Raw genomic sequence first — 72,089 nt, forward strand, 5'->3', positions numbered from 1 at the left:
GTGGGACAGAGAAGGAAAATCAAGTATTAGGTTTGGTTAGTTTTTTTTTTCTTCAAGAGGGTTGTCTGAAATGCAAGTGATACATTCCGGCCAGCTGTGCCCTCTTTCTCCCTCCCTTCCAGTTAAATAAACTGTGAAGTGGAAATGGCCATGCTCGCAAAGCTGTCATCATTTACGAAATGGTGTGAAAACCCAAGAAGAGAAATTGCCCATTTAGCCAATGCCTTCCAATATTGCAGTTTAATATAGCAATACTGTACAGTACAGTAAGCTTAATTCAACTAGACTCGAAAGAATATGACTGATCCTCCCCCCAACCCCAAATAATCACATGCTGTCTAAAATTGATTTCAGAGCTCTCTGCTCTATGAGGAACACATGCCACTAGCTTTTAAAATAGTGTGTGTTGGCGCTGGGCAGTTGAAAGCAAGCCTCTAATTTTTAAAGCAAGAAATTCTAGGACGCGAAAAGGAATGGCTCATTTTGTACTCAAGTTGTGAATGTCACTCTTAAAAATTTGGCCAAGACCTTTTCATGCTTTTGCAGTCCGTTCTGCTCCTGAAGTCTTTATCTTTATAGGATACCACATTTTTCAAGGATTCAGATGTTGTCTGTGATCAGGTGATGCCTTTTCGGTTTCCCCGGCAATGCATTTGAGTAGTTGCAATCAACGTCTCCAGAGTTCTGTCAGATATTATGAATAGAGTTAGGAGTGGATCATCAATTTCTTACCAAGAAGCTCTCCAGCCATAAATGCTGTCTCTCTCTCTCTCTCTCTCTCTGTGTGTGCGTGTGCGTGAGAGAGAGAGAGAGAGACAGGGAGAGAGAGAAGACTTTACTTGGTTGTTGTCAGTCCTACAAGGCAGACCAACGAAGAAATAGGTTCCATGAAAGCCTAAAAACTACTAAAGATCAGCTATAGTAACATAATCTTGTAAGCTTGATTGTGCTTCCCCTCCTCCCTCTTTTTATATTCATGTGAATTAAGGGGTAATAGTAAGGAGGTGTTTGTCCACAATATTTTAGTAATCCACCTGCTGTCATCTTGACTTGACCAATGTTTGCCTCTTCGTTGCTTTAGTAATGCATCTTCTCTCTCTGTGTCAAGGTCATCCTCTTTACTCTCTACAGTTGTCCTGTTTCTCAGAGAAACAGGACCCCAAAGTAAAGACTTTTCTCATCACCACTACCACCTTCCCTCTGCTGTTAATGGCTGGAGAATCATGCAGGCCATGGTTTTCCCTGAGACACTCTATGGAAGCAAAACTTAGATTTTGAAGGAGCAAGACAGAAAAAGCATTAATGCTTTTGAACTGTAGTGTTGAAGAAGACTCCTAAGAATACCATGGACAGCCAAAATAACCAAATAAATGGATCATAGGACAAATCAACCCAGAGTTCCCACTCGAGGCATGAATTATATTTTAGACACATCATGAGAAGACCCAGATCCCTTGAGAAGTCTACAATGCTGGGGAAGGTGGAAAGAAAGAGAAGAGGACAACCAGCAGCAAGGTGGATGGATTCAATTATAGTAGCAGTGGGTTGGAAGACCTGAAGGACCAGGTTAGGGACAGATGCTCCTGGAGAAAATCTATTTATTATTTATTAAGAGCTGACAGCAACTTGATAGTGTGCAATTATCATAATCATTCTGTTTCTCTACCTTTCTCCTTCCTACTCTTCATCCAGAACCAAGTTACTCAAGATACACAAGAGTAATTAGCAATGTGTGAGCTTGCCCTGTCTAGTCTTCCTTCAAGCTGTGGTCTCCCACCCAGCATCCTTTACATGTGGTTGAGCTACAGATCCTATGGAAGGAACCTTATGGAACTTTCATCCTTGTTAGTGTGAACAGGTTACTCCAGATGGATCCTTCTTCAGTGCTCATCACTGCATTGCCTTGCTACCCTCCACACTACAACATTAAACTTTAACAGTTGGAACTGAATGTTCTACACCTTCTAACTTCAAGTTTGGTTCTTCCTTCTTTCAGTCATTACATCCAAGTCTAACCATAAGCTTAAGTGATTGCAAAATTCTCCCCCTCCAGATAACTCCACCACACGCAAATACTTTCTGTCAAGCATTACTGTTTCTACAGCTAGAATACCAAAGAATATACAGTTTTTCAACCACACCATTATTGGGGAAAGGTAGAAGATCTGGAGCTTGATGGCAGATAATTATTTCAACTCTGTGATCCTTCCTACCATATTGACATTTTAGGAGACTGAATTCAAGGTTGTCTGGTGTGGCTTTGTCCACTTAGGTGGCAACATCTAGTGACTGTGACTTGACTCTTAAAAGGCTTAGCAGGTTGGATCTCACTAATACAAGGTAGGGAGGAAGGAAGGAAGGAAGGAAGGAAGGAAGGAAGGAAGGAAGGAAGGAAGGAAGGAAGGAAGGAAGGAAGGAAGGAAGGAAGGGAATCCCAGAACGTAACAATGAGAAATGTTGCTAAGATCACTACATGTGTCCAGGTTATCATCAGGGGTCAAGCTAGAGTCGAAGGAGATTTTTGGGCCATATTCTCCACTCCTCAAACTGGGGGTGGGATTGGGGAATCTGGTAATATTACATTAAAAAATCTAGCCTTAAACGTTTTCCTTTCGGTCATGTTATTTGGCTGCTTTAATTTAAAGTTGCCGAGCATTTGTGTAAGAGGCGGATGTTGAAATGGAAAGCTGCTGCTGCTGCTGCTGCTGCTTTGGGGTCTGCTAAAAAGATGTTCAAAGGTGGTAGATCTAAAGCAACCACGGGCTTATTAGAACAAAGCTTCGTGTTGATCTGAGAGCCTGATATTCTTCAGAACTCAGCTCCATTTCAGGGCAATAGAGTGGTTCTCGCCGAGAGTGATAGCTGGTTCTAATTTATTCACTTCTTGGAGGAGACAATAATCAGGGAAGGAGATAAATAATGTTCAGATGGAACAATTAAATTTAATTGTCTGAAGACTATTTGTCTCCTTCCCTGACTATTGTCTCTGCTGCATGCCTATAAATTGGATCCAGCTATCAGGAATCTGCAGCTCTCTTTCTCTTTGAGGTTTGCGCAGCTACCCAGATCAGAATCTCAACATGCTGATCATTGTTGATCTTAATACACTTTGAGGTCCCTTTTCAACCTCTCACCTTTGTGGATTTGGCACTGCAGAATCCTCACTGACCGTTCAATATTGACGACTTAGTTGAAGCTGTGGAATATTTTCTCAGTGTAAGCCGATGAAAACGTCTGAAGGTCTACATCAGTGGAAGCAGAACTTGATAGGGTGGATCTGAAAAAGGCAGATTGTTTTATGTTTGGTCCTATCCAAATTCAGATTTCTTGGCTGTGCTTTGAACCCCTGCCCAGCATATGACACCAATTCACCAGCTATAAAATACACTAAAAGTGAATTGTGATCAGTGGTTTTAAGGATGTTTGTGAAAAACCATAAATGATATTGGCTATTAAATGTGGCAGTGGCGAATTAACTTGCGAACACAGAGCATTTGTGGGAATATTCTCCCACATAACCACGTGATGATTACTTGCCCAGCGTTGTTGTTAGTGACGTCAGCTAAAAGGGCACAATTCTTATTAAAAGGTTGAGTACTTCTGACAACCAGATGGTGGGACAAATTAAGGGTGTGGGTCTATGTAGATTTCTCATTGCTGGCTTTCCTGGACCAGTTACGTGGTCAGTTTTAAAGACCAGAAAAGCAATTTATTTAGATGGCCAATGTGGAACACAACCGCCCCCCTCCCCAACTTTATTTAAATTGTTGATGGGAAGGAAAAGAATCAGACTTGCCCTGTCAGCCTTGAGCAGTCGACCAGATAGGAAGCAGGGCCAGATGAGCTAATTCTACTTTATTGTAAGGTTCCATTAACAGAATCTTGCATGTCTGAAAGTACGTTTCTCCCCGTCCCCTTTACAGCCCAAGAAACTAGGGAGGGTCCCTTCTGAGCTGCTTGCTCTGCCCACATTCCTGCTGTGGGCTAAGTTGCCTTTTATCTGACCATTCCTTTGGCTGTGTCTCTTCTCCCTGTCTCCCAAGGTCTTTCCCACATGCCATTGCATGCCCCAACCTTGCAGGCCTTTTGCAAAGCACTAAAACTTTAGCTCTGCCATCAAGCCTGGGCCCTGATAGTGTGGGTGAGCCTGTTTCTTGGTTAGATGGATTGTGGGATGTTGTGATTGTTCTCAGCTTCTATTTTATTTTATTTTGTGAAGACAGGGCAGCATGCATCTGTTCTTTGTTTTGATAATTGCCAAACCTTTTACTGACATAAGAATTAATTAAGTTGATGGTTAAAGAACTATCAATGGAAGGTTCAGTGAGAACAATAAAGAAAAACAGAGGAAGGTCTGTTGGGTAAGAAAGATAAAAACATGTTTGTCCCTTCTGTATTCTAGAAACTCCTCCCAAAACTCAGCCAGAGGTATTACCTCCCATTCTGGACTAGATTAAATCCTCAATCAGAGTAATCAATTTATTAATCCATTTGGGATGCACGGCATCTTTCCCTTGTGTATTTCTTGTAGGCACCAAAGATCCTGTTGAGGAATTCTTGCAGAAGAACTGTCAACAGGCTAGAGGTTGTCCTGCTCGCTGTCCTGCAGTTTCCTACTCCTAAACTTATGAAGAAAGCTCAGGCCTTACCCCAAAATAATCTGACTTCTAATACTGAAATAGGGACCACTTGAAGCCTAAGCAGATCAAATGTCTGTTTCAGGGAAAAGGAAGGGTGGGTTTGCCTTTGAAAAAGAAGGACCCCATGAGAGAGACACGAGAAGCACACAACTAACACACCTCGTTTGGATTTTGTATCATAAGCTAATTTTTAACGGTGACTTAGAACGGCCTTCACACCCACATCAGGAAGAAGATCTGCAAAATAAGCGCTGTTATACCTTTAGCCCTTCAAATGCCTTCTGATGAAACCTTCTAAAATTCCTGCACATGATAGGATAACCTTGCATATTTCATAGGATCCATTTTCAAGGGGGAAAAAAAGCAGCATTACAGCAGACTGAAGGGTACAGCTCATTTGCCACGTTCTGTTCTTAATAAAGGGGTTGGAATACTCAGGAAAGGTCTGAGATAATTCTTTTAAAAATGCTTTGATCTTTCTCCCCTATTTTCTTTGTGTAATATCTCACCCCAGATCTGTACAAGACAGCATTGTTGCCTTGAGATTAGCCACAAGCCTATGAAAGATAGAAAGGATATACCTCTGTGACTTGGATGCAGTTCTCATTGGTTCTTTAGCCTCAATTAATGCTTGGCTCCAGTGGAGCACCAAGGATATGTAAGATTCCAGGATATTTTTAAACAGTAGCTAGGTTCCCCAGCTAGGCCATGGTTTGTTTTCATGCTACAAGCAGTCCTCATTTAGTGACCACAATTGGGACCGACAACTTGGTCATTAAGTGAACAGTTGCTAAGTGAAACCATGACCATGCTTATGATCATACTTCAGCTCTCCTTTGCTTTACAGACCTGCGAAGGTTGTCAATGCAAGGATTGGTCGTAAAGTGACTTTTCCATCACTGTTGTAAATGCAAACGGTCACTATACAGGGCAGTTGCTAAACGAGAACTCTGTATTTTGTTGAAGAAGCATGGTGCTTCATTCACACTTACTTAAAAATGTGAAAGTTCCCGCCAACCTGTCAGAAGGCAGTCTGACTTTGAGTGGAAGGAGGGGGAGCTCAGCAAAAGCGGTGGGAAAAGAGCCGCAGAGCTCAACCCAGCGGGAAACCTAAAAAGAAAAAAACAGGATCAGCTGATAGGCGGTGATCAAGGGCGAGCCGACTGGCTCCTGCCTTGAAACGGCAGGAAGAAAAGAACATAAAAACACAGCCAGAGGAGGAACGGCTTGTCAGGGACAACCGTTCACCAGACTCTCCAGCCCAGCCTTGCCTCTCGCAAACGAAGGAATCTGAAGATCCCCAGCCTGAGAAAACCGGAGAAGTTCCTGCCTGGTGACCTAGCCCGACGCCCAACCCTGCCCCGTTTGCCACCCCAATGTCCCATTTTTAACCCCGTCCTGTTTTGCCATCCCAATGTCCCATTTTTGTCTCAAGAAAATATGGTCAGCCTATTTAGGAGTCAACATCCTTTGGGTACAAGGGCACACCCTAATGCTTTTTCTAAAAGTTTTGACTGTCCTACAGAACATCTCCACTTGACTTGAGCCTGCAATCTCCTTGAGATCATGTGTGTGTGTGTGTGTCTGAACACTTAGGAATAATGGTGCAAGAAAGGCAACTTACCTGTAACTCACTTTTCTGGATTCTCTGTTCACTTGCAAGTTACCCTTCTCCATTGCAGGTACTCTTTTTTTTAAAAAGTAGGTATTGCTATGAAAGCTTTGGGCCTTCTCAAAGGAAATGAAAGGGAGACTTCTATTGTTGAGTCAGGGATTTGAGTTTCTGTCTAATCCCTGCTAATCTACTCTTTTTTCCATTATCTTTTCCCCCTTCAACACCATGATGTAATGATACTCTATTGTTCACAGAAAACTTGGTGAGGGGAAAGAAACAGAGGGGCTCCCAGCCAGCAGGAGGAGCAACAGTTCTGTAATAAAGCAGTGCAAATATACAAGTACCTGTGGATACCTGTCTGAAGACTGTGGTATCTATACCAGATTGACCCACAAGATTAATAATTTTTAAAAGGTCTCCCGGTGTCACAAGACACCAGATTTCTCTGTTCCAAGCAAAGCATGCAACTTCCTATCACATTCAAGAGCAAAATTGCATGCTCCTATGTAAAACTGCCACCCTTCCTCAAAAAGGGATAAGATCAGAAGGTTGGCAAGTTGCAAGCATGAATGCAGCTCCCACAGCTTCACAAGCAGGTTGGATGCGCTTCTGCTGTGACAGCAGGCCAACAGAGAGTGCTTCTAAAGGAAAAAAACTTTTCCAGTACACCTGATTGATGTGGCTTGTGTCCTGCTCCCTCCCATCAACCCACCCAGAGCAACTTATGTGTTGAGATTCAGTATCTCTAATGCTGGCTGGGGAATTCTGGGACTTGAAGTCCACATGTCTTAAGTTGCCAGTTTGAGAAGCACTGCTTTAATTGGTTGTTCTCTGGGAGCAGCCTTTCAGATACCCTTAATAGATCTTAGCAGTTGGTTTCAAATTATGGGTTCTCTCCCCAAACCCTTTTAAAAAGAAAAGTGAGATACAATATTTTAAATAAGACATTTTACAAGAATTGCTCCAACTCAGCCACAGTGGGGTTCGGTAGAGAACTCATTCTCTTCCCATTTAGGCTTTGTATTTTGTAAAATTTCCCTTTTTATTACATGCATATGCAACAAGTTAATACTGATGAGTTGCAGAGTAGAGCTACCCTGTGTGTGCATTTCCATGTATCTGCATCCCATTTAATAAACTCAACTCAACTCAACTCTTACCATTCACAAGGTCCTACGCATGTTCATTCCCATACAGCTCACTAAGGTTTCCCAACTACAACTTTGCCTGAGGATTTAAAAAAAAATGCTAGAACTTTGCTACAAGACAGGCTTATTGAAATACAAAACTAACTTTCACCTGATCTCATATTTGGTGCCGTTGCATTCAGGGAGCAGCACCATAAAGCTCATCAGCTAAGGGTTGCAGTGTTCCTGCAGATTCTGCATTGCTGAAGAACCCATCTTAGGCTTTTAATAATGCTGGTGGGCATCCGAGGTCTTGGGAAATGCATTTTCCCCACAGGTCCTTTTGGAAAGACCACAGTGCCATTCTTATTAGAATAACTTGGACGTTGTTCTCACATTGTAACATGTATTCGTTCCTCTTTGTAACTGTCACTTTGATAGAGATGCAGCGTCTTAGGGAAATGCTTACCAACTAACTCAGCCTTTCTCAACCTTCTGACCCTGGAGGAACCCTTGAAATATTTTTCAGGCCTCGGGGAAGGAACCCCTGCACATTCAGGCTCAAAGATAGGCCAGAAGTTCCAAAATTATGGTATTTGTTTCATGGGTAGGCCTGTCCATATGCATTAACAGTATTCTTGAACTAAAAATAAAGAATGAAACTTGCCTCTTTAATGTGAAGTTGCCCAAATTTGAAATGTTTTAAATAAATCCTGATCTCCCAGGGAACCCCTGGTGACCTCCCGCGGAACCCGAGGGTGCCACGGAACCCCGGTGGAGATACCCTGAACTAACTACTTAGCCAACCGCTAACTGTTAACTTAAGTGTACGGAAACAAGCAAACAAAAGTTTTAGATTTCTCCTAGAAAATGAGGAAATGTCTTTGTGATGTTGACAGATCACGAAGGAAAGATAATTTACAAGTTAATGAGTCTGGGAATCAACTGTAATGAGGAAAGAAGGAAGAGGGAAGTCTGTGTGTCTCTGTGTTAAGCAGACAATTATGGATATGGTCCTTCTATATTGAAAATCTTGGCCACGGCCAGGTTTACATGCGATTTCACTCATATTTGTTTAGAGCGGGCTTAAACTCACTACCTGTATTTTAATGAAATAGCAAGACCGTTATCTGGATATGGGATGTATGCCCAGTGATATCGGATGCCAGTTTCTCTCAAATTTCTCCTTCGCTCTTTCTCAGTGAACTGCTCAGCAAGACACACCGCAAGGGATATGTTCCAATGGATTCCCGTGTTTGCTCATTTGCCAGTATTCAAAAGGCCAGTTGAAGAACCGTCTATTTTGAAATGCATGATTAAGAGCATAGATGCTCGTTTGGGCTGTCTTTCCCCCCCACTTTTTTTTTAAAAAAATAGTTTGTGTCTTTGATATGACTTTGGGTTTACAGGTAGTCCTTGCTTAACAACAATTCGTTTAGTGATGGTTCGGACTTATGACGGTGCTGAAAAAAAACGACTTACAACCAGTCCTCCCTCTTATGACTGTTGCAGTGTCCCCGCGGTCATGTGATCTTGATTTGGGCACTTGACAACTGGTTTGCATTTATGACCACTGCAGCATCCTATGGTCACGGGATCGCCATTTTTGATCTTCCCTGCCGGCTTCTGGCAAGCAAAATCAATGGGGAACAAATTTGCCTAATGACCACATGGTTCGCTTAACACCCACAGTGATTCGCTTAATGACCACCACAGAAAAGGTCGTAAAATCTGGTCTGATTCGCTTAATGACCACTTCACTTAGCAACTGAAATGCTGGTCCCAGTTGTGGTAGTTAAGCGAGGACTACCTCTATTTATTTAGAAAACGTTTTATGCTCACTGAATGCAGGGGTTTAGCAGAGAATTTGATGAGGTAGGCTAGTTATGGAGGACATGTTTTAACTGTTATTTGTAAATGTTTTCAAGTCATATATTTGGGTGGTATAAAAATGTCATAAATAATAAATACAAACCTGCTCTTGAAGGTCTAAAGCATCTGCTGTGTGCTGGGCTGAGCGGTGTGGGAAAGGTTTTTTTTTTTTCATAAACTCAGATGTAGTTTTGGTTCCAAGTTTGTCATAAAACCCAGCTTCTAAACGATTCTGCTAATATCTTGGCACCATTAAGTTGGCAGGGAAGGGAAGTTTGTCACAAGCAGAGGGGAGCCCTGTTTTTGTATCAAATTGGTGAGGTGAAATCCAAAAGTGGACCATGATGAATGAGAATGTGAATATATGTTCTCTAGCTGTAGTTTGCTGGCCATAGAAAAGGGTTAGTTTACTCCTGAAAACTGTTTGGAAATAACTTAGGTGGAACTTAGGCAGAAGCAAGATAAAACTTGCTTCTTAATACTGCAAGCTAGGTAGCGAATATAGCTGTTCAGAAATGAGAGGAAAACATCCTTCATATACTCTCAGACATGCCATAGCGGCCCCCATGTATTTATGAATTTAAGTTAAGAACTTTTAACATCGTCATCCTGGATTTTGTATGTATATTGAAGAGGTACTGTTTTTATTATATTTTAATCTGTATTTAGTTTTAGTTTTATTGTAAACTGCCCAGAGTCCCTCCGTTGTGGGAGATGGGCAGTGATGAAATTCGAAATATAAATAAATAAATAAATGAACAAACAAACAAACAAAATTTGTAGCCAGCAACTTTTTTTCTGCTTTAAGTCTGGTCATTAATTTGTTAAGCAATCCTGGGCCGACCATTTGTCACTCATTGATACTCATTGATTTGCAGTGTGATTCTCCGCTATGACCCAGAGATCAATTTTCTCTGAATGACAAGCAGGCAGTAGTGTGTGTGTGTGTCTGTCTGTCTGTGTATGTGCATTACTCACTCTGATGCACTTGTGGAAGGCATGTGAAAAATGGCATGGAAAAGTATAATAAGGCAACAACAGCAGTGATGGGCAGCTTGTTGTATTTAGAAAGCTTGCTTCTTGTCCGTTGGGGAGATCCAGCTGAAGTCTAAGAAACTAACTTTCAAGCCTTGGAGGTTCAGGAACTTCCCCAAATTTCACTTTTCTTGGCCAAAAGGAAGCCATGTAAAAGAGGCAGTATTCGCTTTATCTCTTTATATACACAGGATGTCCCATTCTAAAGACAATAACAACGCGTGAATTTCTGCACAGCAGGTTTCCATTCTTCTCATTTCTGGATGGAATCTTTGGTGTGTCCACAGGTATTAAACCTAAGATTTTTTATTTAAAAGAAGAGGAGCTACGGCATGTTTGTTGCCTCAAGCTCTCTATGCTATCCCTACATATTTTGGCCACATCCATTCAGTGGAGTCCTTGGTGCTCTCTGAAGTTGGCTGTTTGCTTGCAGATGCTTCATTAACCAACTAGGTAACATCATCAGTGTTGGTGAGTGGGGCTTCCTCCCTGCTTATATACAGTAGCTTACCTTGCCAGCTTTGGTGGGGGTATGTATTTCTCCTTGGTAGTTCCTTGATCTTTGTCTCCCTTGACAATTTTGCTTTTGCCCATGTGTCTGACAGGTGTCATTTGGGAGAGAGTGATCTAACAGATCTCTAGCCCTTGTCTCCTGCAACCTTAATTGACTAGGTGAGTTGGCTACCTAGATGCATGTTGACTGATGGGGCTTTGCATACTTGGTGACAACCTCACTGAAATGGAAAAAGAAGGCTCAAGTTTGCTGGTTCCTCCTGAAAAATGTATCAGTCCCACGAGCCAGACCTCAAGAAAGCTTATGGCAGGAGAAAGATCAGAAGCTCTTCAACACTTCTTACATGGTCGAGGAGAAAAAGGGTACAGTCATCAAGGTGGTTCGTGCTCCTAGTAGAGAACTTTGAAAGTTCAAATGAGCATCACAAATGGTTTTAGACAAAGTCACAGATCAGGTAAACGAATCAAGGAAATCTAGGGCAAACTCTGCATGCTCAAAATGGTAATACTGCGAGTGGACAGAATATTTAGAATGCTCCCGGTGACTGATTTTCAATTATTTATTAAATAATTGGGGTGGGGTGACACCATCGAGGACTGTCCTTTACCATTTGCATAGCTCTGCATAGACGATGACATGGAAACTGCTCACACACAACGCTTAAATCTATTCTGGCAGCTGATTTTGTGTGTTCGGGAAAAGTAAGCAAGGCCTGAATCTTAACCTTAGCCAGCTTGCCTTGCTATGTATATATTTATAAGGATAAAGCCTTACAGATTTATTTTGTCCTCTCAGCACACTAGCTTGGCTTTCAAATGATAGCAACTGGGAAGTCTGGAAATCCTGATTCAGTCACTGATTTGCTTTGCTGTCTTATGGGACTTGTGGTTTAGCCTGGGTTACCAGATCTGGGTTACAATACCCTGGGTAACCACTAGATGGCAGCAAAAGAATAAAGAAAATGTGAGCACTTTGACGCCACCTAGTGGACATCTGATTTTTTTCAGCCCAGATCGGGTAGCTATCTTGCTGCAGTAGCTAAACCACTGTGTGTGGCTGTAGGACACTTTGATTCAAAGCAGCCCCTTACCCATGGCTTTACACATCAGCATCATCTACCTCACAAGGCTGTCACAAAGCATACTCTGAGTCACTTGGATGAAAAGCAGAATGCCGGTGTAACATATAAACACCCTTTGAAATGACAACTCCTGTGCTTGGAATTCTTCCACAAACTTTAAATCACTTTCTAATTGCATTTCCCATCAGGTTTGGTCCAATGAGACTTCTTCCCATAGTTCAGTGAAAAGGGGGGGGGAAGAAAAAGTGGTTTCCAACTGAAAAACCTTAGGAAAGTATATTCTTTTCTCTTCCTTAAAATTCTCATTGGGATTTCTTGCAACACAATTAGATCCACTTTCCCAATATTAAGTCTGGAGACATAGTGGGCTTGTAAAACCATTTATCTTTCTCCTGGAGAACTGGACCAGTACATCCCTAGGCTTATTGTGCTTGGTCGCATATCCTCAGTTAATACGAAAGACTTCCTCTATTTCCTCCATCATTTTCTCCTTCTCTGGGGTGAGACATATCTGGAGAGCAACAAAAGGAACTGATAACACAAGATCAAGAAATAGGTGCTGCATCTAAAGACTGTGGTGAGTTGTTTTCATAAAAGTGGCTTTGAATTGTCTTACATGGAACATAAACGGGGCAAATACCCCCCCAGAAAGAAGGAAGATCTTTCATTACTTGAATAAATTGAAATATGATGTGATATGTTTACAAGAAACACATATAAAGAAAAAAGATTAAAAAAATATTTAGCAAACAAGAAGTTGGGTCAAGAATTCATTTCAGCAGACTTGAAGAAAATTAATGGGCTTGTCAAATCTAAAAATGCCCACCGTGGTGCAAGCATTTCTCCACAAGATTCATCAATTTACCCCTAGCGGATTATCTGACTGCTGTCAGGATGTAGCAATGGATTCTGTTGCCGAGTTCTGCTTTTTGGTGCATTGAAGCATTATTGGCTTTACTCAGCAATGCTATTTAAAAGAACATTTAAATGCAGATGGCTTCAGGCACCTCTCAAGATGGCATCATGTGCAGACACCATGACTCCAATCCTGCAGGGAGATCTGCAGAGAAAAATTTCCAACAAAGCATTTCAGAATTGGAGCCTTAACTACAAATAAAGAGAGCCTGAGAATTAAAGGGGATATGATTGATGTTATTTACACACACACACACACACACACACACACACACACACAAAGATCCAGTTGCAGGGCTGAGTTCATTTTTATATAAACTTTCATCATGCTTGGGAAAAAGATCTGCCTGTATGCTTACAGTTGGCTTAATTTTCTGGTCCTTCTCCCATGTTTTCCCCCCCGTTTTGAATTGCTATCCTTCAAAAGATAATCCAACTCACTAGCCTTGATCTGGTTCCTGTGTCTTTGAATTAGAGATGGATTATCCTCTATTATGTATGTTAATGGACACTTCTCCCCGCTCCCCCAAGACCACATTCCCCACAACCCAAGTTCAAAAATATTATCTCCAGATCAAGAGTCTGAAGATGTTTCCCCAAAGGGCATTAGAAGGAAAGATGGGATCACTTTCAGCAGCATAGCTGTGTTTACTATGGACCACAGTTCTGTTAATAGTAGCAGCTAACAAAGAGACCTAGCGGCCAACGAAACATGCTATCGGATGTACAGGAGTAACTAATCACAATCACAGAAACAAAACAGCAACTGAGAAGGGGGAAGGAAAAAGTTAACAACTCAAGCGTCACAACAGATGTCTCCTAGCACACCTTTGACAGCACAAATCATCTTTTGCACATCTCTGTGATGTTTTTTGTGGCTGTGAAAACAAAACTAAAGGGGAGCATTTCAGTTACCATAGATTTTAATTCTTTTACAGAGTGAGAATCTAGAGACTATAAACGGGATAGAACCACCTCCTGATAGGAAGATGCCTTCAACTTTCAACCTCACTTGGGTGAGGAGCACCTGGCCATTTCCAGACCAGAATGGGCAGAAGAAGAAACTATGTCCACATCCCCATCACCAAATTCAAGAGCAAAGCTGGTAAGTGGTATAGAAGAGGAGTCCAACCCAAGCACAGACTTTATCTTAGAATTTGAAAAGTGACAGATAAGGCAGCAATGTGCAATAGAGGTTCGTAGGGCTTCCAATCTCTTGGAACGGATAGAGCAATGCCTCTGATCATTTACGGTAAGCACATTTTTCTCCTCTTTCCCAGAAACAATGAATCCAATCTAGATACCTGGGTCTGTATAAAAGATACACCAATTGTAGAAGAAGAACTTGGCACACACTGTTCATAGGTGATGGCCACTGAGAATGTTCTGAAGGGGAAGTACATTTAGAAGAATCCAAGCTGAAAGTTTAATGAGAGGGCCTATCAAGAGTGACCAGTTCTTTATTGAAGCACAGCCCTTTTTAGACAGATTGCATGGGGAGATGGGAAGCTAATACTTTAATTGAGATGTAATCTCTCTCTCGTAAAATATGGCATTGTATCTTTTCTGTAGTCAATCCTGCAGCACCCACACCACCTCGTTTTTTTTTCCACACAAAAGCTCTTCTTGACTCACCAGTTGAGAAAGTCTTCCCAAGTAATACATTCCAATAGATACTACACTTGATCTTAGCCGACAGGCTGAAATAGTATTGCTGTTAATGAAATTGCTCATAAAAGGAAGGAAGGTGGAGAATTAATTGGCTCTTATACGTGCTGTTCTACTTCTATGCTGCTCTCTGAAACCAGCTGAGCTGCAGATGAAGTCTCAACCCCAGCAATGCAAGATGCCCTGCTTGGCAACCTCCAGGTCCTGATTACCGATGTAAGTCCCAGTTCTGGAAACTAAAGCCTCGCATGTTCGAAAAGGCACTATATTGGTCTGTGTGACAAACACAAATCAGCCACAGAGACAGAGAAAGAAAAGGTACAAGAGGAAACGCATGCCGGACGTTTGTGGATCAAGTGGAACGAGACTGGGCCATGATTGGGGGATAATGATGATAAAGCGCAGACCTGCATAGATGGTTTTTGCATTGGGGAAGTGATCCTTCACGGCTCCTCAAGTCTGTTATCTGCTGAAGTACTCCAGCAATATGTCTGTTCAGGCCAGCATTTCTCAACTTTGGCAACTTTAAGATGTGTGGACCTCGACTCCCAGAATTCTGGCTGGGGAATTCTGGGAGTTGAAGTCCACACATCCTAAAGTTGCCAAGGCTGAGAAACACTGGTTCAGACTATAAAACCATCCTGCCTGCTGATCCAAGTCTTGTCTCTGACTCAGTTCTGATCATATAGTATGCTTTGATGGAGAGAAGCCCATTCTCGATTCCCTATCTGAAGCTTAGAAGGATGCTAGCACCAGTCTGGATGTCCTTAATGACAGCCTATTGCAGTTTACTTGATCAGATTTTCTGGCCCAGCTTCCTTGAAAATCAACTCTGCCGCTAAAGTGGATGACACCTACAATGATAAGAATTTGGTGTGGATCCCTGAGTGGTAATTAAGATGTGACCATGTCCTCCCCATAACATGTAATCTGAAACTGAACGCTGCAGTTTGGATTACAATATGTAGCTGAAGCTGCAACAGGTCCAGTATCTTCCAGAGGACTGAGACTTCTGTTTTGTTCTTATGGAGAGCTTTCTTCCTCTTCTTCTTTTCAACTTCAAGAGAAGCATGAGGGAAGCACTGAAAGTGGCTGTTTACGCTCCAACTTACACAGCGCTTCTAGAAAGAAACAATCCCTAGGAGGAAGTTGAAGTCCACACATCTTAAAGGCTATGACGGAAGAACTTGCTAAGTCCATCCTCCGTGATCTTGAATTGCTCCAAATCTGTGGCAAGGAGACCTCAACTGCTGCAGGAAACAAAGAATGGGCCTTGGGGCATAGGTGAAAGGGACAGGATGAAATCATTTTACTGAAGCATAAGGTCTGATCTCTTCAGTGCCTGGTCTGAAGAATGCATTCAGACTGTATGTATGATGTCCTTCATTTCCTTGAGGAAAGATGGGATATAATTCAAAGAAATATTGGATGGTTTTACCTCCATGGTTGAAGCCCTATCATTTCACAGCTGGTTCTGTGACTGAAGTCTTTGAGGAAAACTTCCGTGTCCCATAGCAGCATCCCTAACAATGAACTCTGGTCAACACTAAGAATGGAACCAAAATAAGACTACAGAGAAGAGGTAGATGTTCATATGCTAGGAAGAATGTCAATTTGTTCTGGCCAATTCTCAGACAGGAGCTCACAAATTCACTCTGATGTGAATTTTAAGGTCTCTCAGACCACAAAACCGATTACATCTTTAAGGGCTCTGAGATACCAACCTTCTATGATGCACAGCTCCTACAAATGAATTCAAAATGTTTTGTGCTCTCTTACAGCAAGCAGCAACCCTATAGGGTCTTTGGGGTTAGTCTGGAGTTTGTTTCTACTTCTGGAGCAAGTAAACAAAAATAATAATTTGGGGACCTGGAACTTGTGCTCCTAAAAGGGAAGCATTAATGTCCTGTGTGTGTTAAATTTTACTCAGTTGAGAACTTAGACTTAGCCCATAGTCCAAGAGATTAGGAATGGTCTGCTGGGTGTTCTTCCAGAAGCATTGACACAATTCTGTGAGCACATTAGGATGCATCCCCCTCTTCCCTAAAGAGTCTGTGCCACGTATCATGGGAATGGAGAAGAGATACCAAATCAAAAGCCATTGCAGCTGCCATTGGTGACCGTACCCTCTTCACTGTAGTCATCCAGAGATCTTCTTCTTGGCTTTGATAGCTTTGCATCTTTTCAAGCTGAGGGTGCGGAATGAATGTTACTTGCTTGGGCTTTGTGCTGGGTCTTTGCTAAAGTTCCTTTCTCCTTCCACTAAGGGTAGGGGAATGACCACCATGAGAATCAGGGTGGTGTCTACATGAGTTATTGCAAAGGCCCCTGTTCAATGCTTGCTCTTGTTTATATGAAAGATGAAAACCTGGCTGGTCTGGCAGATGCTTCCATTACAACCTTCAGTTCCGCACTTGGAGATCGAAAAGGGTGGTCATCGCTTCCCAACACTGAACTAAATCTGTAACAGAAGGTGGAATGGAATGAAGTAATTCCTAATCCAAGCCACCTTACAGTTGATTCCCAATAATTGTTTCTGTGTGTACCTTCCAAAATCCATGAAGCAGAGAGAAGGGGAAGATAGATCAGGGAAAGGAATCACAAGGTCTTACATTGAAGTGCAACTCTTAAACAACTTCAACAAGAAGTCAACCAACCCTGCCACTGTCCCAACTTGGATCATTCTAAGAATGGAAGTGCTAATGAGATGAAAGGTTGATTCAGTCTTCCTACCAAGAAGAGGTTTTTATCCCAGAGATAAAGCCTGATTTCTTAACTTTGGAGAGAGAAAGGACTTTGACTTCCCACAGAATTTGAACATCCACAATATTCTGCATTATGAAGTAGCCAGGATGGAATTAAGAAAAAGAAAACAGTTTGTTCAAGGAATTATGGGCAATTTCCTACTTCTCTAGGGACAATGAAACAGAAACAGATAACAGGACACAATTTGTGAGATTGCTAGTCCTTTCCCTCTCTCCGGGGGAACCTCTGAGCCCATTCCCAGCAAAATCATGGTAGCTTTTCTTTCAAGAATGCACCCCTTCCCTCTCTTCCACAATGTTTGGATTGAAAAAAATATATAATTACATATTGCTTCTTTATCCCTAACCAGCTCTTCTCTTTGCTGATCAAAATTTTAATTTCATCACCCCCGCCCCCACAAGGCTCCTGGATTTCACCCTCACTTATTGAGGTCATAACAACCAGGTCTTGTTGTCTCTTTGGTAAATAACACACACACACACACATACACACACACATACAAAAGCAACACACTGCCCAATATGCTTCTGGCCCATAATGTCTGGCACAAAAGTGTCTGTTCAGAAGGAAGCATTGGTGATGAGCTTTCTGCTCACTGGAAGTTGGATGGTCCTTATTTTTCTCCTTCTATTTCTCCTGCCTCTCATACAGTTGTTGCTGGGCCATATCGAAACAAGAGAGGGGACGTGTCTTTGATTCGGACATAGAATCTCCCACCGGGCCAGGTCTTTTGAAGTGAGAGGGGCAGGAAGTGGTTTGGAAGCCATTGTTCCACATCGTCTGATACAAACACTAATCCAAAGTGGCCCAGTTGTTCTTCGCTGTAGCAGAAAGTGTTTGCGTTTCCCAGGACTTTGCGCGAGACCTCGTTCGTCTCCTGGACCACCAGCTTCACCACATCTTCTGCCGACATCTTGCTCGTGAGGTGCAGCTGTGCAAAAAGAGAGGTAGGTGAGACAAAGAGGAAGGACAGACAAGAATGAGGCTATTTCCCAAGAAGCTGCCTTTCCCTGGATAATAAATTTATCAAATTAGAACCTCATTTTTTTCCCCAAATAGTCTCCTTTTGCAAAGGAATGACCAACAATGTCTAAGGCAGTGTTTCTCAACCATGGCACCTTTACGCTGTGTGGAATTCAACTACCAGAATTCTGGAAGTCCACACAGTGTAAAGTTGCCAAGGCTGAGAAACACTGGTCTAAGGTATTGCCAAGTATTGTCCCAGACTTGATCTGGAATTGTCCCACTCAAGGGGCTCAAGACTGAACACCCTTTGGACAAAGGTGAAGGGCAATTGAGAATGAGTGAGTGGATACAATCACCATTCATTTGGGCCCTGAAAGCCATTCTGGTTTTCCATTCATCTATTTCATCTATTTGCCCCCCCAAATAGCTTCCATGAAACTGGATAAAAACTGGCACGTCTTACAATATAAGAGAAATTTAGGGATTAGGAAGAGCTCATAGGATAACATACCCTTTCCCTTCTGGACTTCCGCTGTTAGAAATCAAGGTCTCTTTTTTTAAAATTTAGATAATACTTTCTTAATTTCTTTGAAGGCTCTCAGCCTAGAGAGATAGTATATAAAATAATTGGCGTAAAGAAATTATTTAAAATCTTCCTTCCAAAGATCTCGCTCCCCATTCCTGTCTCTAAACCTCTCAGTTCAATCGAGATGGTCTGGGAAAGCCAACCTGTTTTAATCAATCTCATTCCCCCATAGAATCAAAAGATAATCTCCCAGTTGTTATGGTTTCCTATTCCTTATTTGAAGTAATCACTAAGTCATGAATCTACAAAAGAATATAATAGAGACAATGCACAGGTATCTGGTAGAAGCCAGAATTATGTCAAAGGCATCATTTTTGTGATGACATCACAACACACATGCCATTTGGTCTCCTTGGGGATACCTAAATATCTAAAGTAAAGGTAAAGGTTTCCCTTGACATTAAGTCCAATCGTGTCGGACTCTAGGGGGCGGTGCTCATCTCCATTTCCAAGCCGAAGAGCCGGCGTTTGTCCGTAGACACTTCCTCCATGGTCATGTGGCCGGCATGACTAAATGGAATGCCGTTACCTGCCCGCCTAAGCGGTACCTATTGATCTACTCACATTTGCATGTTTTCAAACTGCTAGGTTGGCAGGAGCTGGGACTAGCAATGGGAGTTCACCCCGTCAAGAGGATTTGAACCTCCGACCTTCTGATCGGCAAGCCCAGCAGCTCAGCGGTTTAACCCACAGTGCCACCACGTCCCTTACCTATATCTACCTACCTACCTACCTACCTACACACACACACACACACACATATATATATGTACATACATACATACATACATCTACATCTACCTACATGAAATAGATGTATTTGTGGAGATAATGCAAAATAATGTATGCCTCCCCAGTAGACTGAAATTTTCACAATCACAAAAGTCCTTGCACTGATTATCTTGCACTGATTATCATATATTCATAATCAAAACAGCTATCATACTATGGCTATTGGTCCATAATTTGAACCAATACATTACTCCCATGCATGGGAGATTAACCATTTTATTTTATCTTCATCTTAACAAATTTCAGCTGCAAAAATATTCTTTTACCTTGTTGGCTACCATAGGAGATTCTGATGCATGGTGTCAGTTTCTGTCACCAGCCTAGCCTGGTTGAAAATCTGACTCCAGTTTATACATTGTGAAACTCATGGCTGAAGCATCAAAACAGAGATTAAGGAAGTCATAACCAAATTCACAATATTACAAATTATATTAAAATGTTACTGGGAATCTCAAGAACCGAACTTGACTGATAAGGAAGTAGTAATCATTTTCTTAAAGAGAAAATACAAAGAATTTTCAGCATGAGAATAGGTCACTAGATGATACTCTTAGCAAAACCAGGCAATGTTTCTTCTCAGAGAGCATCTATAGAGAGATTTTATACTGGGGTGGATGCACATCTAGTAATTATGCAACACAGCCCTCATTTCTCCAGAATGCTTTCCTGGGCTGTATGGTCTTCAGAGCAGGTGTCAGATCAAAAATCGGTCAAAAGATGTCCATTCTTACAATGTAGATTCTTGAATTCTCTCTCCAACACATTTTGCAAAGCAGAAACTGAAGTACATGGAGCTAAATCTAGATGTATTCTCAGACCGTGTATTGAAACTAAGAGAATTCTGTTCCCTCTGGCTTACTGATACTACATTACCTGTCCTGGGGAGGAGACCCAATGTTAAAAGGAACAGAAAGAGTGATAGGGGTGCTCAGACTTGGGAAAATCCGGTATTTTCCTGCAAGCATTTCCTTCATTCCCAATACTGCACCATTATGCTGATAAGGCAGAACCAGGAATTTAAGGGTACCTTAACACTTGTCTCTTTGGAGAGCCCCGTTTCATACTGAGCACACACATGTAAGATGAAAGAACCTGGCAGTCTGCCCCGGTTTGCTACATGTCCCAGTTCAGGTGCCTCCTGGAAGGTATGAGTCCACTCTACTGAACGTGTCCGAAATACAGCCCCAGAACTCTCTGCGTGCCAACCATGGCTGGAGCTGAAAACAGAACCTGTCCCAGATTGCACAGGGCCACAGTGGCCTGCAGTCCTGCTCTCTGTTGGTGAGCTGTCAACAGAGCCAGGGCAAGACTTCCTGGCCCCATGGCAGAAGGGCTTGGGGAAATCCAAACTGCTGGTACGGACACAGTAGGCCTGCCTTTTCTCCGTGACACGCAACAGCTCTATTTGCCGGCTAGGAAGCACAAAGTCGCTGTCATATTGCTCTGGGGAAGGCTGAGACTCCTTGGGAGGAATTGGGGGTGTCTTAAGCTCATGACTCTGCAGGACATCAGGGGCACTGTCCCTCAAAGGACGGGGATGTCTTCTCCTACAGCATTCTGGCCCTGAAGAAGAGTAAACGAGGTCAAGTTCTCGGGGACTCTGGGCACTGCTGGAGTCATAATCACTGTCAGTAGCTAAGAATACTTCTGAGGAGCCCTCCTCATCAGAGATTCCATGTGAATCTGCAAGAAGAAGATACAAAGGTTACTTCAGCCTCCCTGCCATTTTAAGGTACCTCCCAAGTACTTACTTGGAGAAGATATGAAAAGGAAAATCTAGGCCAGCCTTTCTCAACCTTCTGACCCTGGAGGAACCCTTGAAGTATTTTTCAGGACTTGGGGAAGGAACTCCTGCCCGTTCAGGCTCAAGATAGGCCAGAAGTTGCAACATTATGATATTCCTTTCATGGGTAGGCCTGTGTATATGCATTAACAGCGTTATTCAACTAAAAATAAAGAATGAAACTTACCTCTTTAAAGTGAAGCTGCCCAAATTTGAAATAATTTTTTAAATAAATCGTGATCTCCCAGGGAACCCCTAGTGACTTCTCGCAGAACCCTAGGGTTCCACAGAATTCTGGTTGAGAAACCCTGATCTAGGCATAGATGAGACATCTGCAATATGTACTAGCAAACACCCTTGGATGGAAGTAACTTGTGTTCGGAATACGAGAGTCATAAAGCTACCAGGAGAACTGGACCTCTTACTCTGTAGCTCAGTGTTTCTCAACCTTGGCAGCTTTAAGATATGTGGACTTCGACTCTCACAATTCTGCACATCTTAAAGTCGCCAAGGTTGAGAAACAGTACTCTAACTGGTTCTTAAAACTCTCAAATCATCCCAGAAAAATCTTCTCTCTCCTCCCTTTATTTGATTCCAAAAAAAGATCCTTTCCCAAACATAGGTTTTCAAAATACTTCATAATAAGCATCTCCAAGGAGTGTGAGAGTCCTTCAGCCCAACAATAGAGCCCTTTTCTAAGTTAGCCAGTTAGCCTTGCTCACTCTCCTAATCCTTTCCTGCATGTTGCTTCTTCCTGACTTCCAATTTTCATTATTTTGAATTCTTGTTTAGCCAGAATGTCCAAGGAAACTCACAGTCCTATAGACTCTTCTCTCCACATCTGTAGCCAAGAAAAACTTACAGATGAAGTTCTAAAGAACCTAAAAGAACTCCATTAGCTATTAGTGCCCACTGCAGATTTGCTCAAGGACAACCTTGAGGGATCAGTGATTCAGTCATCTGGAAGGAAAAGACAAATCCCTGATCTGTTGTAGGGACCAAAGAAGACCCTTTTTTTCTTTTACTCCAAAAGAGACAATATTTGCCTTCTACTTCTTCTAGCCACTCTCTATATCATTGATTCTCACTTTCACGCAAGTCAGCCATGCCATCTAGAGCAATGTGCTGGTCCAAACATACAATTCTTGCTACTCATAATTTGCAGTGGCCTCTTTCTTTCTTTTGGGTCCCTCCTGATTTTGTTGTCTTCTAATTGCTTTCTTTTGAAACACTAATTCCATCTGAAGGCTATCACCTTGCCAAAAATTTTATTGAAAAAATATACTTGGCAGTTTTTGCTGATTCTCCACTGCTTGTCCTTCATTTCTATGCTTCAGTTTTTGTCACAGTGCACCATGACTTAAAGATCCTTGACAAGTATTGCTCAAAGAGTTTTGCACAATTTGGGGGGGGGGTACTTCAAGTCATTCTTGACTCTTGACAATCTGTATGATTAGATCCATGGATGTGTAGTCTTTGTGTCTTCTACATTTGTCATAATATCACCTGGGAATTACCTGGTCAAGCGATAGGATGTAACACTGTAAATATCCTGTGATACCTTCTCCAACAAAGTTCTTAAGTGACCCTGAAGATCAAATTTACAACATTCTGGATTCAATCCAAGTCCTAGAGTTCTGATGGCCCTAATTTTTGTCTGAAGTTCCTCATTGGCACATTTCATTTATTTTTATGAAACATTTGAAGAGGCTACAGTATATCAACAAACAAGACGAACAAACAAAAGGATAAAAGAATAACATGCAAATGAATAAACTAGAGATTTACAAATGTCATGGAAGTTTTAGTTTTCCAATACATTATCAGTAAACTAGGAGTGACTGAATATATTGTATCAGTTGTGTTAAGCTCTAAACAAAGCAGGACTATGAATAACTATGATCAAAAATGGTATAGTTCACCAAGTGAGATTATAAACTACAATACATTCTATCCATATTAATGAAAGTTGGTTCTGATTTGAGAATCCTGTAAAGTTGTAATATAGACTCCAAGTATAGAAGAACCCAGATTTTGGATGTGGTACAAACCCATGTGTTACTAGCACAGTTTAAAGGAATTAGGAATCAACCATGCAGCATTATTACCAGTCTCTGGTTTCCAACTTTGATATGTATTGAATCCTCCTTATTTTTTTATTAGTTAAATTTATACAGCCACTCATCTCAAATTAATGACTCTAGGCTCCTTGTCCTGCTCAATTCTAACACTGTTTAGTGTTGCTTTCCAACTGTGTTTGCCTCAAGCCTGTTTTTATCTCATGTAATCTAGCAACAGACTCCCATTTTTCTGAACAAGGTAGGTGTGCAGTAAAGATTATAATCTACCTGCTATTACTAAAAGTATTTGGCAACAGGCTCAAGATCATTTCTAAGATGGGAAAGCTGATTCCAACAGTCTTTAAAGTCGTAGAGCCAAGATATCTGCAAAGGTTCATTATGGTGAAGGAGTTGTCTTATGAAAACACTGAGAGATAGTTCAGTCTCGATAACAAAATTAGTGGTGGGACTTCCATCTTTCCATTCTGTGTGAGAAGAAACAATGGAAACTAATTTTACAGGAAAGGGTCAGAAAAGAAACATCTAAGGAAAGCATCAGCAAATGCACTTCTTGCATTTCAAAATGGTGAACATCTTTTAAATGATTGCAATCCAAAAGCCCATTAGTTTGCTATCATTTAAGAGCACAGAGACATCAACCATAGGTAATGATCTATACTCAGGATCTACTGTATATTTATGGCTTGGGGTGCCTCAGATTATGAACTTGGTCGAGTAGTCCACTATTTTATTTTCTCTTTCATGCTTCCTAGTGTTCCCCTCCTATCACTTTTTGACTCTGTAGTATTTGTGGCCCAATTCAGTCTCTTTGTATCTGTAACCACCATAGACCTATTAATAATGGGGTGGGAGATTATCTGCATTATATTGTGTGTCGCTTCTCCTCTCTCTAGACCCAGGACATGAAAAGTTAGTGCTAGTTTTCCATCCTAAGAATTAAGAATAGCTCTGCTGGATCAAGCCAAGACCCATCTAGTCATAGAATCATAAGATTGGAAGTGACCTTGGAGGTCTTCTCGTGTAACCGCCTGCCGAGGTCAGGAATCCTCAGACCATCCCAGACAAATGGCTGTCCAACCTTTGTTTGAAAATCATCTGTGATGGAGCACTGATGACTCCAGGAGGGAGGCTGTTCCACTACTTAGTAGCTCTCTCAGTCAGGAAATTCCTCCTTATTTCAAGTTTGGATCTCTAGGGCTTCCACCCACTGGAAGTGCCTACCATTTGTCTCTCAAAGTAGCCAACCAGATGTCATTGGGATGCTTGCAAGCAGAAGATACAGAGTTCTACTCCTTTCCCACTGTACTTTCCTTGCAATTATTATTTGGAGGTATGCTGCCCCCAACCCAGAGGTAGCACTGAGTCTCCAAGACCATCCAGCCCTGGACAGACCTGCCCTTTTTGAATGCCTTCTACTTCTTTTTAAGGCCACTCCTCATGCCATCCAGTAATGAGCTGCACAGATTAATTATGGGTTATATATTGAAGTACTGTCTTTTGTTTCCTTCCAGGCTACATCAATGGATGATCCCAAGTCCTCTTGTGGTGAGAAACAGAGAAAACCATCTCCCATCCACTTTCTCCATGCCATACCTGATTTTATATAGTTCTGTCCTACTGTAACCAGGCATATTTCACTGCCATTACACATCTCCCTATAGGACCCTCCCTAGATTCTGGAAAGTAAAAGTAAAGGAAGGGAAGAATACTTTCAGTCTTGCAAGACTGTTGTTAGCCCTTCAAGGTACTCCAGACAAGAAGCATAAACCATGAGTACTAACACTACCTTTATTGTAAGGTTACAGTAAAAGAATCTTGCAAGTCTGAAAGCACCTCTCCCCTCTCTTACTTTTACTTCCCAGAAAAATAGGAAGGTCCTTTCTGAGACGCCTTCTCCACTCCATCCCTCCTTTGGTCTCAGGTTTTGTCTACCAGTCCATTGTCTAGGCTGCAGATCTTCCTCCTGTCTCCCAAGGTTCTTCTCACAGACCATCACATACACTCCAAGAGAGAGAATGACTGATGTCTTCCACTGGATAGAAGGAATTTTATTCCTATGCTCTGTTGCTTTGTTGGTTCCAAATGTGAAAAACTGAACACCAAATATGTTTGTTTACCAAGCCTGTGTAAGCATTGGAATAAGCCATGAAAGCCTCTGAGATGTTCAAACAGTGGGTAGGAAGGTAAGAAAGCAACATGGCAAAGAGCTAATAGAGATCCTGCAAGCTGAATACCCAATTTTAGGGCAGAAGACACCCACTAGGAGGGATCTGATTGGTAGCCACAGAAGGTTTCCTGAAAAAACATAATAAACACTCACCAGAGTTGAGCTTACGGCTCATTTCAGGAGATGGGGTTGGCGATGGAAGGAAGTCTAAATGAGAAGAGGTTGACTGGGTTTTCTCCTTTTGTGCCATGCTAGATTCTTTGATGAACCATACAAGTGGCAGGCCACAAGACGGTTGCTTGTACCGGGCATGTTGCAACGCGTCCATCATCCAACGCATTTCTCGCCAAATCTCCTCCATTTGCTGCCCACGGGAAAGCAACCAAAAGATTCAGACATATATTTCAGAGACCTTGCAGACCACCCATCTATCATACCTTGTCTAACATAGGTTTCTGGTAGAACCCACAAAGACGTCAAAATGCACCATCACCCCAAAGCCAAAGGAGAAGTCGCAATGCATCATACGCTCCATAAAGGAGGAATTTGCGGCATGTGGTAAAGCCCAACCATTATGTTGGGATGCAAACTGGTAACAAGAGCAAAATTGTATTAATGCTGCCTAGGTTCTATAAACACAACTATGACTTACAGCTGAGCCAGTGGTTAAATAAGTATCTGTTCCACATTTTCTGTCCCTCTTTACTCCATACCTGCATATAATCCTGGACTTGCTGGTGCCGCTGTTTGGCAGTAGTTAGTTCCGAGTCTGAGAAGGCCTCCCTGAGGCTCTGTTGAGAGAGGAGCGATTCTAGCTCCAAGAATGAAGATACTTGGCAATACTGGCTAATGAACTCATGGTCATAAGTGAAGAAGTGAACTAGAAAACAAAGGGAAGGAAGGGCATCAGATGTCATATAGAAAAGCATCAAAGAAGCAGAAGCCGATTCTTGCATTGGTTCAAGAAAGGGTACTCCTATGGCGAGACTTTTGATCCCTATTTTAAGTGGCCTTTGCTGATGGGAAAAGTATTTATTGGTAATCTCAAAACTTCAGCATCTATAGCTTTGTACCTTATTCTTTTTTCCTGGATCCTTTTTCTTGATTCAACAAACTACACACATTCATACAAACTATGAAGGGCATGCTTCAGAGCCAGAAGAAATCAACCTGAGTCAATTGTAAAAAACTGATTGCAGCGTACTCTATTGAATCTTGCACCATCACATGAGATGGCATGGGAAAATGTCCTTTTTCTAGGGAAGGCGAGAAAGGAAGCACAGTAATCTCACATAGGAAAGCATAAGACCAAAAAAAAAAAGATTTAAAAAATAGAAAGCATAAGAAAACAAAGAATAATATAATGGCGTCTTGAAGGACTGCGACTTAACTGGATATCTTTTCGACTGAATGCCTGAAAAACAGAACTGCGCAGGTTCCCGCAGGTTCAAAATCAGGTGGGAAATGTTGGAATGTACGATAACTCAAAACGACGACTGATGCAGCACACGCTGCAGTTATTACAGGCTTTATTGTACACACATGGACATCTTTCTGACACCATCTCAATTCACAGCCGATGGAGAACATCACAACGCAATAAATCTTATTTTCTATTTATTTTATTATTAAATTTATACACCGACCATCTCACCATAAAAGTGACTCTGGACTCTTATGCAGGCACAGCATCAGAGTTTCAGATGCTTAATTTAGAGTTCCCCTCTCAGTCGTTCTTGAAATTGGAAAGTGAAAATATACTATCGGGAGGGTGGGGGACAATAAATTCTAATGCAGGAAATTTTCTCAGGAGTTGAATGTCAGTTTTGTTTTTCTGCTACACCTTCCATCTTTAACTCTCTCCACCCATGTCTGATGAACAGCCAGGAACGTCACTTTTGAAATTAGCCTGAGGATTGGAAGTTGCCTTCTCGCTGAAGGGAATCATCCTTTTTAAACCCCTTTAAAAATATTTGAGAGCCAGTTTGGTGAAGTGGCTAAGGCACCAGGCTAGAAACCGGGAGACCGGGAGTTCTAGTCCCACCTTGGGCACGAAGCCAGCTGGGTGACCTTGGGCCAGTCCCTCTCTCTCAGCCCAAGGAAGGAAGCAATGGCAAACCACTTCTGAAAAACCTTGCCAAGAAAACTGCAGGGATTTGTCCAGGCAGCCTCCAAGAATCGGACATGATTGAACAGATTGAAAAAAAAAATTGGGCTCAAGGGTGAAGGACAGTAGTTTCTGTGAAGGAGCAAGAAGCATAAAACGACAAGGAATGAAGTCTTTCTGTGCAACATTCCTCACCTAGCTCGAAGATCTGAAGAGGAAGGGTGAGAAAGCCAGACCGAGGGGTGTAAGGGTTGTTCTGGCCAGGGGCAGTACACACGTCATCTGAGGGGGGAAGAAGCAGAAGAAAGGAGACCCGTTCTCCAAAATCCAGAACTTCCTGACTGTACAGGCGGAAATCTTTGGCCTGAAGAATTCAAACATGGAAAAGCAATGTTTTATTGATGTGATGAAGCCACTTATAGCTTTACACTGTAACTGCCTTTGTCCAAGCTTCCAAATGAAGATGTATTAACTTTACAGAGAAACCGAGAGGGGATTTCTTGGTATAGCGCCAACAATCGCAATCGCCATATTTATTTTATTCAGTATTGCATTCATACACTACCTCTTCTTTGAAAATTCAAAATGGGGCACATGGTGGATCTCTCCTCCAATATTGTCCTCACAACAACTCTGTGATGCTAGGATGTTGGCCCAAACTTATCCAATAACTATGTGGCCAAGTGAGGATCTGAATCTGAATTTCCCAAGTCCATGTTTGATCCATTAATCAACAGTGGTTGAGGAAAGAGGCTTAGAGGCATGATACAGCATAACGTTCTTTTTTACATAAGAATCTAGCTTGTAGAATGAAGGCTGTGGAATCAGATGGCTTTGCTTCATCTAATTCCCACCCAAATGGCAAAATCAATATTGTTGAATCCACTCTTGTGGGGGTCTTAGATTGAGATGGTTTATAGTGACTGGAATGTCTTGGAAAGATCTTTTGAACTTTCCTGCTGTTACATAGACTTCTCACTAGGCTCTGACAAATAATATAGAATACGAATGCACTTTACTCAGTGTAGGAAGCAAAGGAACTTGAGCATTTGCATGCCAGCAGAAGCTAATATTTTGATGGCTGCTTCCAATGTGTATTCAAATTCTCCATGAATTAGTTGGATTGAAGAAGATCCAAATATTATGAACATTTAGGGTCATTTAATATTTACAAAAATTAAAATAAAATCCCTCCAACGATATGTTTTGCAGATTTCTATTGTTTGAGCCTGACAAGTAAACAAAGGATACATCTGAATTAGTTAATATTTGTAAAGCTGATCTGCTTTAGAAGTAGGACTTTATCACCATTCAGACTACAGATGTGAATCTTAGAAGTATAAGGAGCTGTCCAATGCACTTGCCACCAGCCATCTGCCTCCCCTGGTGCAGTGTCTTTGGTCATGTAGGTGCTTCTAAAGTTGGTTGTGAATTGAATGCTAAGGCCTGGTGGGAGGCTGTGAGCAGATCTGGCTGAATTAATATTTTAAGTTTCCCCAAGATTGAGAATGTGCCTTATTGGCATTTCCAGTCATGGGGATATATAGATGTATATTTATTTATTTATTTGATTTATGTCCCTCATGCAGAGATCTCATGGAGGGTGCTTACAAGTGGGTTATTGTCCCCATGAGAACCATTTAAACTCTTTTATACATTGGTTAATTGGATTATTTTTAAATGCACCCAAATCAGGCCACTTATATCATTGCATAAACAAGATTTACTTGAGCAAGACTGGTTCCACTGTGGCTTTGAAAAGAATCTGCATCAAAACTGCAAAGATGTCAGTGTTGGGCTCAACTGGGGTTACATAATTGCTACTCCAAAAGAACTTTGTCAGTGGCCTAAACTTCATTTTTGTGAATTGTAAGAGTAAGATAGGGACGCGGTGGCACTGCAGGTTAAACCGCTGAGCTGCTGAGCTTGCCGATCGGAAGGTCGGCGGTTTGAATCCGCGTGACGGGGTGAGCTCCTGTTGCTAGTCCCAGCTCCTGCCAACCTAGCAGTTTGAAAACATGCCAATGTGAGTAGATTAATAGGTACCGCTTCAGCGGGCAGGTAACCGCGTTCCGTGTAGTCATGCCGGCCACATGACCACGGAAGTGTCTTCGGACAAACGCCGGCTCTTCGGCTTTGAAATGGAGATGAGCACCGCCCCCTAGAGTCGGACACAACTGGACTTAATGTCAAGGGAAACTATATATAAGAGTAAGATGGTACCAGTTCAAATATGCTACAAAATCCACAGTACCTTTCTCCTTAGCCCCATAACATGGTTCCCACCTAGGATCTACCTCATGCAGTGGGATGTTGACCAGTTGCATCAACTCTCTGATTGCCCCTTGGAGCTCCTGAAGAAAACGCTGCTGTGAAGTTTCCAGTTCTTGCTCAGTGGGAATGGGTTCTTCCACGCTGGCCAGGTTCTGCAGCCATTCCCATTCCGCTCTTGAAAATGGGCAAACAGATTAATGCAGAGAAGAAATCAGTGAAGTAAATATCTCAATATCCACCACAGACAATTTGATACAAATGATTGGCCTTCTAGAGAAGGTATTTTCATACTTCTGGCTGCAGACTACCCTTTTGCTTAACTAGTGCAATTGATAGTCTATTCTATTAACTGTATATTTCACACTGTATATGCAGTTCATGACCTGACTGTATCTGGTTTTAACCTTTCCAGTCTAATCTGCAGGCAAACTGTCAGTTCAGCGTATTATTTTGTCGTGGGCCTCTCTCCTCCATTTGCATTTTTTTGTCAAGAGATGAGCCTGCAAAAATTCTCAACTCACCCTAATCTCCTAACAGGTGTAGAATTGTAATTTGCAATGGTTGCCAGTAAAGATTAGGTCTCATTCAAAAGCCCTACCTAGATATGTTTGAATTGCTCCGTATTTTCACATGACATAAGATGTTGGGCAATTGTTCAGGCACCAATACTCGGATCTGGTCAACTGCACTGCAGAGCTTCAGGTAACCCAGATAAAGACCAGGGAGAAGAGCCTGGCTGCTTCTCTGGTGGTAAGCCAACTTGTCCTAAAAATAAATAAGAAATGGCCATTGAGATGGCAGCCTTTTCTCCCCAGTAAAGCTTGCTGAAAACATTCAATGAAATCCAAGAAAGAGGGGGGAAATGTAACAGGAAGGTTAAAGTTACTATCAGCTGCTTTAAGAGAGTCTAATCCAGAGTTAAAAGACAGGAAGTTAGATTAGAGGCAGATAAAACTGAACAATTTGTGTGGCTTGAATTAAAAGTTGAGCTGAGCTATTTTGTCTGCAGTTTCCAGGTTCCAACCAGCATCCAAAGTCCTCAGAGACAGACTGGTAAGGCTAGGAGGCACCGGGAACATTACAGAGGAGAGTGTTGTTGTGAGAAACGGCCAGACTGGTGCTGCAATCTGGAGGAACAGAGACAGCGTTGAACTAGCCCTTTAGCAGTTTGGCCTTTGCTAATCCTAGCAACAGCTTTGAATAAACACTTTCATCAGCCCCTTGTACAGGTGCTCGAGTGCCTTTTGTTGCTGGAGACACTTAGCCAAGCAAAAGGAAGTGGAAGGAGAGAGGAACATCCAGAGGGGTCAGGAAGAGAAGGAATTGCTAGGCATTCATAGAAAGGATTCTTGGCTAAGACCTGCTCAAAGCATTGGGAAAACAACTGTGACCGGAAGCAGAGACAGCAAATGTCTCAACAATAATTAACTGAATCCCCGATGGAAATGTCGACAACTGGAAACCCATTCTTTTGTTTCTGCAGAGTGCCACATACCATGTGTAAGTAAGCAACAAAGGACATAATGCTGCAGACCACAATGCTGTCTTAACTAAATTGGCAGACACTCTGTTTCCTGCCTAAAGAGAGCTTAATAGGAGCCAAGTTTCAAAAGGGCTTAGCCCCTAAATGTATTTTTAATGTCGGGATTTTGTCCTGAACAATGAATAGCATCTAAATATAAGACTGTTGAATTCTGTCAGGCTGCTGGTCTTTTCTAATTGGACTAAAGCATCTTACCAAAATCCAGGCTAGAGGTCTCCTCTAGCCCATCTAGCAGAGATCGCCCACCTCTATGACTTCCTCTGTGCAAATCATTGGTCCTGCCATTAAAAAGCAACTTTTCCTCAATAATTCAGGGAGAGCCTTGTCTTCTATATGAAGAAGCCACAATCCGTTACCTGCATCGTCATGAGCAGGACATCCAGAGCTGTAGGTTCTTCTGGAGAAGAGATGGACTTGCGGCTTGTCTGCAGCTTTGAGAGAGGGACCCAGCGAACACTTTCAAAGGTCTGATTGGTCTTCACTTCTTTTAGGGTTACAACCAAAATGTTGCCTTGCTTGTCCTTGATGGGCTCAAAAAAGACCTGTCCCAGGTCTTGGATTCCTAGCAGACCCTACATGGCAACCGAGAGAGGCAACAGACTCAGATATCTTCTAGAAGATATCTCCTAGGCATATCTTCTACAGGTACGCAGGCATGAAATACAGTTTCATATCTAAGTGGAAATTCACTTTCTCCTTTGTAAGAAAACAACACAATTCTTTACTATTCATTGCACTGATTAATTAATTAAATATTAGGGATCCAATGTTTAAGATACTTATGTCCATAATTATGCCCAATAATGCAAAGGTATTACCTCCTTTGCAAAGTATGGTCTGGGAGTGAAACATATTTGAATAATACCTTAAGATTTATAGAATCTCACATCCACTTCCTGGGTAACTCAGGTACCAAGATCTTTGATCCATCTAGCCGAAGGGATCTCTGGCCTGAATACTCACCATTAAGGCCATCACGGGAGGAACTTCTCAGCAGATGTTTGTATGAATTATGGGCTGGATGGGTGGTGTCCTAAAATTGGAACTGTTTTATCTGGAAGATGCTATTTTTACCTGCATCTGTGAGATGGCCAGCAGCATCTTGAAGCGTGTTTGGAGAACACAGGAACAGGAAGACTGGGAGACGGTAACGCACTGACGCAGCCACAAGATTTCATCCCACATGCATGACACCTAAAACAAGCATAGCAATGGGTTTGCACAAGTCATGCTAAGATTCCCAGGCTCTTCCCCAGTATGAGGTCTGTCATGAAGCAAGATCAGCTCTTGAACATCTCTTTTTTTCTGCAAAAAAGTAGCTTTCTAAAAAGCCATATAAATAGGAAGATCTAAATGGGCGTATTTCAGCGGACTTCACTTCACATAAGCGAGTGCTCTTCCATCACAAATGTCTTCAATAACAGCAAATTAAAACATCCTAAAACAGTCGTCTTCTTCTGTACCTCATTAGACCAGGTTAACAGCCTTAATTGTTGTATGGAGCTACTTTAGGTTAACAGTGCCTAAGGCAAGGGTGAGGGTGATGATATTTCATGTCTCCAGATGTTAATTTAAGCAGGAAAGTCTGGTTCCAAACACAGATAGATCTAAAAACAGAGGCTTCCACATTTTCACTACTGTAGGAGGCTTTGCCATAAAGGACTTACTGATCATGGCACACATTCTAAAATCGCTAAAAACAAGTGTCACCTTGGTGAACCAGAGGAAGTCCTGCATAAGTAAGCAGGAATAGGTGTCATCCATCTCTACCACAGGGATCTGGTCTTCAGGGGTCACCAGGATATTGTCATCCTTGTAGAATATGGAAGCGAGATACAGGCCCCTGGGAAGAGAGACAATATTTTGAGAAGGATGCTCTCACTGTCGGTAATGGAGGGGCACCTTTCCCCATCCTACCCCTTTCTTCCTGGAGTGTCTGGGAAATACTAAAGTCAAAGACTCAATAGAAAATTCAACAGCCATGGGAGTAGGTGCACAGACCCACCCGCCTTCTTACCTTTTCAGTGTCTTTAAAAATTTGCTGCCAGGATGGAAGAGATACTTTAGACTTTTGGAGACGGAGTGTTTTCTGCTCTGCGGTTGATTCTTACAGGGCTCTGAAAATCAAGGAGAACATGCAGACACTATTAGATATACAACCACTATTGCTTCCCCCCCCCCTTAATTCTGGCTATACAAAATGTGCAGGGCCTGCAGGAAATAGGCTGACCATATTTCCTTGAGACAAAAACGGGAGATTGGGATGGCAAAATGGGGCAGGGCTGGGTGAGGGGCTGGATCAGCAGGCAGGAACTTCTCCGGTTTTCTCGGGCTGGGAATCTTCGGATTCCTTCATTTGCGAGAGGCAAGGCTGAGCTGGAGAGTCTAGGGAACGGTTGTCCCCGACAAGCCGTTCCTCCTCTGGCTGTGCTTTTACGTTCTTTTCTTCATGCCATTTCAAGGCAGGAGCCAGTCGGCTTGCCCTTTGATCACCGCCTATCCGCTGATCCTGTTTTTTTCTTTTTAAGTTTCCCGCCGGGTTGAGCTCTGCGGCTTTTTCCCCACCGTTTCTGCTGAGCTCCCCCTCCTTCCACTCAAAGTCAGACTGCCTTCTGACAGGTTCGCGGGAACTTTCAAATTTTTAAGTAAGGTTTTTAAGAAAATGGGACAAAATGGACATTTATGTTAAAACGATGGGACAGTCTGGAAATGTTAAAAAAATGGCACTGTCCTGTTCAAAACGGGACATATGGTCAGCCTTGCAGGAAACCAAGTCAGCATAAGATACAGAAGACATACAGGAAGTATTTCAAGTGACCCCAATAAAGATTTTTTAGTATATTCAGAGTAGCTGATTATTTCTCTTTAGCTATAGACATGGCTAGTGGGTTAAAACCAAGATCTGAAATTCATTCCTTGTTCCCCTCTCTATTATGGACTTCTGCCATAGAAGTCCATGGTAGCCTTCAATCAAATAAACTCTGCACTTACTATCTGGTGATGACTTCTTAGCATCTTCTCACTTTAACCTTTTTTTTTGTTACTTTCTTTTCAGCTCTTCTAACATCTGCATTTCTTCCATACCGCCATTCTGCAGAAATCTTGTTGTTTTTCAGCTTAGTTTGTTTGCCCCCTCTGCTACTTATGGATCTCCTTCCATTTTCTAACATTATTTCTACAGCCAACTTTTCCGCTTTGGAAAGGAACATTTGTGAGCTAACAGACAAGTGACAACCAGTTTTGAGCACATTACTTATATCTTTAAGATAAGAATAGTAAAGAATAATTTAAAATGATGTATATTACTTTAATTGTACACTACATTTCTTATTGCAGTCATCTTAATAACCCTGTGAGGGATATCATAATTATTCTAATTTAAAGCAGCAGAAAATTAAAAGATATGGAAACTTGGTCTCACTGGTTCCAAATGAAATTCAGAGGAAAGGGAAAAAAAATAGTAGCTGGATCTGCACTTTTTAGATTTAATCTATTCTGTCTATTTGGCCAAGCTGTTCTTGACGTCGCACCAGTAAGTCATTAAGGTTTGATCCCACACTTCCCAAAAAGTCACCTTGTTGGCTGTGATAATCAGTTTTCCCCATTCTTGTGTTTTATTCTTCTCCTTTTCCAATGATTCCTTTAACAACTGTGACTGTGTAAAATGTTAAGCATGTCTGGAAAATGCCACAAGCTGCCAGGATGGCTCATCAGTAAAAGTGCTTTTTCATGCCCGCTGCTTTGCTACCTGAACACTTTGGAAACAACTGCTCACAATTGGTTTTAAATGTACTTTTGTCATCTAAACAGTACCTCTGGACATGATTAACTAGAAAGCACCCCATAAATAAACCTACAATAAACCACAGAAATGCCCTGTGACTGGCTGTATCTGGAAGTAGTTTGCAGATGTCAGCCCCACTAGTTGGACCAGGCCAGAAAATCATCTCCACAGGAAGACTATAACTACTTTTACTAAACTGGCTATAATAACAGAATCTCACAAACTTGATTGTGCTTTACTTCCACTTCTTGGTGAATCAAAGAAGTGCTTGCCTGAAGTGCTTCTGAATATTGTTTCCCAGGACTTAAAAGAATGTTTCAGCCCCCTTTGTCAAGATACCAGGTCCTGCATATTTCCATCAAGGCAATCTCCCTTTTTCTCTACAGCAGATGACATATTACATTTAAGACAGTATTTCCCAACCTTGTCAACTTCTACATGTTTGGACTTCAACTCCCAGAATTTTCAGCAATGGCCACAATGGCTGGGGAATTTGGGGAGCAGAAGTCCACAGATCTGGAAGTGGCCAAGGAGGGGAAGCCACTGGCTTAAACCAACCAACAAAAGCTGTTCTCTGGGTGGGAGCAGAGCCAATGGTGTGAATGAGGATGTTCAGTGATAAACAATATTTATAGCTTACGTCATCCAAACATATGCATTTTGGCAAATGTTGGTCAATGGACTGTCCTAACCATTTCACCTTAAAAGGAGTTCTTGTTTTCCCACTTTAGTGTTTTGGCTCTGATCGAAATGTATTTTATTGTAGACTCAGGTATAGACAGTTGAAAGAAAAAGAGGCTTCGGCATGCTAGGAACTCAAGCATCTCAAATAGTTTCTAAACTCAATTTGGAAGCCTGGGTCTTTTGCCTCAGTTGATTTGATGGTTGTTCAACTCATTTCCTTCCCCAGCGTTTTTCTCCCTCTGCTGCCTCCTACATGGTTCTTCCTAAACACTCGTGATGTTTACAAGTAGCCCAGGGAGAATAATAATAGAATCCTTAGGGGCTGAATTCAATTACATTAAAAGTTATTTGTTTGGATTGGATAGGACTCACCATGACACACACAGTGTTGGTGGACCATCTTCATCTGATTGAGGAGGTGGTCCAGAGCTTCAGCTTGTCCTCTCTGACGCGGAGCCCTTCCATCATATTCTCTCCAGTCTGAAGTGGGAATGAATTGAAATAAAGAGGTTAGTGGCAAGAAAGATGGTTTGCTGAGTGCCTTTAAGTTAATCACAAGGCCTTTCCTGACTAGGTCAAATCCTTCCTTAAGCTAGATTGTATCAGCAGGGGCACTGACATTTTTTATTGGTTTCATTCTGAAGGTTTGGGGTTGTGGGGGCAGAAAAACAAGCAAATATAGAAAGAGAGCCAAAAGATGGGCTCATACCTTCAAAAACCTCAGTCAAACCAGGCTGTCTCCAGATGCATTGGACTACATCACCCATGTCATGACATCAGGAGGAAACCAGGTTAGAAAAGGATGCAGTACAGTAAAACAATAAAATTCAGTTCCATGTTTCAGGTTAGTGTTAATAGGATCTTGGCTTTGAATGATGGAAGATGTTACTCTAGATTACATGTATGGTATGACTAAGGCTTCATAATAGTATTGGCTTAAATAAATCCAAATTCTGCACTGAGATTCTCACTTTCTGTAGCACAGAAAACCAGATAAACTATTATGATGATTGATTATGTGCCATCAAGCTGTTTTTGACTCCTAGAGACCACATAGATAGATTTTTTCCATGATGATCTGTCCCTAACCTGGTCTTTCAGGTGTTCCAATGGTGCACCCATTGGTATAGATAAACCATACCAGTGAAGAAATAGCCAATATATTTGCTATTTTATACATGGCTATACTTCAAGGAGCTACAGGAAATGATACAGATTCCTTAAACCTTAGAATCAAACTCATGGGTTTTTAAATGATTCTTCATGTCCACAAAACCAAAATTCTGACAACTTTTTTTTAATGAATTGTGGGATTCTTAATATCCTAATTCTTACATTTTGCATATTTCTTGCACATCCTAGCCTTGGGAACATAGAAATACCACCTAACCCTGTGTTTCCTCCAAGGTCATAGACAAGGAGTGCAACTGTCCTTGGGCAATACAGACACAATAACCCAAGAGTAGTAACTACTGGTGGGAATTATTTGCAAGGGTGATGCCACCAGCAGGAGATAACACATCACTGTAACAAACAAGGTCATATCTTCACACTGTTTTCAGAGCCTCATTCCTTCTGCTGGGCTTCACCTGGGCAGAAGGTTCTTTAGACCAATGGAGACAGGCAAACTCATCTAGACAAGTAAACATATAGGACATCTTCCTTGTGCTTCTTAGTTATGAGGGGGAACAGCTACTGAACAGCACAGGCAAATGTGTGAAGAAGACATTACATTAGCTTTACATTCAGTGGTTTATGCACTCCCCTGTGCTACAGTTTTCCATGGAAAGTTCAGCACTATTAATTTTGTCTGAAGCCGAGTGCTATTTTTGGGTATTTTAAAAACACCCAAGGAGGTGCCTTGCATTTTTATGTGGCAGAAGTTGGGTTCTTTTGTTTTTAATTTAGGGGAGATTTAAAAAAGTGGAAGCAAACAATAATTCATGTGCCAGTCTTGGCTGTGTTCAACAGTTGCCTCCAATAGTAAGTGAACCAAATCTGAAGGGCCCAGTCTGACACATTTACTGCAGACACAGTTACTGCAAATTCAGAATGTGATTTTAGTTGAGTCTTCTTAAAATCATTGCCCTTTGACCCTGTAAGCAGTTATCTGACAACCACCATAGATAGATAGCAGGCTTATATTTAAGATCCTACATCGGAAAATGACTTAAAACTAAATGCAATAGCCCACACATAAGCAGCTATTCTGTATCTCAAATCTGGTTAACTAAGCACCCAAACTTTATTCTGAGTTATTATTCTATGGTTTTGATCATGGATTCTCCAGGCTATTGTGATACTGTGGTCTCTAAGTAGTCCACAGAAGGTTATTATGACATAAGCTTAACACCTGAAGGATTCTTAACACTCTCTATTTATCTCTATATGAAATGTCATTCTCTGGAGTCTCCATGAAAAGAGTATTAAGGCATATGATGCTTCCTGATGTTCATACTTACTTGAGGGAATGGCATAAGGTGGTACTGAAGTTTGTGGAGGTCCCCAGCCCTTCATGTTGTAGGCAGATACCTGGACATAGTAAGTTGTACCCTGTGAGGAAAGGAGAAGGAATAAAAATAATTAAGCCTAGATGAGGACCTTAAAGCAAAACATCTATGCAATATAGAGCATATTTTTCATTATCCCTTCCCATTGTATAGTAATCTGCTGTTTTCCATCATGACCTACAGTGACCTAAATAACTTTTGTGGGCATAGTGAAGACAATCACCACCTTAGAGCATTTTTACTGAACCCACTCAATCTGTCCTTTTTGTTAAGCAACTGTTAAGCTGTTGTGAGCTGCCCAGAGTTGTTTAAGATGGGCGGCCATATAAACCTTTTCAGTAAAATAAATAAATACATAAATAAATAAATAAACTAGAGTAAAGCAGCTGGTACAAATTTTTGAATGGCTGCTCTTTTTTCAGATTTCTATCTAGACTCTATACACTTTGTATATAGGTGTATAAGAATCACAGATAGCCCTGCATTCAGGCCAGAGATCTCAAACCAGTTTAAGGCCTTCTTACCATGATCATGATTTGCCCTCCTCCCTAAAATTATTACTTTTGGTCCTGGAAGATGCTATCTCACAACCAGCAGAGGTACTGTAGATGGCAAAGTCTTGTTTTAAGGGCACACGTACAGAAAAATGGTTTAAAGCTGAATGCTATATGACCTCTTATATTTCAACCTGGTGATAAGGTTTTATTTAGGATGTCAAAATAGTAACAGATTTTGAGCAGAAAGGTGGACTAGAAACAGGCCTTTCTGTTGAAATAAACATTTAACAGTTGCTAATAATTTTTTGAAAACATGTCAAAGAAGTTAACCAGGTAAATGTATAGTAAAACAGTCAAGAACTAACTCAACAGATGCACCTTCAAAGATTTTTGTAAATGTTGACAGGAGGCTGGCCAAGTGTGATGCTCAGGGAGAGCCTTTAGGATGCAAAAATAAGTGTGTTAGGCTGTGTGACTTTGTTCCTCTTTCCTGCTAGAACAGGGTAAAATCACATCAGCATCTCAACCTTGCTGAACCATATTCAGTTGATTTCATTCTTTCTTCAGCACCTAGACCACTGTTTTTCAAACTCGGCAACTTTAAGATGTGTGGACTTCAACTTCTGGGAGTCCAAGACCACACCCCTTCAAAGTTCCCCAGGATGCTAGCTGGGGAATTCTGGGAACTGAAGTCCACACATCTTAAAGTTGCCAAGTTTGAAAAACACTGACCTGGATGATTTCATCTCACCCTGCAGAGGGAACTGGAGCATCCCACCCCTAGCAAAGCACTATCAGTATCCACCTCCTTTCTTTCCCACAGCCCGGTTTCCCACTGGCAGGGATATCACTCTGGGCACTTGATTGATTGTCAAATACGTCATCAAAATGTATTGCTCCTTGCTGGAGTAGAAAGGCAGGGTATGAGTCAAATAAATCAAATAAACTTTGCTTTGGGATCTAGCCGCAGAAGCTGAAAGAAGTCAGCGGATCGACTGTTCCATGGGGTCGGACACTTGGCTTCCTGAAGCTGCTTTCCCCATTAGGGAGCATGTGCTGCGCTGAAGCTTCTGCAGCCGTTTCTGCTGTTTTGCCTCCTAACAGGCCATTTGTTTCAAAATCATGTCCACGTCCCCTGGCCTCATCTCTCCTTCCTCTCATGCTGTGTGCTCAGAAGCCTGGCTCCCGTTTTTTTCTTGGAAACCATCCACCACACAACGGGAGGGGACCACTGCCTGGGCCCTGCAGTTCCCAGAGAGATAAAAATGGGGGAGAGGAGGGGAGGGGGCCCAGCCAGTCTATGACTCCATTACTCCAAAGATGAGAGTGGAGCCAGAGATCCTCATTTCCAATTAGCCATGGAGCTGGTGGGAAGGGCTCGATGGCTGTGTGTGTGCATGGTGGGAGAAAGGAACCAGCTTCTGATTTATTGTCCTGGGGTAGGGGTGTATGAAGGAACCGCAATGGGCAGAAATGACTTAGTGAAGAGAAACGATCAGTCCAAAGGTTGAGCGAATAGAGCTGCCTTCAGCATCTCCAGCACACCAAGACTGCAGCCCAGAGATCCAAGTTCCTTGCTATGCAAACTATAAATACTGAAAATCTCAGCTCCCCTCTCATTGAGCCCATTCTTTTCCATGGGGAAACGGTAACTGCAGCCTACAGACACAAACACACACACTTGAAAAAAAGGGGGGGGAAAAACACTCCCACCAGGGCTGTATCGGATGCTTTCTAATGTTGAGGTTCACCTCCGTAATAATAATACATTCAATCATCTAAAGAGATGATCAGAACATTCATGCCTCTTGCTAAAAGTTGGCAGGGGCCCACAGTGGTTTTGGCCTTTTATTTCTCAGACAGCTGCTGCTCCTTGGTGTCGTTTTCCTTCTTGGCTCCCACGGTTTCGGTCGTCCACCCAGCAATTTAATTGGAATGGCTGTGATGGCTGATAGGGTTTTGTCACCCGTGTGAGTGATGTCATCACATCAGACAACATGACCCCGTCGTTTCAATTGTCACAGCAAACTGGATTAAAAGGCAGCCCGGCGCAAAAGGAAAAAGCTTTAATTCAGCTCTAGTTTTTTTTTCCCCCCACCTCTCCCCCAGTCACCCAAATGGCACTCAGGGCTGCTAGAAAGCATCCAGGTTTCTAGAACACTGATAAAATATGCAGGATGGTCCCCCGATACTCTGGAAGATCTAAACGTTTATGATCATTCACACCTCTGCAATAAGCCACGAGCTAAATGCACTTACCTGACATGGAAAGATAACAGAAATTGGAATTTATAGTCCCAAATTAAGTATAGAATTTAACACAGAGAATCAGGGCTCTCCTTGCAGCCTTGCAAATGATATATATTAGGTCCTGAACCCACCACAATTTTTTTTCACAGATCTTAAAATGGGCACCTTACATGCCAGTCACTACAACATCCATTGCGGTGGGTGAAAATATACCAGTCATTCAAATGGGTGCATTTATTACAAAAAGCAGACTGAAAGCTTTTGGGAATCTTCATCGGCCTGCTGTGGGGTGGGCAGAAGGTCACTGTGGAAGGGCCTTACATCTTTGGAGTGAGAAAGGATTGGGGTCAGTTGGGGTCAGGCCCTGAAGTAGCCTCAAGGTTCAACACCCCGCACAGGGACACACTCACTCACCGAGACAAGGCCATGGATGGTGATGTGTAGTTTTTTCAGCTTGTCAATCACCATTTCGCCCAGCGGTGGGGAAAAAGTGGGGGAGCAGCTCCACTCAACTGCAATCACAAGAAGAGAAACCCTTGGTCAGTAATTGGGAGCCGTTCGTTGGGGGGCAGGGAAGGAGGGCTTTGCAGGCAGACAGTTTGATTAGTGATCCGGGCTGCCAGGGACGTTACAGCTGCTAGGAGGGGATTGATTGTGAAACTGAAAATCCAGCTATTGCATGACCAGCTGTGCACCCTGGAAAAATGTCTGAGAAAAAGGGCCAGAAGAGTTTGAAAGTTGGGGTGGGAGGCATTAATTAAAAGCGAGAACAGCAACCGGACGTACGCATCTTTTAGCTATTTAGAAAAGTTGACCTGGTCTAATGGGTAAAATATGTAGATCTCTAAATAAGATTATGGGAACTGTTATCTCAGCATACAGAGATGGAATGGAGAGATGAGCAAAGAAAAAGAATAGAGGATAACAGATGGACTAAGCAAAGGAAATGGAGGGGGGAGAGAAGGAAGAGGCATAGAAAAAGGATTTGGGGATGACCAGCAGAGGAAAGCGCTTTTGCAAAGCCAACCTTACGATGACAGGAGACACAGATTAAAACTGAGGGAAGTCTATGTTTCTGGAAGCAGGTGTGAACACCAGGAAGGGTGCTCAGTGATAAGGGGACCAATCAGCAGTCTGAAGAATTATGAGCAACCCCAAAAGGAGAAAGACTGAAAACTTTAGCAGAAAGTGACAATCCAAATCTGGAGTTGCATCCATTTGGGCACTCCAATAAATTACAGCTCCTTCTTCCTGTCTCCCAGAAAGAATACAGATAGTCCTTGACTTGCGACCATTCATTTAATAACCATTGAAAGTTATAGCAGCACTGAAAAAAGTGACTTAAGACCAGACTTGCACTTATGACCGTCGCAGTGTCCCTGCGGTCACGTGATCAAAATTCGGGTGCTTGGCAACTGGCATGTATTTACGAGGGTTGCAGCATCCCAGGGGTCAAGCAATTCCCATTTGTGACCTTCCCAGCCAGCTTCCAACATGCAAAATGAATGGGGGAAGCCAGATTTGCTTAACGACCATGTGATTCACTTAATGACCATGTAATTTGCTTAGCAACCACGGCAAAAAAGGTAATAAAATTAGGCATGGTCACATGATGCCTCACTTAATGACTGAATCGCTTAGCAACTGAAGTTCCAGTCCCAGTTGTGGTCGTAAGCTGAGGATTACCTGTAAGGCCTTTTCCATACTGTGTTTCCAGAACAACCTATTATGTTAAAAAAAAGATGACATTGATTCAGGTTATTAACTGACTGTGGCCAGCAATGGGATAGAAAGAAGGGTTGAAAACATTTCAAGTTTCATGCTCAGAATGTTTTGCTCGCTGCCACTGCTGGGACACCAAAAGGCTTACCTTTGTATTTGGTGACAATAGCTGAATTGACGCTTAAGGGCTCCTGAAAAGACACTTCTACAGAGGTGCTGCTGGCCACTGAAAGATGGACATTTGTAGGTGGATCTGGAACCCCTGGGGTGGGGTGGAGGAACATAGCACAGATATCAGGAAAAGTGATCCAGATGTACAAAAGGAACGTTTCTTTCTTTAATCCAAGGCAATTAATACTTAATTGTTACTCACAATGAACACAAACAAAAATTTTGGAAAGGAAATTGTAGAGAGTAAGGAAGATGACCTCAACAGAGATGTGCAAACTCCATTACCAAAGCAATGAGGGGAAAAACATACCTTAAGCTTACAACAGGCAGACAGCATTGGTAAGCGGCTCAAACAGACACCTCCCTAATTCATTGGAGTATTAGGGGGAGGAGGCATAGCACAATTAGGCATGCAAGGTTCTTTTATTATGGACAGTCTCAAATAAAAGTAGTTTTAGCCTTCCTGTGGAGTTGATTACTTGGTCTGGTCTACCTAGTGAGGCCAACATAAATACAACTGCATTCCATACATCTGTGTGCAATGAAACAGGAAGAGTGAACCTGTACAGGAGATGAAATTAATTCTTCCCATTGTCAAGTTAGCAGTCAAAAAAAGTTAGCGGTCATGGACACCATCTTGACTTGTTTGACGTCACCCGCAGACAGCCCAGCTATGGAATGTACTGGACAATAGAGTCCTTCATACAATGCAACTGGGCCAGTTAATGTTTTATTTTTATCCATTCAATCATGTACGATTCTTGGAGACTGCCTGGACATGTCCCTGAAGTTTTCTTGGCAAGGTTTTTCAGAAGTGATTTGCCATTGCCTCCTTCCTAGGGCTGAGAGAGAGGGACTGGCCCAAGGTCACCCAGCTGGCTTCGTGCCTAAGGCGGGACTAGAACTCTCATACCACGCCTGATTGGCTCTTGGGCTGAGAGAGGGGGACTGGCCCAAGGTCACCCAGCCGGCTTTCGTGCCTAAGGCAGGACTAGAACTCTCCTACCACGCCTGATTGGCTCTTGGGCTGAGAGAGAGGGACTGGCCCAAGGTCACCCAGCTGGCTTTGTGCCTAAGGCGGGACTAGAACTCTCATACCACGCCTGATTGGCTCTTGGGCCGAGAGAGAGGGACTGGCCCAAGGTCACCCAGCTGGCTTCGTGCCTAAGGCAGGACTAGAACTCTCCTACCACGCCTGATTGGCTCTTGGGCCGAGAGAGAGGGACTGGCCCAAGGTCACCCAGCTGGCTTCGTGCCTAAGGCGGGACTAGAACTCTCATACCACGCCTGATTGGCTCTTGGGCTGAGAGAGAGGGACTGGCCCAAGGTCACCCAGCTGGCTTCGTGCCTAAGGCAGGACTAGAACTCTCCTACCACGCCTGATTGGCTCTTGGGCTGAGAGAGAGGGACTGGCCCAAGGTCACCCAGCTGGCTTCGTGCCTAAGGCGGGACTAGGACTCCTGGTCTCCCAGTTTCTAGCCTGGTGCCTTAACCATGACACCAAACTGGCTCTTAAGCAGTCAAATAGGGGAAGCTTAAAATGACATCCATGATCCCTAGTTTTAACATTAAAGTTTCAGTTGGTTAAATTAAGAGAATTTATATTTGGTCTATGACCTGAAATAAATTATCTTAATTTAACCAATCACCAATCATCTTGCTTTGGAAGACAATAGCTAAGAAGGCCATCACAAAAGATAGGCAAGTCAGAGTTCCCCCAAGGATTCAAGTCTTCTGAGACCTTAGTTCTTCTGTCTTCTCCCCACAGCATCAGAGAGTCCTTTAAATAGATCTGTTGGGCCCAAAAGGAGCTGGCTGGCGATACAAGCAATATCACACCCATTATAACTATGTCAGTTAGGATTGGAAGTTGATTTTCCTTTCAAAGTCAAATGAACTGGGAAGTGGAGGTTGCTTTGCCAACAGTGCTTGCTGCTACTTGACTCATCTTCGGGTGTTCCACAAGACACGCTGATTACAAGCCACCAATTGCCATGATGAAACTTAATCTCCCTTAATGCACAGCGGTACACTCAGGAGAACTACGTGGTTTCAAACTTCTGCTCAACAAAAGGGTTCTTGGAACAGGATTGGGAAACCTCCTGTCATCTAGCCACTCCTTCTCCAAAATAGTGACTTGCTTCAAGAACAAGAGACATAAATATTCTGACTCACTCACTACATCTACAGTTGTTGACATCAAGAAGAAGAACAGAGAACATGCTTCTTAGAGATGGTCAACATGGTGGATTCTAACCCAATACATGGGTGCTGGCTTGCATGACCCTGCCTCCACTCTTCTGATTGTTAATTTGGAAGGATGCCATATTTCTTCCAACAGTCCAAAAGATCAACAGTTCTACCCCCATTCCTGATTTTTCTGAATGGCGGTGCGTAGGGCCCTATCCTTCCAGAGACTCACGTGCGTGCTCAAATCCAGCATTCATGCGCTTGTAAAGCCGGTAGCGCCATTCCCAGGCCTTCAGCTGCTTCTCTTTTTCTGAGCTTTCCGCGTTGGGCACCTCGTTCACCACCTGCGCAGTGAGATCATTAACCCGCTGTTCTGCTTCCCGAACCAGGGTTGCCAGGTGCAAAGACCGACTTTCCAGGCTTACAACTTTGAGAAAAAGGAAGATGGGGAAAGGAAAGGAAAACATTAAGGGAAAAAGGAAGAGGAGACAAGGATCAATCCCCTCTACGTATCTGAAGGGATTCAGATATGGCTTTAGACTACAGAACGGCCCATGCCTAGCAAGAAAAAATATTCTTTGTTTTGGCTGGTTTTCTAATATCCTTTAATGTATTTATTGATTGTTTTTAGCTCTTTGTATGCGGCCCAGAGTCGGCTGTTTGTGAGATGGGCGGCTATATAAACTTGAGACAGAAATAAATAAATAAATATTCTGCAAATCCAAGTAGTTCACCCCAATCCTTATTTCCTAAGCGATGTCAGGGAGACAGTCTGCGATTCAAAATTTTTAGATAAAACCAGAGCCACTCCTTCTGGCCCCTTTTTCTTGCAAATTTAGAGACCAGGTGGTGGACAGAATCTGTTGTCCATCTCTGGCCAGCGCAACCAGCAAGATCTGCTTTCTAGTTCAAAACAAGCTCTTGGATAACAAGTTGGAAATGTACTCTAAGGTATGCCACTGCTACTACGATTAATGATCATAACAACAACAATAATAATAAGAGGAAAAGGAGGAGGGGGAGGAAGAAGAAGTGAAGAAACTCCTGATCAGAATGACCATTTATTTATTGAGCAGAAGAGTATAAATGCTGGACCTGGACGCTCCTGAAACTATAAATCTTGCAGTTGGAAGAAAGCAGCTGTGATTTTCTTCCTGCGTCTATTCAGAGAAAAACAACATTGAAAAATGGACCTTCCTTCCTACCTGAATTAGCACCAAGCAACGTGAAAGCTTTTGCATTTCTCTGCTGAACAACAACAACAAAACACCTACTGGATTTTGATGTTTTCATCTTCTAAAATCTGCATCAGCATCATTCGCATTTGCATGTTTAATTCATGCTGATTATCATAATGAATTCATTATTAAAGTACTCCGGTAGATCTCATGCTCTGCTGCCATGTCACTACATTCTCTTCCAGTTTTACTCCTGGAGTGGGTTGTACAAAAATCATTTCTATAGCTGCACACAGGCACACACCCCAACCTGCCCCAGCTCAGCTGCCGGGACCTTTAATAAGCAGCAGTGCATTGAGGTTGGCCAACAGCAGCACAAAGAACCACCAATTGGGCATTGGGTGAAGCACATACAGGTAGCATCTGAGATAAATGTCCCACCACACAGGAGATGGCCAGATTTGGCTTTCTTGCCGCTTTTTGAGCAGCCTCGTGTAAAAGTTCCACAGCTGAAGCCCAGTCTTCACAAGCGGTCTGTGTGAGGTACCTGCCCCTTGCTCAACCTTCGTGCACTATGAACAAGAGGAGAAGACCCCCATTGAGATTTAGAGGGCAGATGTTTTATTCCCTGGAATCTCTTCGTTTGCCTGACAGGCAAGAGTAGCAAAGAAAGACACACCTCTTTCAGAGTTCACGGCCTCCTTTTGCTGAGCTCCCATTATTACCTATATTGACAGCTAGGCCTCTGGGTAGTCTCTCTGTGGGCCACCCAGCAAGAAGACATGTCAGGGGTTGCATCCAGCACAACCTCTTTAGAGAGGGTGTACAAGAACTTGAGGCACAATGTCACCCTGCTAGGAAAAGAAGGCTGCAGAACGCTTATTCAAAGTCACTCCCCCTTCTGTTCCCATTCAGAGGAAGGCTTTGACAGAAGAAAGGGCATTCTGTTCCTGACCCTAATTGCAGGACACCAGTTTCCTCACCCACAATAACTAGAGCTGAAGATTTTCCTGCTGCTCCAAGGCAGAAATCTGAAGACAAACAGCCCTCCTCATTGTTCTCTTCTTCCACCTGAAACCAGCTCTATTCATGGTGAGTTCTTGAGAGCCAATGAGGACAGCCATCAGGTGGTAGATCCCAGAACTATAAGCAACAGAGCTGGAATTTTGTGCTGCTGTCCCACCTCTTCCAATGGATGAATCTGCTCAAAGGATCATCTCCCCAGGAACTTATATGTAAAAACCAAACATAGATGCAGACAGTTGAGTCTTCCTCCAATATTTGCTCACAGCAGCATCTCAAACACCCCATCCGATTCAGAACTACAGTTTTCAGGTCATGTACTCCTCATGCACTGGCTTCCAGTTGTAATGGCATGCCTCAAAATTGGTTGAATCTCATCTCATCCAAGAAAGCACCTCTCTATCTCTCATGACGACATGGTTCAACCTCTCTACCAGTCAACTCTCCCCCGCACATCTTGCAACCATGAAAGATACGACCATTGAAATTGTAGCTCAGGCTGCACCTATAATAATCCACAGCGGCATCTAAATGATATCATCATAATGGCTCTTGCTGTTTAGATCCTCTCCTATATAATTACACTTTTAAATGCTTGCTCTTTTCCATTGTTCAAAGAACAGCAGCATTTCTATAGCTCATATTAGCAGGAAATTAAGGAGGGGAGAATTGCTAGAATATCCACGAGGAAGAGCTTGAAGAGGGCAAGGGTCATAAGAGCTTCTGACTTACAGTGAGGACTCTCCTTGGCTCCAGCCAGCAACAGTGTCTTGGCAATGGGTGAGTTGTTGGTCATGATTGCAATGTCCAGCGGCAGGAGACCTTCACTATTAGGGGTATTAAGATCCAGTTCCTCCAGACTGTACTGCTTGAGCAGCTCCTGTACCTTATCCAGGTCTTGCAACTCAACAGCCTCAAAGAGCGCAGCATTGCCTTGAAACTGCAGAGAGGAGGAAAGACACACCATCCTGCTAGATCTGAACTACACCAGTCATTCTACAGACCTTATCTCATATTGCTTTTACCATATTCACATACATTTGCTGGGATGGGGAAAAGGAAGATGGGCTAAGTCACTCCAAAAGCCAGCCTTTGCAGAATACTGTATGGTCACCTCCTCACTTGCAATTTGCACTGCGTTGACTGTACTCACAACACTATTCAGAGCATTGAGCAACAATGAACAGAACTGCAAGCCAAGAATGTGACAAAGCATGGAAACTTCACCCGGGGGTGAACAGTCCCATCCGCTTACTAAGCAAGCCAACTTTGATAACTTCGCTAGAGAAACTCTGAAATCAAATGCCAATAAAAGGGCAAAGCTTGCTACCTATCAAGGAGCTGTTTCACATTCTCTTCTAGCATGATGCTCTTACACTGAAATTCCTTAACAATCTAACTTATTGTGCAGTACACAATATGTGCAATGTATCGAACACTTTATTGGGGTGGAGAGTACAAATCAGTGAGGGTAAACTGCCTGAAAGGACATGAAACGGGAAGCTTAGTTGTAGGCTGCATCTACTCTCATTGGGTTCATGTACTGGAAAGTTACTCAGCCCAACCCTCAAGAGCAGGAAGAGATTTGGCCTTAGGAACTCCTCAACTCCCATTTCCAGGAAGAGGTAGACAGATAGCCCAAACTCTTTCACAACTAGATGTACAAAACAAATGTCCTATGGTGGTATTAATGGAACAGGACCTACTTTCAAATCGAACCCAATTGTATTTGCCTCCCCGATTCTCATGAAACAAAAGCTTTCTCATGGCTTTTGATAGGAGCTTGGCTGCTTCCCTCTTCTCAAAGCCACCACCATGTTATATGAGCCAGGAAATGGGAAGCCAAGGTAGACTCCAAGATAAACTTTCAATGAATGAGACGTTGGGATGGAAGATCATGTTTCCTTTGTACACCTTTATCTTGGAGTAACAGGCCATAAACATTCTAAAAACCCACTGATCTACTTGCTCGGACCAGGCGGTACAATCTATTTACCAGGTAGGATTTTCGCTGCTTCTCCTTTTCAGCTTTTCCTGCTAGGTTTCCTTCATCAAATGACATGTAGTTAACTCTGAATTTTCCAGAGAGATTCCGATAGAGCCTCTTGGCGGCATTTGGAGATGACGGTCCAGGTTGCTTTCTAGCTTGGGCCAACTGCAGATCTCTCAGTTGCTGGGTCATTTTTGGTGAGGAAGACCTAAGGAACAACAACCACGAAAACAACAACAAAGGGAAAGTTAAGCATCTCAAAAAATGGCAGCCACAAATTTGGTTACGTTGCTAAAACTGGTTAGCACAAAGTAGCTTTGTTACTTTGTTAGCAGAGTGGTCCTCCTGGTGAATAAAAGCTTGGTCAACTCAAAGATCTGCTGCAGTGTTTTATGAAAATGGTTGCCCCAACATGGTATTTTAAGATTTGTGAATATTTGTAGGTGTCCCTTATATCCAGCAGCTCAAAAAACATACATTGTAATACCTCTCCCATAAAACAAGACAGCATATCTAGAATGAAATCTTAAAACACATATAACACATGGAATGCCTTTTATTTTTAGCATGTTCTCTTTCTATAGGTCTGTCTTTTTACAAGTCTAAATCTTGTCCTCCATATTTATAGTCAAGATTGTGTTTGGTAATTCCTTTACTAGTTAAAACATGTACTTAAAACAGCTTACAAAAGAAAATCTGATACATAAAACAATAAATTAAATAGGTAAAAACAAGACAAATCTGGCAATAAGTTTAACACAGAACTCATTAGCGGTCAAAAACATGTCTTTGAAAAAATCCAAAATCCAAAATAAATATATCCAACAGAATAAATAATGTTCTTTGTAAAAGTAATCAATTTTAGAAAGGTAATCTCATACTTTTTAAGAGAACCATCTTGATTCTAGCAATTACATTTTTCCAGGCCTTGATTTATTTAAGAAAAGTTTACTAAGTTGAATTACCCTCTTTACTGTCACAATATGAAGCCAGATAATAGCCAAAATGTTCTTAAAGGTGAACAGGCTGATTCAATAATTACTTGAAGCAGCATCCATCTCTGTGAATTCTAAGTTACAATCTCAATCATCCTACTTACAGACCTTTAAATCTCATTTCTTGTCACACTTGCTATTAGAAATTTTTTGCTCCAGCTGCAACCATTCACACGCACTTATCAACTTCTCAAGCTCTATACACATACATTTGCACAGACACGAACGTACTCTAACTAGGAAGGTGAAGGTGGCTGAATTTAGCTAAAATACCCCCCGCAGCTCTGCCCCCACAGTTCTTACAAAGGTAACCACAATGTAAATTGAAAAAATGGACCTTTTCAACAACCCAAGAGAATGCAACCAACACAGACAAAACAGAAAGTTGTGTGAAGGTTTCTGAAAGTGGGACACCAGAAATAAAAGCTCTGAACACTTACTTTGTCTTTATTAGATTTATCTGAAACCATAATGCGGAAGAGTTGTACACAGATGTCAGTTAAGGTCGCAACAGTAGACGGCTCATGAGGAAAATGAATTTGGGACACGTAGGGAAAAGTGGCATTCTACAGAATAAATACCAGTTGACAGCCACAGACATCTGAAGTCTCATGCAGGATGCTTCGATCAAGCCTCCTCTTCTTGAAACTGAATTCACACAAACCAAAACATTGCCTCAGCTGACTGGTAGGGCTAGTTCAATGAGGATTTGGGGGTGTGGTTTGGGACTTTTGTTCTTAAATCGGGAGAAGAAATAGCATCTCTTGTGGAATGTCCAGCTATTCCGAAGTCTTTGAGCCACTTGCCTTTAATGCATCAATATGTCATCCAAGCAGACAAGTCAAATCAGGGTCAGCAGCTATACAAGGCAAGATGTATACCCTACTGGTTGCTCAACCACTGGTGAGCTATTGCAGTCCTTGGCCAAGATCAAGAATAGCAGAGTAACCTTTGCTTGCCAAAGACCCCGCAATATCGGAAGGAAGTCTTAAGGCTACTGCCTTTGCTAAATGTATAAAAAGGGGGGAAATCATAAACCGGTTGCTGCTGCTGCTGCTCTCCTCCTCCTCCTCCTCCTCCTCCTCCTCCTCTTTTACTTTTAGGTATTTTAACTTTAAAGGCACCAAGCTAGAAACTGGGAGACCATGGGTTCTAGTCCAGCTTTAGGCACTAAGCCATCTGGGTGACTTTGGGCCAGTCCCTCTCTCTCAGCCCAGGGAACAAGGAGGCAAGGGCCAACCACTTCCTAAATCTTACCAAGAAAGCTGCAGGGACTTGTCCAGGCAGTCACCAGGAGTCAAGACTGAGTCAAAAACACTATATATAGTAACAATCCAGTGGAGATTTTAAGTAATTAGCTTAAGATCAAAACCATTATCATATAACCAATACTTTGATGTGAGTTGCTGCAGTTGTTATAGTTAACGTTGGATTTTTTTTTTTTTCATGTCAGAAGCACCCACCAAGGTGCTTCGGTATTGAAAGGATTTGCTGGTGATGTCACTGTTGCCTGGGGAACACCCTAGAGGGCTCCTTTCATGTCCCTGTTATCTTCCCACCGAAGTGGTACCTATTTATCTACTTGCATTTGCATGCTTTCGAACTGCTAGTTTAGCAGGAGCTGGGATAAGTTGACGGGAGTTCACTCCGTCAGGCTGCTCGCGCTTTCGGGTTTTGAACTGCCGAGCTGCTGATCTTAATGGTCCTCTGACTCAGCGTCTTAACCACTGAGCCACCATGGCCCCCTAACGTTGGATGAACAAGCCAAACAAATTTATGCTTGTAATATTGACATCCTAAGTGATAGGTTTTTTTTCTTTCCTATCTCTATTTTCAGTACTCTAAGCTATCTAAATAATAGAATGTTAATCATCTCCAATCATATCATATACGCATCACTGTACAGAAACAATACAATGCTTGGTTTATAACAATATAATACTGTAAAAATAAAAATAAAAAAGGCTACTGCCTTACTTTTCTGGGAAGGCCTGCAAATTACAGTGAACTTAAATTCTCTCTGTTTTGCATAATGCTGAAGAAGCATCTCTTAAAAAACACCCCACAATTCTGATGTTTAGAGACAGCCCTGCAGAGGTTATTAAGGGAACCCCAACTGCAATCATTCATAACTGCAGTGATTTTATCTGAGGCAATGTGCAAAGAATTACATTATTTCACTTGGTTTATTTTTTTTAAAGAGCTTTGAAATACAGGGAGACTGACTCCTGCTAGGCATTCTTCTGGGATGGATGGGGAAGATTAACCTGTCTCCCTTAAAAATAAGAATGCACCTGTGCTGCAGGAAAATAAGTAATTCTTCTGTATCAGTGCCAAAGGGTGGGACGGTGGCAGAACCCGGGTTTTCAGCAACAGCATGGCTTATTACAAAAGCTGGATGGCTCCAGACTTAGCCATCATCTGGATGGCTGTAAATGATTTGATCTGGCACCAAACTTAATCGGAGCAGTGATGCATCTTGGTGTGGTTTCTAGTGCTTTAGCTCTGTGAACATACCCAAGACAGACAATGGATGTAATTAGTTGCAAGGCTATCTCTATGTGTATCAGTGAAAATGGCTGGAAATAACTCCTTGGTGTGGGTTTGTCAAAGTCCTAGATGAAGGGCTTCAAGGGAACATTAGCAGACATCAGATAAGAGATTGGTAGGGCTCACTGCTTGGGAACTAGCTAAAGAACAAAGAATGGGAATGAACGGATGATTTTCACCATGGGGCAGATAAACAGGGGAATCCGACTGGTTTATATACTGGAAATGGTTCTTTTTTCACTTATTTATATAACCTGGAAGCCAGGTTTATGGAAATAGTACAGGCTGTTTAGTATAAGTAATATTGATCATGTTACCATATACTTTTTCTAAAATTATACACATTCCAGTTACAAAATGGGTAAATGTTGACATTAGTGAGCTGCCAAGACTCAAAATTAGCCAGTTCATACATTGAATGTAGCAGGCTTACATTTTTTAAAAACTTCCATAGACCTAACTTTCTTTTTCCAGAATTTAAACTGAGATGGATTATGATTCAGTTTATATTTTTTATATTTCTTAGGTTGCATGACCTAAGTCTCTACCAGTCTCTACCAACTTTGCACATGCCAGTTGCTTTAACTCTTTATTTTCTCAACAGTATAAAAACATTATCTTTGTTATGTATGTCTGTGTAGAATCCTTTCACTTTAAACCCTTATTAATTCCTTGCCAAAGAAACCAATTTATTTAAGGACTGCCAAATTGAAGGGTAACATTTTCTAGTTTCACCAGTCTCTGGAAGACGGCATGTAGCACATCACAGGAAATGTATTGTCCTAAGGGGGAAACTATGGTGGCCCCATTCCTTAATTTAAGGAGAAAGGGTCTGTGGATACATCGCTTTGAGAGCATTAAAATGAAACCCTGAAGGCAAGGGTTTTAACCTTTCAGTCTATGTACAGTGAGTTTTGTACAGAAAATTTGTGGGTTCTAATAACACTAATATCAACCAACATAGTGCTGCTAAAAGCAATATACAATTAATTAGGTTTAAGAAACTACATTCAGGGATTCATTTCCCCCCCTTGTGAATGTTTCCCTCATTCACATTCTTTTTTGAAAGTTTAGTTCTGAGTTCAGGCCATTAGACACGTTTCCCTTTTTTTAGCTGAATTTTTAGGCTAGTAAATCCAGGTTGTACTTCTTCAACTGGGACACTGTGCATTCACAGGATTCTGTCAGTCTCCTGCTTGTTTCAATGCTGTTCTCTGCTTAAAAATGCTATACAATTTTTTTTAAAAGGATGCTTATACATAAATTAATCTCAAAGTGGGGAATCTAACTATGAAAAAAATTAAAAGAAGTAAAGGATCAGTAAAGGGCATTTGTGTATAAAATAAATGTGAATTGATAGAAAAGACATATGACTAAATATATCCAAACCTGAAATGGAGCAGAGAGATTCTTATCCGTGAGTCAATTGTGGGGATGGGGGATATTGGAAATGCAGGGGTTTTATCTTGTATTTAGCCATTTATTGAACATTAATGTTGAACTTATGGGACGCGGTGGCGCTGCGGGTTAAACCGCTGAGCTGCCGATCGGAAGGTCGGTGGTTCGAAACCGCGCGGTGGGGTGAGCTCCCGTTGCTAGTCCCAGCTCCTGCTCACCTAGCAGTTCGAAAACATGCAAATGTGAGTAGATCAATAGGTACCGCTTCGGCGGAAAGGTAACGGCGTTCCGTGTCGTCATGCTGGCCACATGACCACGGACGGGTCCTTACGGACAACGCTGGCTCCAAGGCTTAGAAACAGAGATGAGCACCGCCCCCTAGAGTCGGACTTGACTGGACTTAACGTCAAGGGAAACCTTTACCTTTACCTTAATGTTGAACTTAACATTTAATTTCATGAGTGAGCTGTGAGATTGTGTGGCATGCATTCAAACAGGGCTGCCTCTACCCCAAGTTGATCTACTCTTATGGACAAAATGCATATGATAATAATCGAAGAACGCTGCAATCAAGATGCAGGACAAGGCACTACAAATCGGAAAACACAACACGCATTCACAACACGTACTTCAAGGATGCCCCTCACAAATAACTGAAGATGCTGCAAAGATGTTAACTCTGTTCAGATCTGAAACCAGCAAACTCCTTGGTGGAAAAATAGGGGAAGAAGACCTCTGGGGGAGACTTTTACCCCCCATGATTCTGAAGTATCTTCAGATATAGCAACCACAAGGCTGTGAGTTTGCATATTCTTAAACAGACCCACAACAGGAGGAATATATGAGATGGTAAAGCAGGAATGAGCTCTGGAGCCATTGAGGAGACAAGAGGAGCAAATAACAAAGCAAAGCAAAGGCGGCGTGTCTGTTACTACTTAAACCTGGCTTTCTCCCGTGCCATTTCTCTCACTAAATGCTTCTGGTCTGACCTCTGTGAAGAATGATCACAGAATCTCAAAGCAGAAGCACGCAGTTTGGCCACAGATCCACACAAGGAAGGAGTATAGGTCAGTGGTTGGTTTCATATCATAGCATGTGGATTGTTTAGTTCTGACTTACCCTGTTGGACAACTCCATTGTCCTGGCTTACAAAGTATGCTTGATTGCTAAATATAATGTGTGAACCCAGCCATTTGCAGTTTAACTAACTAACCATGGTAAGGACACCAGAGTTTAGGGCAGTGGGCGAAGCATCAGATCCTCACAGAAGAAACTGTGTTAAGGATTGATTGCCCAATGTTGTTTTTGGTGTAGTAAAGTCAATTTGAGATGATTTCATCTCCGTGAAATTACATGGTGAGCATTTCTTATGAATGAACCTCTCTCCAGCCCACTTGGTGACAGTTGGTATTTGCCATGTCAAGGAAAGACATGAGAACAAACATGCTCCCTGATGTGGTAAATACTAGCTGTCATCAGACGCAGGCAATTCTTACCATGTGAAATGGGAAGGGTGGTATCATCTCATGACAAATTCTTTATATTAAAAGTCAATGTGGGCGCCAGACCTCTGGAATAGTGTTTTAAAAAAAATAATCTCCCCCAATGTTCTGCTCCCAGATCTTCAACACTGCTTATAAACCAGTCAAATCATTAACAATATGAAACAATCAGAAAAACAACACAAAGCATACCCTCTAATTAAAAAGTACAAGCTGGAGGACAACAAATCCATAATGTAATTTGCTAATTTTGTAGGCTGGGATAGGAGAACAGTTTTAATTGGTGCCCGAACAGGCAGAAAAGTTCTAAACCAATATTTCTGAGGAGGGTTTCTGCACCATTAGGGAGCCATTGCTAAGAAAAGCCCTGGTAGAAAGTTATCCTACCACCAAACACACTTTACTTCTAAAGATTGGAATACATAAAATAAAACATCTGCCTGAACCTGGTGCTGTCCAGATGTGTTACTCCGTTAGCTGGAAGTCTACTGATCCCTTAGTTCTGCTAAGGATGAAGGCTGGTTCAAACAGGGCCATTTAACTACTGTTCAAACTTTGTCCCTTCCTTCTTTCTTGAGTCTCCTCATATCTTTCCTCTCTGTATGTAGCTGAGTGTGTCTTGTTTTAAGGTCCTCCATTTTATTAAATGATTAAGCTTTTGTCGAATCCCTTCATCTGCCATGAGCATTAGGAACTTCAAAGTCTAATTCAGTGTTTTTCAACCTTGGCAACTTTAAGATGTGTGGACTTCAACTCCCAGAATTCCCCAGCCAGCATGGCTGGCTGAGGAATTCTGGGAGTTGAAGTCCACACATCTTAAAGTTGCCAAGGTTGAGAAACACTGGTCTAATTAGCCCAAGACTGATGTCCCAGCTGTATCTTTTAGGGTAACCAACAGCACCCATATGGTCTGAGAACTTTTTCTTGGTTTTGAATTCACAGCCAAAGGGAAGGAGACCACAGGATGACCATTGTATTTTCCAAAGTATCTGTAACAAAGTTGAAAATAAGGTCCTCTGTTCCCTTTATTGTCATGCTAGGTAATTATAATAACTTATTCTCTTGTTTCTCTCCTTTGTTCTAACACAGGCATGTTCTTGTAATGTTTTGGTTTCACAATTATCTCTCCTCTTACTTTAAAGTATCCATCTAAAGCATAGAATACTTTAGGCATCCCATACTTATGTGAAAATGCCTTGTTTTTACTTTACATCCTACATTCCTACTTGTATGTCTGCAAGCTAGTGTGTATATTCTGAGGATGAACAGCAGTGGTAATTAGAATCCATAAATAGGAATCCATTTGTAAATTTTAAGAAATTGAGTTATGAATCAGAAAGTCTCTGGTTGATTTTTACTTTAGTTGTGAATCCAGGAAGTAGCTTCATTCACCTACCACTCCCCAATGTATAATAGCGGGAATGAGATGGTCTATGGAGTGCTGATGGACGTGAGAATGCCAACTACATAATGCATACGAAGTACTTGAATTCTTGAATGCAACATACCATTTGGCATTATCTATACCATTCAGGGAGCCCCAGACACTCCATTGGTTCTCTATTAACACTCTCAATATTGAATCAAAAATTGGCCCTTCCTAGCAAAGAGACTATTCACAAAAACTTCTAGTGTTTCATAATTTTCTCCTAGTACTCCACTTGAAAATTGTTTTCAAGTATCAAGTGAAATTAAAATGTATGAATCAAAATAAATATACTTGCATTATTGTTTGGACTTCTCAAGGATTATCAGTTGTGCCTGTCTGTCAACAAGCAACACATCGCCACTCTCCTGAAACTCAGCCTCAATCAGTAACTAGCTACCAGCAGAATCTTCAAAGGCATAAGATGACTAGAGAAGTTGCTTCAGCACAGACAAATGGGAAGTCATACATATGAAGATCTACCTAATGCAGAATGTAGGACTCAAGCTATGTACGTAAGTGTCAACCAAGGAATTAATTTCTAAAGCTTTTTCTTCTACCTTTTCAAGTCAACAGACTTTGGGCCATTTTTTTCTGTCTTGACATCAGAGACAGCCATTCCATGTTTACATAACAATTCTGATGGGCCCGCTATTCTTTGGTTCCCATCTTGCCTGCTCCAGCCCTTACATTGGTCACCAAAACAGGAAAACGTAATTTCCAACTTTGTTCAAGAATTGCACAAACAAAATACCCCTAGTAGTTTGGCCTATAAAAATGTCATGTAAGACAGGGTTCCTCAACCTTGGCAACTCTAAGCTGTGCGGACTTCAACTCCCAGAATTCCCAGCCAGGTTTGCTGGCTGGGGAATTCTGGGAGTTGAAGTCCGCACAGCTTAGAGTTGCCAAGGTTGAGGAACCCTGATGTAAGAAGTAGTGTCTATGCCAAAGAAAAGAAAAATTAACAGCCATCAAATTCAAGAAGCTTCACTTAATGAATGGCAACACTCCTTAAAGATAGTATGTGGATCTCAGCAAAGCAACAATGCGGTCCATAGTTGTATACGGATTTATTACAAAGATCATAAGGATAATGAACACCCCAAGAAACGCAAGAAACAATCAACACTCAGCAGGAAGCTTGCAAATAAAAGGGCTTGTTGTCCATTTAGCAATGAACCACAGCTTTCTGAATAAGGCCCATTAACTGAGCCTTGGTTTCGGGATGTAGTTCAGAGCGGCCAGAGAAAACAACCAGGCTTATACTGTAGATCTCAAGGAAATTAAGGTAGATAGCTCAGCATTAATTTACACTTCTTTTATAAGGTGTGAATTGCTAAGGATTCAACATCAATTACCCCCCTCCCCAAGATTTGAGTTCTGACAGTATATCTCTATAGCTCGAACTGAGTGGTTGCGTCAAATCTCCTTTATATAACTAATTGAGCAAGTTAATACCGAGGGCAAAATGATAAGAGTTCAGTGGGATATTGAAGACATGGGAGCAGGCACAGGATTTAAGAATGTAATGCATTATGCAAAGTAATATGACACTGACCATCACATTTTTTGGACCCTGAAGCATGACTGGTTTTACGAACTCGCTCAGAAAGCAGCTACCCAAATACTCATCCCACCAAAGAGTCCTTTGAGGAACCTCAGAAGATCACGACGTCTCCTTCTCTTTCACAATTTTCTGATGCTACACATACATATGTTCGTACATGCATATGTATGCCTTATTCTCCTTGCCTTTCTTTCATCTGGCCAACTATTTTGTTTTCTGGTTTTCAGCATCAGTCAAGTTAATACGTTTGGTCTTCTAACGAACACTGAAACCTAACAGAAGTTCTGCTCATGCCAGAAACATGTTTTGTTTGTTCCCCTAATGATACCGGCATTGTCTGAGAGAAGAGGCCCCATACTTAACCACAAGGCCAGCAGGAGCCAAGCAAGAGACGGCGGGTTTTATTTGTGTGTGTGTGAGAGAGACAGAGTTTTGGGTAGTCTACTAAAGTAATCCTACCATCACTTATTGTGGTAAATTGCATTAGGAATGAGCTTCCATCTCTTTATGTCAGATAATGAACGGGGAGAAATGGACAGACACAGGCAATGAGAAAGAAAGCTCTCCAATATCATACAGGCAACTTGAATTATATTGCTCCCGAGAAACATTCTTTCCCATTATTATCCATACTCTAGTTATTTGCAAGTCAAGATTAAAAGTCTAAGACCACATCTGTCTTCTCAGCTGTTTCAGATAATGGTGTGATTTATCTCCTTAGTCAGACGCTAACATGAAGCTGAAGGCCCCAAGTTAAGCAATTTGTACTCACTGCATCAAAAACCAAACATATTTGTCTGCACAATGTCTATACCAGATTAGTCCAACTGGACCCTAAAATGTAGACAAAAGAGATGTTTGGCTTCTGTTACCATGGTAACGTCTCACATTGTTTGTGGCTACTTCTACAAATCACTACTATCTGTTGGTGTTAATTGGAATGTCCTGGAATGACATCCCCTTAGAGATTTGTACAGCCCCCACCCTAAAGACATCCAAAAAAATCTCACAGACCTTGGGATAGGGTGGCTTGTTTGTTTTACTGTTTTTTGACTTGGTCTTCTGGTCGGCTATGATCTTTTGATATGTATTTTCATTATTACTATTATTATTATTATTATTAGGCCGCCCAGACTTGTTAAGGAGTCATGTGGCCTAGAAACTGAATTAAATAAATAAACTGGCGCTTGTGTGGGTGGTCTTCGCAAAAAAGTCAGAAGCTGAGAAGACCAACTGTGAGTGTCCTATCTAGATATAATGGGGGTCAACAACATGTATGTCCCGGAGAAACCTACACAGTGAGATTTGCTGCTCTTTGTGAGTCATGAGGAGGGAAATGCCAACAAAACAGCAAAACTTTTGTGAAGAAGTACCGTGGTCCATGTGATTTGCTTCCAGTATAAACATTTAACAAATCTAACTATCCATGGCTTATTTCTGTCCCATCCTCACCTTAAGGTTTAAGGAGTACTATTTTTGCTAACGATGGCCACTGGAAATGAAAACCGGCCTTCTCATGGCTTTATACGACACTTCATAAGATCAGGATTTTAAGGGATCTTTCCATCAGATAAGACAGCCTTCCTAAAAGGATTACTCCTGAGGCACCTGGAAAACTTGGCATAAATCACATCCGTGGCTTCTTTTCTACATGTACCAACAGCCTATCACACCCTTTGACTTCTCAATACTTGTTTGTGAATGCTGGCCTCTCTTCATTAACACCGCTTTCATTTTGCAAATACGTCTCTGCAGTGGTGAGCAAAATATATATATTTTTATTATTTACATCTGTTGATTAAACTTTTTTTAACACTATCATCATTCATACTTCCTATCTCTTCGTTCTCAATGCTATTTTTGGATAGCACTAAAGAGAATCTCTAGATTCCCCTACCTTGCTCTTACCCACCAGGTGCCAAATTATGTAGCCTGAAAATCCAAAAGAGAGTCCCACAGCCATTACCTGGGTAGATGATTAATTCTGCGTACACTTGCTCTGTCTCTCCCTTAATTCTAATGCACCTTGGTTGGAAGCTAACTGGTGTGCTTGCAGCTTGATATAGAACCACTCTGCACTTGACAACATTTCACAAACATTATTTTACCGTCCTTCGTTCAACAATTGGGCAAGACACCTTAATATTCCCAATGACGGTCCAGGGAAGGGGGATCAATAAATACCTCCTTCACTCTTAGCATCCCAATCATTCTAATTCCCTAATAATAACCCAGATGACAACACCTACAAGTCAAGCTTCACTCTGTGGACTCGGCTGCACTAGCAGCAATGTTTTGCATTGCCTCTTGGCGCAGTTTTTTCAGATTCCCAGGCTAGCCTGCAGCTTTATTTGCCTCCAACAAAGCAGATATTTAATTCAATACCATCTGCAACTAGGACAGGAAGTATCATGACCATGTCTTTCTCCACTGGGAGCTAGAGGCATCCACGCTAAAGCCATTGTACCTAATTGCATTTGACGTTAAACGAGCCAGACGAATTTCCCAGCAAATGTCTGATGGCTGGCAAACTCCGTTACGGGATTAACGTAATTCTGTGTACTATTGACTTGGGGAATTAGAAACCTTATTTTTCAGTGTGGTGCACAGACCTAGTTCTCTGTATTTGTTAAATTTGCTGGATCTAAGACTGAACCGAGCAGGTTGGTCTCCTGCCAGCCCATAGGTACATTTAGATGTTAAGCTCCAAATATTGAGGGGGGGTGAGGTCAGAAGAAATCAATAACTGGTATGCACGGAAAGGAAAGTTTTAATAGGTGCAGGGGGACTGCGAGCCATCTTAGTGAGGAGAATCTGGCTGGTTCACTTCAGAGGCTGTCTCCTTCCTTTTCCCCTAAATTAGATACTGGGAAGCTCGGTGGGTTTTCTCCAATGCATTCCTCACGGCCAACCCCTAATTGCTGCTTAACGTTAAATATTGAAGTGAGGAAACTTTGGCCAAATGTTCCTGCTATGGGAACACACAGTTCCCTTTAATTACATTGTTTTTGTTTGGCTGCTCCTCCTCCTCCTCGTTTTTTTTTTTTAAATTAGTTGTGCTGTGGGTCCCCCCCGCCCCTGCCCTGCCTTCCCTGACAAGGCCAGAGAAGGACTTTCTAAATATGGCTGGTTTGAAAGTCCACAGTGAAACCCGAATCTCAGCACCAGACTGACTGGAATCGGTGCAGCCCAGGGTTACGAGGGATACGCATTCCAGCCTCAACTCAGATCCGCAAGAAATAGCAGCATGCCTCCCTTCCGGGAAGGAAGGAAGAACAAGAGAACCCAGCAAGGGAGTGGTGCCATTCCTAAGCCTGCTCAACATACGTCCCGTCTAGTAAAGGAAGAAATGTAAACTCAGGCGCATCTCCTGCCAAAGTGTATTTTCCTTGCACTCGTTCTCATCTCGTTAACCTGTTGTAACATCCCCTCCCTTTCTGCCTCTTCTTCAATATTGCAAGTCAAATTGGCATGCCTACACAGACACACACAAGTGTGTGTGTGTGTACATTTGAATTTTAAACGCATGCCGAAGGATGCTGTCAGTCTTTGGATGTGGCTGGCTTGGGCTGTTTGTTTTCGTAGGGGAAGTTTTACGACTGCGCCGAGAATCTGCCCTAATTGAAGCCGCAGTCAGAATTGCAGGACGTGTTTTATTTTGTTGGAGGTGCTTCAATGGCTCTATAATTAGCTTGCGGCATCCTGGATTATTACTATTTTTTTTAATTTAAAAGGAATACAATGAAAACAGAACAGAGCAGCAAGTCAGAGTGACCTAAACCCATCAAATCGCTTAATTAAATTCAATTCGGCATCGAGAACCTCTGCAAGAACGAGAGGCAATGTCTGTTCAGCAGAATTCAAAAGCGCTCGATCCCTTGTACCTGCTATAGGTAAGGCAACAAGGGTGAGGAGAAATACACTGAAAACTAGGTGACTGTTTGGACTTTTCATCTGACCTCCTGCTTAACTGTAACCTTGAAAAGGAAGTCAGATGCAGTGATTTTCTGGAATTGGTCTTCTACAAGCAAAACCTGCAGTGCACCTGTTCTTTCAGCTTCGCAGCAAATCTTTATTACAGTCATAGACTAGCACAGGGCTTCTCAAGCAGGGTTCTGTGGCACCCTAGGGTTCCATGAGAGGTCACTAGGGGTTCCCTGGGAGATCACAATTTATTAAAAAAATATTTCAAATTTGGGCAACTTCACACGCAAGAGGTAAGTTTCATGCTTTATTTTCAGTTATATTCGGCAGAATATTTTTATTTTCAGTTTAGGAACACTGTGAATGCATATAAACAGGCCTACGCATGAAACGAATACATAATTTTGTAACTTCTGGCCTATCTTTGAGCCTGAATGGGCAGGGGTCCCTTCCCCAAGGCCTTGGAAATATTTCAAGCGTTCCTCCAGGGTCAAAAGGTTGAGAAAGGCTGGACTAGCCTCAGGAGGGTGGGGTACAGTCATTCAAAGCATGGAGGATACAGCAGAGTAAAGATAAAAATCTAGAAAAAATTATGAAATGCTAGAAGATATAAAAGATGTATGAATTAAGAACAGAAAGTGTATATAATAAGAATCTAAAGGAAGGGGCAGGAGCATTAGATGGGTGTAAAAGGTAAAGGTAAAGGTTTCCCTTGACATTAAGTCCAGTCATGTCCAACTCTAGGGGGCGGTGCTCATCTCTGTTTCAAAGCCGAAGAGCCGGCGTTTGTCTGTAGACACTTCCGTGGTCATGTGGCCGGCACAACTACACGGAACCCGTTACCTGCCCGCCGAAGCGGTACCTATTAATCTACTCACATTTGCAAGTTTTCGAACTGCTAGGTTGGCAAAAGCTGGGACTAGCAACAGGAGCTCACCCCGTCACGCAGATTCGAACTGCCAACCTTCCGATCGGCAAGCTCAGCAGCTCAGTGGTTTAACCCGCAGCGCCACCGCATCCCATTTTAGATGGGTGTAGAGGAGCATAAAAGGTTAGTTCTGTATGAGGAAGTCTATTATCAGGTTACAGAGCACTCTAACATGGCAAACAAGGTGCTCATCAAATCTAGCTTATAGCAGAGGACATCATCCAATGAATTTTGAGCGCTGTTGCGCAGAACCAGGCGACTTTGTAGGTTGTAGCAGGGTTAGTATCTGAAAGCAGCAGGGTGGTGTAAAATTGTCCTGTGTACCCTGGGCATTTAGGCACCAGGTGAGATGAGGCTAGTACAGATGTACAGACACTGGAGAAACACCTGGTCTATTATTTCTGTGTGTCCAGAGCAGTGTTTCTCAACCCTGGCGACTTTAAGATGGGTGGACTTCAAGTACAGACACTGGAGAAACACCTGGTCTATTATTTCTGTGTGTCCAGAGCAGTGTTTCTCAACCCTGGCGACTTTAAGATGGGTGGACTTCAACTCCCAGAATTCCCCAGCCAGCCATGGCTGGCTGGGGAATTCTGGGAGTTGAAGTCCACCCATCTTAAAGTCGCCAGGGTTGAGAAACACTAGTCCAGAGTCACAGGGTTGTTTCTCCAGGTAAGGAATCTTCCTGCCTTTGAGGACAGCTGCAGGGAAGGCACAACATTGTGATTCTTTCAGCTTGCAAATAACGGATGGTGAGAGTGAAGGAAAGGTTCGGCAAAGGCATTGGTAAGATGGCTTTTTTGTTTTCCTTCCTAATCTATGGTTTTAAGTGCTTGACTATGGAAAGGAACAGGCTGTAGACTTAAGACTTATAAAAGGTAAAGGCACCTTCAAGGTGGGCTCAGCTCCTGGTGACCACAATGACAAAACCTTGCGTCTTTCTTGGCAATAGTATTGAAGTGGCTTACTGCTGCCATCCTCCAGAGTATTCCCTGACTTCCCAGTCTAGCTTATAGCCCTAAGATTCCTACAGTTCACTGTCAGGCCAGAACTACTCAGCTATGCTTCTTGGATACGGTAGCCATTGACAGTTTGTGTCAGATGTGGAGTCCTGGGTGCTCTCTGAGCCTTGTTGTTTCCTTGCAGACGTTTCATTGCCAGGCTAGGCAACACCTTCAGTGTGAAGAGGGGAGTGGGCCTTGCCCTCTGTTTATACACCGTGGCTTGCCCTTCCTGTGTTGGTGGGGGTGTTGTTCTCTCCTTGGGAGTTCCTTGATTGGGCTGTTGTTTGCTGCTTGGTTGGTTGCCTGAGTTAATAGTTCCTTGATTAGGGTGTATTGTGCTGTTTGATTGTTCATCTGGTATTAAACAATCAAACAGCACAATACACCCTAATCAAGGAGCTATTAACTTAGTCAATCAACCAAGCAGCAACAGCCCAATCAAGGAACTCCCAAGGAGAGAACAACACTTCCACCAACACAAGCTGGACAAGCCACAGTGTATAAACAGAGGGCAAGGCCCACTCCCTCTTTGCCCTGAAGACGTTGCCTAGTCTGGCAATGAAACGTCTGCAAGGAAACAGCAAGGCTCAGAGAGCACCCAGGACTCCACAGTTCAACCCTGAGCTACAAAGATTCTCTTCGATTGGGTCAGATGTGTATGAGACCTAGACTAAAATTTGAATGTATGTCATACTGACTGATACTGGATTTTCCCATCCTGCCCCAAAACTCCTGTTTCCTACGGTTACATTCTAAATGTTCCATACAGTATTATCACAGCTGTGCATACAATTTTCTCCCCCTTTTTAATTATGCTGCATATGAAGAGAACATTTAATGGTCATTTTAGTTGGAGGGTAAAACTTCAGAGATAACAATAGTTTAGGGGCCTTGAAGTCTCTCAAACCAGAAAACAAATAAACTCAAAAGGTATACAGATAGTCCTCGTTTAGCGACTGCCTTGTACAGTGACCATTCGCAGTTACAATGGTGATGAAAAAGTAACTTTGTGACCAATCCTCACATTTATGACCTTCACAGGTCTGTAAAGCAAAGGAAAGCTGAAGTAAGATCGTAAGCACAGTGGCGATTTCACTTAGCAACCACTACACTTAACGACCAAATGGCAGTCCCAACTGTGGTCGCTAAACAAGGACTACCTATAAAGAAATTCTTTAGAACATTCTTGATTTGTGATTATAGTATGCTTGCAAGTGTGTTAAGAAAGGGTGTCAGATTAAGTTTTGTGTTAAACAACATGTATTTTTAATAATACACACTATATAACTTTAGAGTTATACTTTGAATTTCCCTTCTCCCCAATATCTGATATTACAACTTTATTCTCAGTATACCTTGGGCCAGTCACTCTCTCTCAGCCCAACTCACCTTACAGGGTTGTTGTTGTGGGGAAAATAGGAGGGGAAGGAGGATTAGGCATGTTCACCGCCTTGAGTTATTTATAAAAATAATAAAGGCGGGATAGAAAATAAATAAATAAATGGGGGTATCTAATGATATGGGTAATTTTTGAAAAGGGGCATTTGGTAGGGCATAGAATATAATTACACATGAATTTTGTCACAGCTAAGTTTTCAAATTTAAGTCTTTTCTTTTTCTTTATGTCCAAAAACATCCTTAAATATTTTTTGAAGGATTGCTCATATCTTCAAGATGTTAAGGAACATCTTGAAGACATGGGATTGAATCCAGGCCCTCTCACAGTGTTTCTCAACCTTGGCAGCTTGAAGATGTGTGGACTTCAGCTCCCAGAATTCCCAGTGTTGCTGGCTGGGGAATTCTGGGAGTTGAAGTCCACATGTCTTCAAGCTGCCAAGGTTGAGAAACACTGCTTTATCAGAATGAAAGCAGAGCCCCTGAAATCCACAGGACTTCAATTTATTACTTGTTCCACTGATTTCAATAAATCTACCCTAAGTATATCTTAAATCTGCATTTAGCTTGGACTTCCTGGGATGTATGGGAAACACATTACTATTGGGTTGGCAGCACAAGGGAACCCCGCCTTTCAGGAACAATGTTAAGACTTTCTTGAGTTCAAAAGGCTCACATAATTCCTGAACATTTGGCATTAGCAACCCTTGGCTGTGCTGAACTGAAACTGAGGAGAAGGCGGCGTTATTAAAGCAGGTCGTTGTAGAAGTTGCTGTGGTAACAGAAGCCCGCCTGGAGCCAACAGCTTAATCTGAGAGTGTCACAGCTTGAGAACAGGGCTCGGAGGGAAGGAGGGAGTGAGGAACTGTGTTCCAACAGCAGACAGACTGCTCCAAGCCTTGAGCTAAACTCTGGAGGTATCTTGAGATGGTGAAAGCCACAACTTGATCTGTCTCCTGCCTTTCACCCCAAGCCCACTGCAGCTAATTGAACATGAACTAGACAACCCGTGGGCCCGTTGGGTCATCATTTCAGAGATATTTCCTTACCAGATTCCTCAATGCCTTCAAACAATGGCAGAGCTTCTAACGTGTTGCCTTCCCTGGAAAAGTCCTTAAAAACTCAGGGAGGCCTTCAGAGATGGACCTGTCTTGAAAGTAGCCCATGTTGAACTGTACAGCCCAGTCAAACATCAGGAGTTGGCCACAGGGAATGTTTTATGACATGTTGCATTATGCTGTAACATGTTTTATGATCACTTTTATGCCATATTTTATAAAATTTGCCAAATTTCAGTCCCACTGGAGACGTAGGTCCCAGATTTTGGACACATTGTGTAAGTCAGCCCATTTGAAGTACCTTGGTTCAAAAATTGTTGGCCTAGGATGCACCAGTTTGCCCAGTTGAAGTTACAAACAGACATGGCAGTTTTGGTAGTACATGGATGAACAACTAGAAACAAATGCTTCTTTGGGGACCATTTCTTTCCAGCCAAGACAGATTGGGCCACAGACCTTTCCTGCTCCAGCAACAGCTTTGCCATATCAACTTTATTCTTTACAGAGAAGTCCTCTCACTGGTCCAGTGTTGGGCACAATTCATTCTGGACAACAATCTACTTGCCTGGCTATTTTGTGACTATGCCAAGGTTCATTCTCCATGGCAAGATGCAGCTATGGTGTCTCTGCCCTCCTTATGTGCCTAGACACAAATATTCTGATTCCTGCAGTGGATGTCTAGGGACAGTTTGGCAGTTTACCTTTTTGTCATTTTCTCACTTATACTGTACCTTCCAACTTGAAAGAAGGGAATATCTACTGTCTTAACCCTTATGATGACATCTTCCAGGTTCTGGGCACCGAACATGATTATTCCTGATCTTTTAAGAAGGAAAAGCCATTCTAGTCAACTGTATCATATAAGGAATCTTGGGAGACTTTAAGATATCAGAGGCCTTTGACCATGGAAATTTATGTTGACCATCTTTTTAACTGTTCAGAGGTGCTACATCCTTGAACTTGACTTCATATCTTTGACCTTCTCTAAGATGCCTGCAAATCATTGTGTTCAAACGACAAGAACAATTATAAAAAGAGATGTGTTTTATATCTTTTTCAAGCTATCAAGTATGTGAACTTGGCCACCAAACTGCAGAGTCCCACGAAAGAGCATGCTACAGGAAGTACAAATGACTTTATTCCAATCTTAAACCAAAGGTGCAAAGATTATAATCTCCATACCAAAAACTTGTTCTCAGAGGGAAGTTGGTGCTGATAAGACTAAGGAGAAATTGCTTATTTCCAAGAGGAAGTATATATTCCTGCCTATAATACAACTTTTTCTTTTGATGATATGAAGAAAGGGGTCCCTCTAAATATTAGGAAAGCGTAATCATATACTTTTATTATAATTAGTTAGCACAGACCTTGTTGCCCAGGACAGTGGGCACCCATTTCAAATGTCTGTTTAACAGTATGGGTTGGAACTGGACAAGAAAAAAGGAGTCTTTGTGAATGGCAAGGGAATAATTGACTTACTATTGTTTAAACTCAGCATCTCAGTTTCCAGCAGAGGTTCATTCATTGTCTCATACCATGAAAACCTTGGCCATGCTTTTTAGCATCCCAGTTCTTTTCATTTCCACCCTGTTCAGAATTCAGTTACAAAATTAACCTGGTCTTTTCCAAGACCATATTGGCAATTTTACCTAGCTTTTAGTAAGCTTTTTTGTTTTCTGCTAATGATGGTGTAATTCCTAATCCAGCATTTCCACAACCTGGCTAGGGGACTGTGTTAGCAGGGACTGATGGAGCCTGCAATCTAACAGCTATGGAGGATTTCAGACTACGCTGATTATGGAGAGATGCCCAAGAAGAAAATATATGGAGAAAGAAAATACATGGATTTGTCCAGAACTATATATATGAAGAACATTAACATTTCCATATTGATATGAAATAAGTGATATTTATTCATTTAATTTTTGTTCAACCAATCTGAGTTTAAACTATTGTTTGTTCTTGATGGGAAACAACAGATGGAAGAAAGATATGCATCATTGAAGGAACTGTGTTGGGAGATACATCAGCCACTGTGAGCCATTTAAGCAGTATTTCTCATTGCAAAGTCCTTTAAGCTGAAATACAAAATGGACTTAGAAATGCCTCCATGGGAAGACAAACAGTGGGGCTGTAGAACTCAAAGAAATCTAAGAAAATACCCTTCTGCTAAAGGAGTAGCCTCAATATACATATTATCTATGAGAGATTCATCCACATTATGTTGATGATGGGTAATAAGTCCCTGGTGTCCATCAGAAGATAGCAAGTTGAACGGCAGTCATTCCTGCTGATTAAGGATTACATACTGTTAAGACTAAAAAGTGGGGGTTCACACTCTCAGACTAGAAGAAAGCTGCTTCCAAAGATATCATAAGCATGGACTGTAAGATCACAACACAGTACCATGCTGAATCAGACCACAAGTCAATCTGCTCTAGCATTCTGTTCCCACAAGAGTGACCTCTAGGAAGGTGACAAACCAAAGGTCTTTTCTGGGTGACTTGAGGTCACTCTCTCACCCTCTCAGCCCAACCTACCTCACAAGATTGTAGTTGTGGGGAAAAACAAATCTACTACAGTTAGATGTAAGTGCAGACCAAATGGACATACTAAATACTGAAATACTGAAAATTATGCGATGCCATGCTATCATCCTGCTTGGGTTCCCCAGCAATTACACTGCAGATAAAAGACAGCTGTTACTGCCTGAGTCTTCATAAATTTGTCAATTAGCTTTTTAAAGTAACGATTTCTAGTACAAATTCCATAATCCACCTATGTGCTATTTGAGAGGTATTCCTTTTGCCTGCATTGAATTTCACATTGCTGAATGATCCCAAATGCTAACATTATGAAATAAGACACTCTTCTTTCTTTCCACTCTGCTACACGGCTTTGTGATTATCCCTCCCCTTATTTGCCTTCTAAGCTAAAAAACATAATCTGAAAACTGTATCCAGCCCTTTCTTGCATCAGGTTTCTCTTGACTTCCAAGTCTAGATCAACTCCTATCCAACTGGACTTTTTATTGGTTGTTGTTCAGTTTCTTGGGACTCTTTGTGACCCAACTGAACAAAGCTGTAGCTGGTGTCATCAGAGATACACCACCTTGACTTTTGCAGCCCCTTTTTTAATTTCCTATGATTTCCCCAAGCATCAGGATGTTCTCCAAGGACTCTTGCTTTTGCATCATCTGTCAAAATATTCAAGCTTTAGCTTTGTGATAGTGTTTCCAGTGAACAATTTGGTTTTACAGGTAGTCCTTGCTTAACAACCATTTGCTTAGTGATGGTTCAGACTTATGACGGTGCTGAAAAAACTGACTTATGACTGGAACTCACACTTCACCACGGTCACACAACCACGATTTGGACACTTGGCAACCAGTTCACATTTATGACCGTCGCAGCATCCCATGGTCAGGTAATCGCCATTTTTGACCTTCCTGGCAGGCTTCTGGCAAGCAAAATCAATAGGGAACCATGTGATTCGCTTAACGCCCATGGTGATTCGCTTAATGACTACCACAAAAAAGGTTGTAAAATCAGGTTGGATTTGCTTAATGCCCGTTTTGCTCAGCAACCAAAATCCTGATTCCAATTGTGGTTATTAAGCAAGGACTACCTGTACTTCATTTAGTGCTGAATGATTTGTTCTTCTTGTGGTCCAGGGTATTCTCAATTATTTTCTCCAGCGCCACAACATAAAGGCATGTTCTTTTCTTTGTTCAGCCTTTCCGATGGTCCATCTTTCACAGCCATCTGTTAGAAGTGGGAAGACCATGGCCATCATAATACGTGCCTTTGTTCTAGTGTAAGGCCTTTAATATTTTAGCTAGCCTTTCTCCAAAGTAGCAGCTGTCTATTTCATGAGCCTAGGAAAATAAATACATTCTGTTGTCTCCTCCTCCTCTGCATTAGGTTTGAATCACCTATTAACACGGTCTGATTGTCTTTCAAAGAGCTGTGGCACTCTCCCCTTTTACCTTCAGTGAGAAATTCCTCAAGACTTTCGTCTTCCCAGCCATCCAAGTGATATCATCAGCCTCTCTGAAGTTCTTACGTTTCTCCCTGCAACTTTGATTCCAATTTGTTTCTCCTAGTCCAGCCTTTCTCATATTTTCTGCATATGTTAAATAGACGAAGCGGCCATATACAACCTTAGTGCACCCTTTTTCCTATTCTGAACCATTTAATTGTTCCATATACAGTACCATTCTAACTGGCCATCATACGAATTCTTCAAAAGGCAGATGAGGTCTCATCTAAGTCCAGTCTGTATATCTGGCAGTTTTTGTTCCATGTATTGCTGAAGTATGGATTGCCAAATCTTAAGCATTATCTTACTAGAGGGTGTCTCAAATTCCAATAGAAGAGACTGTCTGTAGCTCAGGGCTGACCTGTGGAGTCCTTGGTGCTCTCTGAGCTTGGTTGTTGGCTTGCAGATGTTTCATTACCCAACTAGGGAACATCATCAGTGCTGGTGAGTTTGGGTTGGGGTGTGGTTTTTTCTTTGGTAGTTCCTTGATTAGGGTACTGTTTTCTACTTGATGGTTTGTCTCTGTGTGCCTTTTCTATGTGAGATAAACCATATCTACACACCATTCAAAAGAGACAATAATTAATCAGTGCATGGCTATGTGTCTCTCCTCCCCCCACCATGAGGGTCTAAGCAGGATGGGTACACTTTATAATATCTTTGTTGAGGCTTTTTACTTTATAATTACTACTAACATGCTGAATCCAACCGCCTCGTGGGGCACAGAGTGGTAGGCAGCAATATTGCAGCCGAAACTCTCCCCGTGACCT

General features: G+C 42.1%; 1 protein-coding gene across 1 annotated transcript; it reads right to left on the reverse strand.

Moving 5' to 3' along the window:
- Window positions 1-17,569: 17,569 nt before the first annotated feature.
- Window positions 17,570-49,723, reverse strand: LOC134505399 (ankyrin repeat and fibronectin type-III domain-containing protein 1-like). The gene is made up of 18 exons (XM_063315083.1): window positions 49,538-49,723; window positions 48,274-48,481; window positions 45,573-45,776; window positions 43,128-43,241; window positions 41,672-41,769; window positions 38,463-38,553; window positions 36,373-36,480; window positions 33,550-33,649; window positions 33,243-33,375; window positions 32,607-32,726; window positions 31,889-32,104; window positions 30,588-30,754; window positions 30,013-30,163; window positions 27,911-28,079; window positions 26,322-26,488; window positions 25,762-25,972; window positions 20,605-21,260; window positions 17,570-18,164 (listed from the first exon to the last, which is right to left on the reverse strand). The coding sequence occupies exons 1-18, from the start codon at window positions 49,721-49,723 to the stop codon at window positions 17,877-17,879; spliced, it is 3,387 nt and encodes a 1,128-aa protein (XP_063171153.1). The 3' UTR covers window positions 17,570-17,876.
- Between the last annotated feature and the right edge of the window lie 22,366 nt (window positions 49,724-72,089).

The sequence above is a fragment of the Candoia aspera genome, chromosome 14 (assembly GCF_035149785.1).
Source record: "Candoia aspera isolate rCanAsp1 chromosome 14, rCanAsp1.hap2, whole genome shotgun sequence".
NCBI classification, from domain to species: Eukaryota; Metazoa; Chordata; class Lepidosauria; order Squamata; family Boidae; genus Candoia; species Candoia aspera.

What these genes read in the sequence shown, in the direction of transcription:
- LOC134505399 (XM_063315083.1), bottom strand. Translation starts at nt 49,723, where the DNA reads ATGACCCAGCAACTGAGAGATCTGCAGTTGGCCCAAGCTAGAAAGCAA. An exon ending in TGGCCATCTCACAGATGCAG is followed by an intron (nt 32,105 to 32,606) that starts GTAAAAATAGCA and finishes GTTGCCATGTAG; the next exon opens with GGTCTGCTAGGAATCCAAGA. An exon ending in TCAACATCCCACTGCATGAG is followed by an intron (nt 28,080 to 30,012) that starts GTAGATCCTAGG and finishes TGAATTCTTCAG; the next exon opens with GCCAAAGATTTCCGCCTGTA.